The following is a 71,563-nucleotide window of genomic DNA, read 5'->3' as shown; positions in this document are numbered from 1 at the left end:
CATAATTATACAAATATCACCTCCCCTCTTGACCTTTCCTCCTGTCCCCCTATACTACCCCTCTGGATCATCACAGAGCACCAGACTGGGTTCCTTGTGCTACACAGCAACTTCAAAGTGAAAGAGGAGAGTGGAAAAGTTGGCTTGAAGCTCAACATTCAGAAAACTAAGATCATGGCATCTGGTCCAATCACTTCATGGCAAATAGATGGGGAAACAGTGGAAACAGTGGCAGACTATTTTTGGGGGCTTCAAAATCACTGAAGATGGTGACTGCAGCCATGAATTTAAAAGATGTTTGCTCCTTTAGAAGAAAAGCTATGACCAACCTAGACAGCATATTAAAAAGCAGAGATTTTACTTTGCCAACAAAGGTCTGTCTAGTCAAGGCCATGGTTTTTCCAGTGGTCATGTATGGATGTGAGAGTTGGACTATAAAGAAAGCTGAGTGCAGAAGAATTGATGCTTTTGAACAGTGGTGTTGGAAAAGACTCTTGAGAGCCCCTTGGACTGCAAGGAGATCCAACCAGTCCATCCTAAAGGAGATCAGTCCTGTGTGTTCATTGGAAGGACTGATGCTGAAGCTGAAACTCCAATACTTTGGCCATCTCATGCGAAGAGCTGACTCATTCATTGGAAAAGACCCTGATGCTGGGAAAGATTGGGGGCAGGAGGAGAAGGGGATGACAGAGGATGAGATGCATCACCAACTCAATGGACATGGGTCTGGGTAAATTCTAAGAGTTGGTGATGGACAGGGAGGCCTGGCATGCTGTGGTTCATGGGATCACAAAAGTCGGATATGACTGAGTGACTGAACTGAACAGGCTATCTGTATTACATACAATAGTGCATATATGTTGATGCCACTTTCTCCATCCATCCCACCTTCCTCTTCCCACACTGTGTCCACAATTTGCTACATTGTCATCTCTGTTCCTTCTTTAAAAATGAGTTCATCAATACCATTTTTCTAGGTTGCATGTATATGCATTAATATATGATATTCATTTTTCTCTTTCTGGCTAACTTCACTCTGTATCACAGGCTCTGGGTTCATCTACCTAACTAACAGTTAAAGTGAAGTCACTCAGTCATGTCTGACTCTTTGTGACCCCATGGACTATATAGCCCACCAGGCTCCTCTGTCCACGGGATTTTCCAGGTAAGGGTACTGGAGTGGGTTGCCATTTCCTTCTCCAGGAGATCTTCCCAACCTAGAGATCCAACCCAGGTCTCCCTCATTGCAGGCAGACGCTTCACCATCTGAGCCACCCTACCTAACTAGCACTGACTCAAATCCATTCTTTTTTATGGCTGAGTAATATTCCATTGTATATCTGCACCACTTCTTTATCCACTCATCTGTTGACAGTCATCTCGGTTGTTTCCATGTCCTGGCTATTGTAGATAGTGCTGCTAGGAACATATAAGCCCCTTTCAGAAAAATCTGAAGATCCTGTAATATAGGGATCCCCAGTCTCCGGGACTGAATGCCTGATGACCTGAGGTGGAGCTGATGTAATGACAATAGAAATAAACGCAAAATAATGCAATGCCCTTGAATCATCCCCAAACCACCAACCCTCACCCTAGTCTGGGGGAAAACCGTCTTCCACAAAACCAGTCCCTGGTGCCAAAAGGTTGGGGACTGATGCAAGAACTCAGTCCAATAAGCATATGAAAAGGTGCCCGATGTTATTAGCCAACGTGTTAAACCACACCCACAGTAAGACACCCTTATGCACCCATTAGAATGGCAAAAGCCCCAAAACCTGACCATTGTGACAATGATGGGGTAACTGGGGCTCCTGGTTTTAGCACTCATGGCTGAAGTGCAGACAGGCACCATCTTGGAAATGGTTGTACTGCATCCAATACAGATACACACACGTGGCTCCATGACCAGTGATTCCTGGGACTCAAGAGAGATGAAGACTCAGGGCACCAAGAGACACTTGTGAGAATGCTCATGATACCTTTAGGTACCATAGCCCCAAACAGGAACCAGCCAAATGGTCATCAGCTGTGGGCCCGAGGTGAATCAATGTAGTTTATTCACGTAATGGGATGGATGGTGCACGGCAATAAAAAACTATCACAGAGGCAAGGACGCATCACAGACGCAATGCAGATTCAAGAAGGCAGGTGCCAGAGTGTGCACTGCGTGAACCCACCCGCAGGGAGTTTAGCAACATATGGGTTGGGGGCTCCATACAGCAGTCATCTCCAGGTTGGGGATTATTGAAGGGGGTTGGTTGTTGACCACGAGGGCCCGCTGGGACCTAGAATGTTCTGCATGTTGCTGGGGAAGGTATCACATGCTGGAGATGTATGTTGAAGGTCTCTGAATGGGACCCCAAAGATTCAAGCACCTGCAGTGGAAGTGTTATATTTCAATAAAAAAAGAAAAATAGAAAGAAGAAAGACTGGGAAGCCTTTGGACTTGAACCTTAACGCCAGCAGCAGTCCGCTGCCCAGTGAGGTGAAACAATAACACCTTCTAAACTTGGCCCTGAAGAGGATTAACATTCCAGAATGTACTGAAGTCCTTCCCAGAAATTCATTTTTCTCCCCATCCCTTCTCACCAAAGCCCAGGACACTAAGTGTGGGCTCACCTGGCCCCAGCCTGATCCCTGATGTAGGTGTGTTTTAAGGTGACACCCGTTGGGAATGTGTGTGTGTGTGTGTGTGTATGTGGGTGTGTGAGTCCTCCTGCGGAGACCGGGGACGCGGGCTGATGCCAGTTCTGCACTGGTGGTGATGGAGACCCATCCTGTTCACCGGAAGGCAGAGATGCCTCCCCAGGGTGAGCTGGTCCTATCGGGGTCCCAGCGGTCTTTCTAGGTGAACCCAAGCCCCGCCTTAAGGCACAAACACGGGATCCCCGTCATACTTCGGCCAAGTAAAGTGCCCTTGCCCGCATGGTGCACAGCAGGCGGGCAGACGCAGGACGTGTGAAGGAGGGAAAGCTAAGGCAGCTCCTTTGGGTCTCCAAGCAGGTGAACGTCTCCCGTTAGCGGCTGGGACTTGTGCTGCTCTCCGACAGTCCCCAGGAAAGGCTCGGAAATTTCCCCAGGTTTCATGGGTTGTGGAGGGCAGAGGGGTGGACTCACCCGGGGCCCGCCCGGGGACCTCCCCCATCACCGCACAGGTGGAGCACCTCGCAGCCGCTTAGGTAATGGGGTGCGAGGCTCGGCGGGCCCCTGAATGCCTATTCCTGGGGGTTTGACTTCGCGCCGCCTCCGCGCTCACCCCCGAGGGAGGCGAAGGGCCACGCAGCAAACTCAGTGGGACAGACTGTGAGCCCCAGTCGACAAGGCATCCTTTGTGAAAACATGACCACATGATGGGGATTGCAGGTGCGGCGGGCCTGTCTCTCGGCACCTTTCATTCCTGCCATTCTTGCCACAGAGACGCCCCCCACCCCCACCCTCAGGAGCCAGCACAGAAAACAGAATGGAGTTTGTTTTCATGGAGCCTTTGCAGGATTACACGCAGGTGCGAACTGTGAACTCAAGGTCCCTGGCAGAATTCACGATGAATCGGTGTCAATCCCAGCACATTGCCTGGAAGGTTATTTTTGAAATATTTAAGGATGTATGTGCATGTTATTTTTCTGTTAAAAGTATGAGGTATGGATATCAGACATACATACATTTTTAATATTACCACAGGTTCCGGCTAGCTGAATCCCAGCTTCGAGTTTTTGCAAGCTGTATATTTTGAAGTATCCGGCCGCACTGTATCGGTTTACAGTGGTTGCTGCAACGAACTGAAAGGCTGAAAAGGACAGAAATGTATTCTCCCCCAAGTTCAGGAGACCGGAAGTCTAAATCAAGGTGTCGGGCCAGGCTGGTTCCTTCTGAAGTCCTGAGCAAAGGTCCTTCCAGGCCTCTCTCCCAGCCCCTGGTGGCCGCACCCTCCCAAACTCTGCTTCTGTCTTCACGTGGCTTCTTCCCCACGAGTCTGTCTGTTTGCCCTTCTTTAAGAACCTCGGTTACCCAGGATGAGGCACCAGCCCTAACTCAGTGCCGCCTCATCTTGACTAATGACATCTGCAAAGATCCCATTTCCAATAAGGTCTCCTGAGGTTCCAGGTGGACATGAATTTGGGGAGATGCTCGTCAATTTAGCAGGAGCACCGAGTGTCTCTATCAATTTTGTCACTCTGTGGACAGGCAGGAAAACCAGCCTGTGACCACGTCCTGAGGGAAGGGCATCTCAGGACATGGGTTCTGGAAGAAGTGTCTGGTGAGCATAGGAGGGGAGGACACGGGCTGGTGAGAAGGTTGCCATGGTAACTGTCTCACACCTACCATGGTCCCCCTAGTTCCCGGGGGTCCCCTTCCTCATAGATCATCCACAGTCCACCCACCCTGCACACACCCACCTCTGTGGGTGGCCAGCAACCTCTGCTCCTCCCTTGACAGTCTGGGATCCTGGGACGGAGCCACAGAGAACCCAGAGATTTGAGCTTTCAGGGTTCATTAATGAACTTGAATGAAGTTGAAGTTGGATGAACTTTAATTCAATTAATGAAGGAAATGCTGCATTTTAGTTGGAAGCCAGTGAACATTTAAAAAAAAACCCACAAAATGTTTAATGTTCACTGGCTTCCAACTGGGCTTCCCTTGTGGCTCAGCTGGTAAAGAATCTGCCTGCAATGAAGGAGACCTGGGTTTGAACCCTGGGTTGGAAAGATCCCCTGAAGGGAAAGGCTACCCACTCCAGTATTCTGGCCTGGAGAATTCCATAAAATGCAGCATTTCTTTCATTAATTGAATGGAGGCCACACATTACAGCAGGATTAGCCGCACCTCTGATGGGGTTATCAATCTAAACAACACATATTCATCCCATACGGACGCGGCTGTGAAATCTTGAAATACTGCTTCGAAATTGTAATAGTTATGAGACCCGACACTGATTTTATTCTACAAAATGCCAAGAAAGAAGTGTAGATCACTTTTCCACAGCTGTAATCCAGGGTATAGCTGTTGGTTTCATTTGTCATCCTCTGAATTTCATCTGTCTAAACACAGGATTCTGAGAAGGGGCCCCTGATCTCCACCAGCCCCTGGGAGTCACAGCGTGTCTGAAGTGCCAGCCCTGCACGGTGAGTTCCACAAGAGTTAAGAGACTCCCCACAGCTACTCTGTGAGGTAGGTATGAAGAAGCTCCCCCATTTACAGATGAAAAGATTGAGGTTCACCAAGTGGATAAGTTTCCCCAGGACCCAAAGCCAGTAAGTGGCAGAGTTGGAACTCAAATTCAGAAAGTCTGGTGGGGAGCCTGCCTTGGCGCGTTGGCTCAGAGGTGACGATCACGCTCTGGCCCAGTGAGGTGGCAGGTGTCAGACCCAAGGCTGATGCATCCTTGAGCTAGGTTCACAAGAAAGTGTGATTTTAATTTTTCCTTGTATAACTAAATTTTTTCCTTTTCGCGTACACTTTCCCCTAGGTACTAGAATAACAAAATTGTCTTAAATCTGCATTGCAGTCTCGGTGTGTGTGTGTATATCTGTGTATGTGTGTGTACATGTGTGTATAGAAACTTTTCACTTCATAAAGTAGAAAAATGTCTAAACAGAAGAAGTTCATGTGTGAGTGCTCAGCCGCTTCAGCGGTGTCTCTTTTGCGACCCCATGGACTGTGTAGCCTGTCAGTCTTCTCTGACTGTGGGATTCTTCAGTACTGGAGTGGGTTGCCTTTTCCTTCTCCAGGGGATCTTCCCAACCCAGGGATCAAACCCATATCTCCTGTGTCTCCTACATTGTAGGTAGATGCTTTACTGCTGAACCACTGGGGGAAGCCTGGAAATACAATAAAACCTACCGAAAATGAGTGCAAAATGTCAACTCCTCTAAATTATTTAATGAATTTAGACTATTTGATAAAAATTATGAAGTTTCAGGGATACTGTATTCGTGGGTTTTTTTTTTTTTTTGCGTTGTGTTTTAAAACCAATTCAGTTTCTTGGGGGCCAATTTCAGATTAACTGTATCCATTTCTAATAACCGTTCATAGCATACAGACATGGTCTTTATTATTTCAAACATCTCTATGTTAAACTTCAATGATGGCTTAAGGAATCATGACTTTTGATTTAAATTAAAATACATTATTTATACTACCTTATTCTAGAATTTATACTAACTTATTCTAGAGGGTGCAAGACATACAAATAAGTTATTTCTCAGAAATATATTAAATAAAACCTTATTCAGAAAAAAATCTTACAAATTATAATGTACCATATATATGAATAAAAATCAATTATGTAACAGAAGCTAAACTAAAAAGATAAAACATCAAAATTACTTTAAACAGGGAAAACACAGGCTGATGTTGTGTCCTGGTCGTGAGTGTGGGTACCCGGCTGCGCTGAGCTGAGTCGCACCTGCAGGTGACCGCGGGCCCCTGCGTCCTCAGGGCTGGACCCTCCCCCTTGCCGGGGGGACCTCGTGACCCAGGGGCTCCCCTGACCCCTGCGGGCCCCTGTGGGCTGTGGGTGGAGCAGCAGGAACATGAAGGCCCCTCGGGGAGAGCTGGGAGTTGACCTCGACCTGGGCCAGCAGCTGCCCGAGGCGGGCGTTCTCTCGGGTCAGCTCGCTGAATGCTCTCTCCATCCGCTCGGCGGCCACCCAGCTTTCCTAGCTCTTTCCTCGCAGAGGCGCACCTCCTGGTGATGGTAAGCAGTGGTTGTCTCCAATTCTAAGCTCAGGTCTCCAGCTCTCTTCTTGGAGAGGTTGCGGATCTGACACACGGAGTTCAGCTCTCGGCAGACGCTGAGCAGTTTCTTCTTGGACTCCAAGCAGCGCGCTTCCTTCTTGAACAGTCTTCTGTGAAGCTGCATCACGTGGCTTTCATGGAGATCAGGCAGGCTCTGGAGTTTCCGCCTCAGCAGCTGGATCTCACTGTCGAGCTGTGAATTTTCACACTGCAGGGACGCTTCCTCAGCATACAGACTTGTCATTCGTCCTGGGAGCTCTTTCTTGGGATCCTGGATGTCTGGGTTCCCTTCGTCCCCCCAGTCTCTGAGGAGCTCAGGCAAGGGGAAGACGGTCAACAGGTTTTCTCTGGATCTTTGTCGGTTGACCCTGTCTTCCAGGACCGGCTCCTTGCAGGCCATGGACGGCTCCGGGCCTCCTCCCAGGTCCTCCTTTTCCTGGACTCGCTGCTTTGCTCTCTCGATTTCTTGGTCAGATGGTTCTGGACTTTCTGGAAAATCAACATTGCTGTTCAAATCACTCATTTCTTTCTTCTGAGGTCGTTCTCCACCATCGTCTGATGCTTTGAAGGTGTGTTTTGCATCAGTAACTTGGGAAAGGGAAGAAGACTGGCCGTTCCATGCATTCTCCAGGAAGTCTACCGTGTCCTGAAACAAAGACCCGCTCAGGTTTGCGTTCATGGCCGACAAGCACAAGGTTAGCAACATGGGAGGACTGGCCCCCACCCGAGGCGGCTTGAGGGCTTCGTCAGCCTGAGCCCGTGGTCCGACGTTCTCACTACATTTTCCGCAGATTTCCTCATGGGCAGAAGACTTTTTCCTTACCGACTTCACAGTTCTTAAATGGTGCCATCTCTTTCCTGTGAGAACCAGCAGCATAGCACATACCAGGATCTCCCAGGGAAACTCAGGGAGACCTAAGTCGTGTGTCCGGCTCTCACAAACCACCAGCAGAGTGCCCCACAAATGCCCCAGCATCAGCTGGAAGGCGGATCCCAGGGCAGGCAGCAGGCCCCCCATGTCTGCCAGGGCCCCACTGCTCTGTCTCGGAGAGCCAGTGTCCCGGGGGCCTCAACTGGCCACTCAGAGCCCTGCCAAGTGTTCCGTCTCCAAGGGAAACAGGTGCTTGACAATCAGGGCTGATCGGCTAGGCTGGGGGAGGGGAGGCCAGCCAGGTTCTAGGAAACAGTTCTCCCTAAGTGCTCTGAAATAGTGAGTGAGCTAATCCCCTCCACAGGCCCTGGCGGAGGTGGAAACAGCTAATCTCAGCTTGGAGCTGGGCCCTCTAGGCTCACCTGCCCTACAGCAGACCTAGGGGGTCAGAGCACAAGAGCAACTCAGTGCAAAGTGCTGGGACCCAGTCCTATTTGCATTGTGATGATGAATGACCTCTTCCAGACCTTATTTGGTGGAGTTTACCAGCAAATGATAAAATTGTTTCTGAAGGGCTTTACATGGAGATGAATCATGGCTGATACACAATATTTTTGTCCATTTTCTATTCACCCTTTTCCCTCCACTACTGTCTCTGTCCTTCCAGCCTGCCAAGGCCATGGGTCCACCTTGAATCAGCCTAACTGGCTCGCTGCCAGGCAAACACACAGGTGCGTGCTAAGCCCTGGTTATATGTACACAGCATAGAAAGCCATAGGCACAGAAACAACCAGTAGGGATCCAATGTGGCAATCTCAGGCTGTTTTGCCATCTGAACACAAATTTGGCAAGCCCGAGGGGTCAGTTACTCATAGCACGTGGACAAAGGCTATGCCATTTCCAGTTGCAAAGGTGTCAACACATCAGCTATGACCAAAAATGGTCTCTCCCCTAAAGTTAGATTTCAAGCATCATCACATGTTCTAACCTTGCCCAGGAATTGCAAAAGGGTTTACACAATAAGGGGTTTCCTCCTTCCCTGCTGGAGTCTCACCCTTCTGTCACGTTCTTACAGAAAAGACAGATTAACATCTGGCCCAGGCTATGGGACTCTCTCATCCGCTCAGAGGACTGAGCTGCTGCCAGCTGCTGTGTGTCCGAGGACTCTGTATGCTCTGGTTGGAGGCTCCTAGGTCATTTAAAATTCAAAGCCAAGGGCAGTCACAGAAGCCTGGGGGAGTCCTGGGTAGCAGTTTCAACGACATCAACAAAACTCAGTCTGGTTATCTTGGCAAGGGAGCAGCGTCAGGAAACAGAAGACTTGGGTTTGAGTCCCGGTTCTGCTCAATGTCAGCTTTATCACTGAACTCTGAACCTACGCTGCTTCTGGAAACAGAGCGTGGCTGTAAGAAGCCATCTGTTCTTTGCAGAACTCCTGCTGGAAGGCTTTGGCCATGACTTCAGTGGAACATCCAGGCCACTGACTTCCCTCAGCCCTAAACCAATGGCGGATCATCCACTTGCTCCCCACTTTACGGAGAGGAAACTGAGACATGGAGTAAGTCAGGCAGCCAGGATCACATACCAGTGCCCCAAAAGCTGGACGAGAGTGGTAACTAGAGGTGTAGCTCCTAAGCACAGAAAGCCTATGGCCAGCTTGCTCGATATTTCCAAAGAGGTGATAAAACAGCCCACCCTGCCCCACACTTGGGCCCTGCCCACCTCCTCTGGCACCACATCCTGTGCCTCCCACAGCCACCAAGCTCCCATCCCCACCCCCTGAGCACTCACCACGTGGGACTCTCTGGCCCCTCATACGAGGAGTAGCCAGGACTCAGGGAGTGGGGGCCCTAAGGGCAGCTCCTAGTTCTGCTTCTTCTCCACCTTGTGGAAAAGCTGGAATATGGACTACACACACCTCATCTCTTTATGATCTCAGATCTGACCATGTTAGGGAAAAGTTTATTATTTTTTTTTTAAATCATGATAAAATAAACATTTTAAAAAAGGTTTGGGATTTGAGTGGAACAAGGAAAAGAAGAGTGCTGCTGATAGGAAGACTTTGAAAAGATCCAGTTCAGCCTGCATGAATGAACTTTTTCCTTCTCATGGAGATATAAGACTATTCTTTTTGCTTTAAATGGAATATGCTTCATCTAAACTGGCTATGGAAGGGTAAGATTGTAAGCATGGACACAGAGACAAAAGAAAAATATTTCCACCCTGTACATCCTCACTGCCCCAGTTCCAGCTCTTTTGTTCTGGGTGAGCTTCTCCACTTTCTGGAATAGTTCTCAAAGTGAGGTCTGCAGACAACACCCTCTCGGGGGATCCTCAGGATCAAAATGATATTTATAATAACATTAAGACATTCATTTTTCTTTCTTTCTTTTTTTTTTTTTTTTTTACTGTGTTGACACTTGCACCATGAGTTAAACCCTTAAAGCCTTAAAACCCTTGAAGCCTTGGCACTAAACCATACCAGAGGTTTTCATCATGCACTTACAGGGAAAAAGCACCAGTTTCCTTTAAAAATGTTCTTGAATAAGCAGTAAAAATTAATTTTCTTAATAAGTAAAGATACATCTTTTTAGTTCCTGGCTAACAACATGGGGAATATACCGAAGATCTGGGGCTACTGAGGTAGTTTCATTGTCCTGGGAAATGCAGTTGAAGAGTGCACTTGAGTTGCAAGCTAAACTAAGCACTTGATACACAAGCACCATCAGTTGTTTGAAAGAACAACTGGCAAACAATGTTTATTCAGATTTGCGTGTTTGACAAGCATTTCCTCAAAGGAAAATTAAGTGAGCCTGTCAGCCAGTGCCAAAAGAACAACAGATTACTTGTTGCTGATGATAAAATTTGAGCTCGCAGGTGAAAAAACTGAAAATTTGAAAATTTGTGTCTGCCAGTGGGCGCTTGATAGCTTCTTAGGACTTTTCTGGTGAAATTGGTGGGGAGAGTAACTAATGTGATCATTTTACAGTGTATGTTGAAATGAGTCAACATTTTGAGGCAGAATTTTCCAATGACTAATGCATGTTACAAAATCACACTTGGGTAAAAAGATTCATTCAAAGTGCAAGATGGACCCATGGAATTTCACTATTGACAAGTTTATTGATATAGCTTCATCTTCCAACTGCAGTTAATGTTTAAGAAACTACCATGTGTCAGCTTAGGTGTAGAATATAACAATATCCAGTTCTCTGAAAGGAAGAGAGAGAAGTCGCTCAGTCGTGTCTGACTCTGCAACCCCATGGACTGTAGCTGAATTTGGTAATAAGGAGTTCATGATCTGAGCCACAGTCAGCTCCTGGTCTTGTTTTTGTTGACTGTATAGAGCTTCTCTATCTTTGGCTGCAAAGAATATAATCAATCTGATTTCGGTGTTGACCATCTGGTGATGTCCATGTGTAGCGTCTTCTCTTGTGTTGTTGGAAGAGGGTGTTTGCTATGACCAGTGCATTTTCTTGGCAAAACTCTATTAGTCTTTGCCCTGCTTCATTCCGCATTCCAAGGCCAAATTTGCCTGTTACTCCAGGTGTTTCTTGACTTCCTACTTTTGCATTCCTTTCCCTTATAATGAAAAGGACATCTTTTTTGGGTGTTAGTTCTAAAAGGTCTTGTAGGTCTTCATAGAACTGTTCAACTTCAGCTTCTTCAGTGTTACTGGTTGGGGCATAGACTTGGATTACTATGATATTGAATGGTTTGCCTTGGAAACGAGATTATACAGTGGAAGTTAGAAGTAGATTTAAGGGCCTAGATCTGATAGATAGAGTGCCTGATGAACTATGGAATGAGGTTCGTGACATTGTACAGGAGACAGGGATCAAGACCATCCCCATGGAAAAGAAATGCAAAAAAAGCAAAATGGCTGTCTGGGGAGGCCTTACAAATAGCTGTGAAAAGAAGAGAGGCAAAAAGCAAAGGAGAAAAGGAAAGATATAAGCATCTGAATGCAGAGTTCCAAAGAATAGCAAGAAGAGATAAGAAAGCCTTCTTCAGTGATCAATGCAAAGAAATAGAGGAAAACAACAGAATGGGAAAGACTAGAGATCTCTTCAAGAAAATTAGAGATACCAAGGGAATATTTCATGCAAAGATGGGCTCGATAAAGGACAGAAATGGTATGGACCTAACAGAAGCAGAAGATATTAAGAAGAGGTGGCAAGAATACATGGAAGAACTCTACAAAAAAGATCTTCACGACCCAGATAATCATGATGGTGTGATCACTAATCTAGAGCGAGACATCTTGGAATCTGAAGTCAAGTGGGCCTTAGAAAGCATCACTACGAACAAAGCTAGTGGAGGTGATGGAATTCCAGCTGAGCTGTTTCAAATCCTGAAAGATGATGCTGTGAAAGTGCTGCACTCAATATGCCAGCAAATTTGGAAAACTCAGCAGTGGCCACAGGACTGGAAAAGCTCAGTTTTCATTCCAATTCCAAAGAAAGGCAATACCAAAGAATGCTCAAACTACCACACAGTTGTACTCACCTCACATGCTAGTAAAGTAATGCTCAAAATTCTCCAAGCCAGGCTTCAGCAATACATGAACCGTGAACTCCCTGATGTTCAAGCTGGTTTTAGAAAAGGCAGAGGAACCAGAGATCAAATTGCCAACATCCGCTGGATCATGGAAAAAGGAAGAGAGTTCCAGAAAAACATCTATTTCTGCTTTATTGACTATGCCAAAGCCTTTGACTGTGTGGATCACAATAAACTGTGGAAAATTCTGAAAGAGATGGGAATACCAGACCACCTAACCTGCCTCTTGAGAAATCTGTATGCAGGTCAGGAAGCAACAGTTAGAACTGGACATGGAACAACAGACTGGTTCCAAATAGGAAAAGGAGTACGTCAAGGCTGTATATTGTCACCTCGCTTATTTAACTTCTATGCAGAGTACATCATGAGAAACGCTGGACTGGAAGAAACACAAGCTGGAATCAAGATTGCCGAGAGAAATCTCAATAACCTCAGATATGCAGATGACACCACCCTTATGGCAGAAAGTGAAGAGGAGCTAAAAAGCCTCTTGATGAAAGTGAAAGAGGAGAGCGAAAAAGTTGGCTTAAAGCTCAACATTCAGAAAACGAAGATCATGGCATCCAATCACATCACTTCATGGGAAACAGTGGAAACAGTGTCAGACTTTATCTTTTTGGGCTCCAAAATCACTGCAGATGGTGACTGCAGCCATGAAATTAAGACTCTTACTCCTTGGAAGAAAAGTTATGACCAACCTAGATAGTATATTCAAAAGCAGAGGCATTACTTTGCCGACTAAGGTCTGTCTAGTCAAGGCTATGGTTTCTCCTGAGGTCATGTATGGATGTGAGAGTTGGACTGTGAAGAAGGCTGAGTGCTGAAGAATTGATGCTTTTGAACTGTGGTGTTGGAGAAGACTCTTGAGAGTCCCTTGGACTGCAAGGAGATCCAACCAGTCCATTCTGAAGGAGATCAACCCTGGGATTTCTTTGGAAGGAATGATGCTAAGGCTGAAGCTCCAGTACTTTGGCCACCTTATGTGAAGAGTTGACTCATTGGATAAGACTCTGATGCTGGGAGGGATTGGGGGCAGGAGAAGGGGATGACCAAGGATGAGATGGCTGGATGGTAACACTGACTCGATGGGCATGAATCTGAGTGAACTCCGGGAGATGGTGATGGACAGGGAGGCCTGGCGTGCTGCGGTTCATGGGGTCGCAAAGAGTCGGACACGACTGAGCGACTGAACTGAACTGAAGGTTCTGGAATCCTCACTAATTCTGGAGAGTGGAAAAGAGGTCCAAGAATGAGTTTGCGCTCAGGCATCCTAGGACCACCACCCTTGTCTCGGTTATGTCAGCACTCCAGGGGAGTCGAGGCCTCAATTACAAGTCTTTGAGCTTCCAACCCTAGGTTCTTCTTTCTTTAATTGGATCTTTAAAAACCTATTTAGGTTTTTGGTCATTCCACACAGTATGTGGGATGTTAGTTTCCTGACTAGGGATCAAACCTGCACCCACTGCATGGAAGCAGAGACTTAATCACTGGACCACCACGGATGTTGCTACCCTCGTATTCTTAACAAAAATATCCTGAAGTCTCTTCTGTGATCTCTGCCAAAGCCCAGGTGAAGACAAGATACCCAATTCTTTCTAATCTCTCCTTGAAAAACCTTCTCTTTAAGGAACACTTTTTAGGAATTGCTTCAGGAAGGTTCACAGTAGGTTCCAGCTTGGTCCTGATTTGCTGGGGGAGAGGTGTGTAAAGTCAGTTCAAAGGGGCTGTGACCTGGAGTGACAGCCACCGAGGGGCTGGCCCAGCATTCTGGATCCACTGCCTCCACGCTGGGGGAGGTAGGCATAGGGTTGAAGCATGAAGACTCTTACAAGGAGGAATTGATGTAAACAAAATACTTTATTATTTGAGAAAGAAAAGGCCAGATTACAAAACTGTGACATATAAGTCCTATTTATTATCATGCCAAAGGTTTACCATGGATTTGATTTTCCATGACTCTTGGGTCGAGCCATGTAAAATTGCCAACTCTGTAGATAAAAACAGACAAATACTGGCAAATTCATGCGGTCAAAGCCCAAATAAAACGAGCGAGCGGATGGCCGATTTCTTTCAGCAGCAAGATGTTCCCAGCCGCATGTCTGTTGATGTTATAAACAGCTGTCCAGCAGATAAACAGGTCTTGCTTGAGAAGAACATCCTGTGCTTAGCCATAGTGCAGTCTTGTCTGGGTACTAGACTCAGTGGTCCCCCTTCCGGCTCTCCTCTGCTCACCCTACCACCCAATTCCCCCATCTCATCACATGGAGGATTTGTCTTCAGAGACGTCACCACTGGTCCCCCTACGACGCTAGTGAAGTCTGACTTGGAAACCAACTCGATCCGTTTACAAAAGCCAGGAACACAGGCTGAACCAGGGGTTCCTTCAAAAGGACTATGAAAGTCTCCATCACGATGAAGACGTTTTCTTCACATGAACGACCCCAACGCCTTCTCTTTCCCATCTTGCTGACCCTCTATTTGCCTCTGGGCATCATTCTGTGTGCAAGAAAATAAAAACTGTGGACACTCAACAGAAAGGAGCAGCTTGGTGTCCGGAAAGCCTGAGACTCCACAGGTAAGCAAGACGGGACAAAATCAGGCTCCACTCATGCTCGAGAGGTTTATTAATTAAACCTCCCCTGCCCCTGCACCTTCAGCTCTGTACCGTTGGTTCACTTTCCACAGTGCTGCAGTAAAAGTAAAACTTTCTTACAAATTACATTTTTTTTCCAGTGAATTACTTTTGCAGTAAAAATAGCTGCTACATAAATCCCTCCTGATCTCTGAAAAGGAGTCGCATAGTTCCAAAAATAGTATTCCTATTTTAATCATACAGCATAATTTGGGGTGTGGGGATGGGGCTGGGGAAGGAAATGCCTGGTCAGGGGAGGTGAGTCGCTGGGGAAAACACAGTTGAACTAAAAAATAAAGTAAATTTTGTATATAAACTTATTTCAAGGCATGCATAGAAATGGAAAACATATGCCATCTGTCAAGAAAAATACTGCTTTATAGCTTTTACATTACAATTAAAGGAGAAGCAGAGAGGCCAGGAGAGGCCCCCAGATAATAACATTAAGTTTCTTATAAAAATTCCCAAATGTACAAAGTCCTTGCCATAGATAATAACCCAGGCAAAACAAAACAAAACAGGAATGAACCTTCTTAGACCTTATTCCTGTAGGCATATTAAATGTAAATAATATACACTTTACAACTTCTCTTAATCTGCACCGGCAGATTAAATGTTTGCAAAAGGACGCCAGTGCTCTTGAAAACCAGCGAACATTGCAAAATGCCATCTGCATTCCTATTTTCACATAGTTTTATAATTATTTTAAATTACAATATACAATTTCTGTTAAATAGGTCTGTTAGGGGACTCTAATAACAATTATAAGGTTACAGTCATATATACAAACTAACTTCAGAAACAGCATGTGTCTTTGCCCCCTCCTCCCCCTCAGAACCAAAGAGAGCTCTTGTGCGATTCCTGGCTGCAAAAAGGCAAAAGAAAAATCCAAGAAGTGTGCGTCCGTGACACGCTTGCTCCTTTGAGAAGACCCAACTGCCTGAACGATCCTGTCACCACACAGCCCGCCCAGGGCTAGGCGGGGGGCTCCAAGCTTCTTCCTGGGCCGATCGAATGGAATAGCATCGTTAAGCAGCGGTTCCGGCAGCAGGCTTTCAGAAGCGAGAAACCGAGCTGCTTCCGGCGGTGTCCGATGGAGTAAGGCCACTGCTTCCGAGAGGCATGCTGGATGTGCCGGTCCGGCCTTTCAGGGTCCTGGGACGGGTCGCTTTGACAGCCCCGCTCCCGGCCCGGGCGGACTCAGTCCTCCGTGTCCGGCTGGACGCCCAGGATGGCGTGCAGTTCCTCGGGCGTGAAGCCCAGCAAGTTCTGCAGGTCGCACACGAAGCGGTACACGTAGCGCTTCCCTGACGTCTTGTGGATGATATTCTTGTCGTAGTAATAGCGCAAACCGCGGCTGAGCTTCTCGTAGTTCATCTTGGGCTTGTTTTTCCTCTTTCCCCACCGGCGCGCCACCTGTGGCGGGGACGGGAAAGAGTGTCATTTAATCCCGCGATTGAAAAATCACCCATGTCTCCCTCGTCCTGGCAAAAACCCTCACAATACCGTAAAGAAAACTATCCTCCCATCGAAATAAATTAATTTTTTAAAAAGAAAGAGCACCGCTTTTGCCCTGATGACAATTTGGATGCATGCTTATTGGACCACCACAAAGGGGCCGAGAGATGCCGTCTGCTTTCCTGCTCTGAATCCCTGGCTATTTATCTGGGGATGGAGGGACAGGCAGATGAGGGAGACGGGTCCCCCGACCCACAGCTTCGTCTGCTGAGGCTTCTCCCTCAGTAACACCTTCAGGAGCCAAGGGTTCAGAATCACGGGGTCGGTCCTGAGACCAAAGGAAACGCTATGTGCCCCCACCTCCTGGGTTTGCACTCCAAGACCCCCACGTCCGCAGCTGCTGCAGTGGGCCCGAGGTCATGTGGACGTCTGCATTCCTCAGTGCCTCTGCTGCCCTGGGTTATTGGGGAGGTGACGTGCCACACCCCACAGGTGCCAGAGACCAGAGGCGCCCCTTGCACTGTCCTTGAAGGGCTGGTATGGGACCCGTCCTCAGCTTTCTCATCCAGACAGGCTGGCACAGCTCCGTCCACCTCAACTGAGGAGTGGGGCTCAGTATCCACTTCCCCTCCCTCCCCCAACAAGGGAAAAAGGCAAATTTCCTACAACACGTTCTGATGGTCAGGCAAGAGCCTCAGTTTACAGCCTGCGCCTTTCGGCTCGATGACAGAGCAAGATGGGGAAGCCCGACAGTGCCGCCTGCACAATCCATGCCGGCGTTCTTGCCTCAAGAACCCCATGGACAGAGGAGCCTGGTGGGCTACAGCGCATGGGGTTGCAGAGAGTCAGACACGACTGGGCCGCTGAGTACAGTGTATTAAACTGCGTATCATCACAATAAGACTCTTTTAAAGGGCCAGAAATGTCTCCTGCAGAAGTGCTCTCATTTGTATATACTTGGGACCCGTTTCTTGCACGTGGGGAATTGGTTATGCAAAGCCCATGTGATGGAATCGGGTTTGAGAACCTGGAGGCTTGAGTCCCCAGGTCTGGATGTACCTCGTCGGGGTCAGCGAGCTTAAACTCCCACCCGTCCCCTGTCCAGCTGATGAATGACTGGCAGGACTTGTCGGAGAGCAATTCTAGAAGAAACTGCCACAGCTGGATAGGCCCGCTTCCTGCAGGGGAGAAGGGGGTGGGTTAGACGTTTTTAAACACAGCAAGGCTTTAGAGTCACCCTCCTGAGACAAGAACTGTGAGATCAAGTGGTATCAAGTGGGTATCAAGGTGAAGGCGTGGCACTGGGTGCTGGTGCCAGCCTTGGATGTGTTAATGGCAGGAGGCCAGACCCCAAGGTGAGGGCTTCTTCCCCCACAGCTCCTGCTCTTGGGAAAGAGATCACTGGGCCCTTGATCTCTGGGCTTGGTCTTTTGGAGAAAAGGAAAAAACCAAAAACAAATTCTGGGCCACCATCTCCTGGCATCAAAATCCTTCCCTCTGTTTAACTGTTCCTTATGTAATAACTTTCAAGGTTTATTTCTAGAAACACCTCGTGGGACAGGGGTGGGGGCGTTAGAAGGGGCCTTTCAGCAGAGTGAGGCATGTCATTCTCAGAACCCCACCCGTAGCTTTCTAACCAGATGACAGTGGCTAAATTGCTTGATCCAAGACTTGGTTTACTGAGTGGTCACTGGGGCACCTAGGGGAGTAGCCAGGGCTTCAACATGTGTTCGGTGAGGTATAAGCTTTGCAAAGTGCTCTCCGTATATCTTTTCTCGATTAATATTTGGAACCACCACCACCTTGAAAGTATCGATATTTCAAAGATGAAGGATAAGATGGGCCCAGCGGCCAGATGGCTTGCCCTGGATCACAAGCTCATCCAAGAGCTGTTCCCCAAAGCACAGTGAGCACATTGTGGATACAGCTGTGACCTGAGTGACCACAGCTAGCACCCTCCAAGCCCACTTCCCCGTCTGTGAAATGGGTTAATACCAGCCATGCTAGGCTGCCCTAGGGTCCCAGTACTGTCCTAGTCAACCACAGAGCTGGCAAGGCAACGGATGGTCACTAACGTTAAAATGAAAAACCACCCACACTGTGGCTGTTTCCCTTCTGATCAGGCCCTAACGCCCATGTATGAAAACGACAGCTATTTTCACTCTCCAAGTAATTTTCACGGCTGTTTGTCTTACAGGACAGAAAAGAAATGGGATGCCTGCGTATTTTTATTTTAACCTATTGGATTTTTTAAAGCAGGTATTTTTTAAATCCCCAGTGGCTCCATATGGTCAAACTATGGAGGTGGGGGGCATAAAAGAAAAAAAAAAGCACATTTAAGGACACAGAAAGCAATCCAAAAAACAAAAACTGGAAATATCTGGTTCTAAAAACAGCTTTAATATTTGTCCCTGCCTAGAACAGCTGTTACCCAAACCTTCAAAATAAGATGGGTTTGAGAAGCAGAAGAAGGTAAACAGTCCCCTTGTTATTGGAGGGCGCTCTGTGCCCCTTCCCCCACCAGGCTACAGTCTCTGAAATTCCGGGCGTGGCTGAGTCAGAGCTTCAGCCTCCTCCAGGGTCCGTGTCCCTCACTGTTCTCTCCTTTTGGGGACCAGCCAGGACTGACCAGGTGAGGGAGCAGCCTGGGGATTCTCACCCACTGTGCTGAGCTCAGCGACCACGAACATCCCTGTCCATGTGGCCTCTTTGGATGCAGGGAGACAGCTCGCTCGGCTTAAGGATGACACCGCACGCATAAAACCTGGAGCGCCAATGCGAGGCATCCAGCGAGAAACGCCCTTGATAAACAAGGTGGCTGCACGCACCTGTGAAGCCGGCCAGCACGGCCGCGGGTATAACTGGTTTGCCCTGTTCCACCGGGTCGCTCCGGTCCTGGATGTAGTCCTTGAAGGACATGGTCGGCTTGCTGAGGCCCAGGGACTGGCTGCAGTCGTCCTCAAAGCTCTCAAAGGAGGGCACCCGCTGCACGTCCAGCAGAGACGACTGGCTGTTCCAGGACTGCAGCAGCGACTCCGAGCTCTCGAAGCTGTCGCCGCCCGTCTCCGGCGAGTCGTGGTCCCTGGGCTTCCCTGGGAGAGACAAGCACAGGCTCTGACCCCTCCAGGACGCAAGGTCAGGGACAACCACCAGCCCCTCCAGGCGTTCGCCCCGCCGGAGCACAGCAACTCAGGTTTCTCACTGAGGCGTCTGTTTCTTATGAATAAACACGCTACTCAAGCGCCTCTTCCATCAAAGGCAGGACAGAGACTGTGTAGCTCCGAGCGGAGGGCTACACCGCATCGGAATGAGCAGCCATGCGGATGGACCTCAGACACAACGTGAGCAAAAGCCCAACACGAGAACACTTTGTATCCAGTTCAAGAACGGGAAAGACGGTGATGAGCAAAGTCAGGACAACAGCATCTTTTGGGGGCAGGGGAAGTGCTACTGAGTGGGAGGGGGTATGAGGGAGCCGTGTGGGATGCTGGCACCCTCTCCATCTCAATCTGCGCGGTGGTCACCCGGGGCATATGAAAAAAAAATCCAACCTGAGTTTTGTCTACTGCACACTTGCGAGTGTGTTCAGTCTCTCAGTCGTGTCTCTTTGCAACCCCGTGGACCATAGCTCGCCAGGCTCCTCTGTCCATGGGAGTCTCCAGGCAAGAATACTGGAGTGGGTTGCCATGCCCTCCTCCAGGGGATCTTCCCACCCCAGGGATCGAACCTATGTCTCTGCACTGCAGGCGGGTTCTTTATGACACCTGGAAATATGCATTTTCATCTCCACAAAGACATCCCATCACCTGCCTACACTGCCTCCTCCAACAGCCCACTGGGTGGGTGGAGGACTTCGGCTACGGGAGCAGGAACTCTGCTGGTTCTTCGAAACCCTCCAGGGCCCCGGACCAGAGCTGGAGGCACGTGACGAACAAGCTCGCTGAGCATCGCTGCTGTGGCCGTGTCCCGGCAGCCCAGTCCTTGAGCTCCTCCAGGAGCAGAGCACGGGCCGACTGATTAAGAAACTCAGGTCACGGTCTGACCGTGGCCCCGGGAAATTACATCCGCAGTCCCACCGAGAGGCGCACTCGGGAGCCTGGGCCTCACCAGAAGTGCTAGAGAGCAGGTTCAAGCTGCCAGCTGGGAAGTCCTGGCTGACCGAGCAGTAGTTGACGCTGACGGTGCTGAGTCGGGCCTTGGGGAACATCTGGAAGTCCTGCTCTGGCCCAAGAGTGCTGGGCGCTGAGGACGCTGGACACAGGCCGTCCAGGAGGCCGCCTTTAGAGTAATTCTGTGTCTGCACGCCGTACGGTGCCTGCTCCACGCCAAAACCTACAACACAGGACCGCAGACCACACAGCTGTCAGGCGACATCAGCGTGAGGACCAGAGGCCCTACACGCCTCCAAACAGAGGGAATGAGAGCAGACCCACCCACTCCAGCCCTCCCTCTGCAAGACCTCAGTGGACATGCTGAGGCTTGACGGGCAGCTTTTCCACCGAGTCCTCCTCTGACCTAACTGTCCATCTTCTTAGTCCAGGGCCCTTTCCCAAAAGGCTCGCAGCCTCCGGACCCTGGGGGCAATGCTGCAGGTGGATATTCCTAATGCTTCCACGGGAGCCTCAGGATGACAGGGTCACTGGCTCTTTCGCCTCCTGAGGAAACTGAGGTCCAGACCAACTAAGCGATCTGCCAACCACCCTGTGACCCGTAAGTGAGCCTGTCCAGTCACCCTGCCCACGCCTAAGGGGACCACCGTAAGCTGCGCTCACCAGCGTCAACCACCAGAAACACCGACCCAAATTCCGTAACATCCCAAGTTCAGAGCAAATGGGGTACTGCTGTTCACACACCTCCTGCGCCTGCTACCTTTATCTATTACCCTGATCTGACCCCAGCGATCGGATCACTCCATTCTGCCCCTTGCGTTATAAATTGCCTCAACCAACGCTGGCCAATGCAAAGGGTAACACAAGCCACCAGAATGCAATGTTAGATTTTCTAACAGCCCCACTGGAAAACTAAGAAGATGCTGGCAAAACGAGTTTGAACATTTTACTTGGCCCAGGAGATGGTTAAGAACCCACCTGCCAATGCAGGAGATGCAAGAGACGTGGGTTCTACCCCTGGGTTGGAAAGATCCCCTGGAGGAGGAAATGGCAACCCACTCCAGTATTCTTGCCTGGAGAATCCCATGGACAGAGGAGTCTGGTGCTGCTGCTGCTGCTAAGTCACTTCAGTTGTGTCCGACTCTGTGCGACCCCATGGACTGCAGCCTACCAGGCTCCTCCGTCCATGGGATTCTCCAGGCAAGAACACTGGAGTGGGTTGCCATTGCCTTCTCCAATGCATGAAAGTGAAAAGTGAAAGTGAAGTTGCTCAGTTGTGTCTGACTCTGTGTGACCTCATGGACTGCAGCCCACCAGGCTCCTCTGCCCATGGGATTTTCCAGGCAAGAGTACTAGAGTGGGGTGCCATTGCCTTCTCCGAGTCTAGTGAGCTACAGTCTATAGGGTCACAGAGAGATACAGCTGATTAGAATGTATGCAAGAAATCCATTACCATTTCAACATGTAATCATAATTATAAAAATTATTAAGGAGACATTTATATTAAGACTTTCAGATTGGTGGGCATGAGTTTTATCTCACTGCACATCTCAGTGTGGACCAGCAACACTTCAAGTGCCCAGTGGCCTGGATTTGTGAGTGTGCCCATTGTGTGGGGCAGTGCAGGTCTAGACCCTGGCTTCGAACCCTTCGCGAATCTAACAGGAAGTCTTAGAACCAAGCTCTTAAGGGCAGAATTCATTGCACTGACCTAACGAATTGCTATTAATCCAATGAGGAACTGAGTTGAGGTGCGAATTTTCTTCATACTGATCTTCGTTCTTTTCTTGGTTTTCTGAAAAATTGACAGAGGAAATAGAAAATTACAAATTGAGAGGTTTTAAATGACACAAGGAAAAAAAGTTCCTTTCTGAATTACTGTTCTACGGTTATTCCAGCATAAAGAAATGCATTTCAGCTGCATACTTAATCCGATGGTGTCCTGCGCCATTATGTCTTTTAAAAGTACTAGAGACAGCAACGTATTTTCCTAATAACTAGAAAAAGACTTCTAAAATTAGCGCTGCCATTGGCAAAGTTAAATTTTCTATTGTATAATTTGAGCGATCTAGGTGATGTATTGAATTCATCCATGCAGCCCACAAAGGGTTAGATGCTTATGAAGTAGCCCCGCCACCAGGGGCTGGGAGCACAGCAAATTAGGGACCTGGGCAGGTTCTCTGCCCTGGTGATACTTCAGATCCATCACCTCAAACCCTAAGGGGTATCCACGGGTGGGAGGAGCCACAGAGAGGTCAAAAGAGTGCCATGGGTGTCCAAATGGGGCACATGTGTCCAGGAACTTTAAAAAGGAAAAGGTTGGCATTCTCTGTGTGAACTTATTTCTACAAACACACAACCACACACACACATATCCAGACACACACACTGAGAAATCGCAAAATGGGTCCAACATGCCAACAAACAGATTCAAACAGAAACTTGTCAGATCAGACTTGTCCAGGTTCAGGGAAAATTTAAGGGTCTTTAGGTTTCCCTGGCTCTCAGAAGTCATAACTACAAAGAGCTGGTGGGGGGCCCTGACATCTTTTTAAGATGCTGAGTCTGTAATAGATGTTGAAACTCAGAGTTTAAAATCAACTGAATGAGAAATATTTCTCTGACCTCTACCAACAAGCTTATTTTCTTATATTTTTAACTTGAAGGATTCCTATGTTTTGCTTTTTTAACTCAGTGTTGTTGTTTTTTTTCTTTTATCCAAAATGTGTATTGGGAAGGTTTCCCATTCATCTCGATACAGGGTACGTCGAGTGCTGCTTCGGTCTGAAGGAGCAGCCTTCTGTAAGCCTTGCTCTTCCTCCTGAAGGCTGGCCAAGGACAGCACAGCCATGAACACACATAACTACTGCCTGTGCACGGGTAAAGACAGGGTGATTCTGTAGCATCCTGGGCATTTCACACCCATGAAACAGGAACTGGGGCTCTGCATGAGGTGCTTGTTCCTGCTTCCTCTTCTCTTCTGGAGAGTGATGAAGGAGATACTTTGCAGGAGGCACGCGCTCATGGGGAGGGCGTCACTGCTGGTAAGGCTCAATGTATTTTCAACACTAGTCTCAATGCTCTTTTTAGGTCAAAATCGACATTTTCTACATGAGAGTTCTTTTGCTTGAAGGGCAGTTTCTGTACAATATTTCAGTGTATAAAATATACTTCAATTACTTCTACATTTGTTTATAAACATAAAACAAAAAGTCTTTGTGGGATCCCATCTGGTCTTAGGGAAAATAACTGTAAAATTCCCAGTTTATCAAAGGCATGCTTTTGTTGGGACCAACTGATTTCTTAAGGCTCTATGAAGTGAGCCCCCAAACACAGGCATCCCAGTTGCCTTGACGTCAGAGCCACATGTATGCCTCCGACTCATGAGGTCTGGCGACACTGAACACCTTGGTGACTAAGGCTCCCACCTTGTGGCTAATGCTCCCCACACACGTACTTAAGTGGAAGTGAAATCTATAATCACCACCACAGAGCTGACTCGTGGCAATGCCATTTTCAGTCCATCTGCCTTCCGTCACTGAATCGCCGACCCTACAGTTAGCATGCACAGCTCCCCTCTTCACTCTTTCCCACCACAATCGCCCCGTTGCTCACAGGTACCTTTGATCATCTGCTCCAGATGCTCCCAGAGAATATCGCCCACAAAGTCAGGCGCCAGCTCCAAAAAGCGCTCTTTGCCGAGGTTACACAGCACCTGCCCTGTCATGCCAAACCTCTGCAGGTTCACATCCACGAGACTGAACTCGTTGGTGGCCCAGAGAAGCCACTGGCACACCTGCTGCTCAGTCCACAGCCATGGACCTAGCAGGGAGGGGAGAAAAGGCGGTGAGGCCAGATGCACTCCTGATTTACCTGCAGAGCCCCGATGGGCACCAGGGCTCAGGGTGATGAGCCGACAGATACCCAGGAAGATGCTGAGGTGCTAACAGCAGTGCTGGAAGAAGTGTTCAGAGGGGTGGGTTTTGAAATAAAAACTGGCTCAGCTTCATGAGATTTCTGTCTCTCTTTGCAAGACACCCTAGGTGCATGCTTGAAATGACACCATCTCAAGCTACGGCGGCCCGACTCCCTCCCTGGTCTAGCACGGCGCAGGGCAGAATGCAGCGCCAAGAAGCAGCACTTACTCTTCGGGATCCCCAGCCGGCGTTGCTCCTTTTTGAAGCCACTGAAGGTGGCTTTTAAGGCTTGACTCATCACAGCCTTGCTGCATGGGGTCAGCAGAGGCAACTCGCAGTTGGCTGAGTCTGGAAAACAAACCCCACGGGGATGTTAAAGAGTTCCAGCTGGCCACAACACAGGGCGAACGGATGGGGGAGGAGGCAGGGAGTCTTAGCTCCTATGGAAGAACAATGAGAATCCTCAGTCTTCAGCATCATTCCCCAGAGGAGCGTAAATATTAATATGAACCAAAATGGTTTCTGAACGAAACTGAGAAAATATATTATAATTTAATAAAACACGTATTATTTTAATCATTATGTAACTATACTTCTTACAATTTAATAACTACCCTTATTTGGAAAAAAAATGTAAAGCAACACTCGAGTTGAATTTTTGCCAAACTTCAGAAAGCAGCGATCGACGCCTAGGTAAGGTTTCTCTTGCAGGCCAGCCAGTCTTACATTTTTGACAATGGAGGAAGTTGCGTGGTTTCTCACCAAAAGCCTTAAGGGGTTGTAAATAGCTAATCTGAAAGCGACTTCCATCCATTAAACTAAGCTGCAGGCAAAGGGACAGCAGATGTCACAGGAACACATAGTACTTAGCACCTGTGACGTCAGTTTTTTGGAAAACAACGTTCTCTGCATTCCCTCAGCAATTTCAAGAATGATGAACGGCTGTCACGTGACAGCGCACTTACGCAAGCATATGCGTTTTAATTAATTTTCTGGGCTGTATTTTTTAGCACTGACTTCATGTGACAAAGTCACCTCTGGAATGTCTCCCCCTAATAACTCTATCATAGTAATCACAGAGGCATCACCTGATGGGCTATTCCTTTCAAAAGAATGAACACTGATATGAAGAGCTATAGGCACAAAGGCAGATAGTTAAAGATGAGCAGAAATACTTTGCTGCCCCAAAACCGGCGGTAGTGGGGGGAAAATCTAAGCTAAGGATGTGAACCTAGGGTGAAAAGGTGGGGTGCACTGTGAGGTCCACTGGTCTGTGTCACAGAGGGGACTGGGAGATGGGGCCTGGGCTGGCTGCAGAGTTGGAGCAGCCTAAGGAGCCGCTCAGGGCCCCCTGCGGTTTGCCCCCGCAGGGCACCTCCTCTCCCTGGGGTGTGTCTGGCGGGTAAGGACTTCACAGTCACCAGCTGCATAAAAAGAACTGTTTTCTCCCAGATCCCAGCCTCTGTCTGACTTTTCACACAGATTCAAGACATCAACGTGCATCCCTTACGAACGGTCATCTAAGAACTGAGATCCTTAGGGACATCACGCTCAATTCATCAGGTCTGAGTAACCAATTACCATGAGAAATCGAATCCAAGCCAGTTGGCACTTCCTGGAGTGTTTGCTCTTCATTTAGGGAGGGGAAAACCGCAAGCAGGGACCCATCAAAGGTGTCAAAGGCGGCCTGGCGCTGCAAAGGCAAGAGGGAAAGAAAACGCAAACGTTGGCATTTACACTTAGTTAATGACCTGTTTTAAAAGTGGTCCATGGGCAGCCTCACCAAGACACCCTAAAATTCAATTTGCCAGTTAGAAAGCCACGCATGGAATCGACCAGTTGGTACTCTGAGCAGACTTCTGAGAAGATCCAAGTGACCCAAAGGATCTCTTTACTCTGGGTCACTTATAGGCACACCTTGGAGACGCTGCAGGCTTGGTTCCAGACCACCAAAGTACAGTAACTATCACAGTAAAGCGAGTCACAGAAACTTCTTGGCTTCCCAATACATATAAAAGTTACTCTTACACTATTAAGTCTGCAACAGCATGCTGCCTAAAAACTGTGCACATACCTTAATTAAAAAATACTTTATTGCTAAAAAATGCTAACCATCATCTGAGCCTTACTTTGTAATCTTTTTGGTAGCAGAGGGTTTAAAATATGTCGAGGATTACCAAAATGTGACACAGAGACACGAAGTGATCAAATGCTGTTGGAAAAATGGTGCCAATCAATGCTAGACTGCAGCGTTAGCACAAGCCTTCAATTTGTAAAAAAAAAAAAAAAAAAAAACACCTCAGTATAGCAAAGTGCAGTCTATCAAGGTCTGCCTGTCATCAACCACAGAATCAGAATGACTGGGAATTTACTTTTAATGGCCTAATCAAGTTAAATGTATAGGTTAAGCAAACAAACCTAAAACCAAGAGAGTCTTAGAACAGTGCCTGGAGGGACTCAGAAAACACCTCAATCGAAACACCTGGCCCTTCTCAGCTAAATGGGTGAGACAGGCAGGCCGTGTGCATAAGGAAAGCAACAATGTAACATTATCCCCTAATTAAAAAGAAAAAATCCTATGAGAAATCATAATGGAAAATAATATTTTTAAAATGTACATCTATGTACATACGTGTAAATATATATATGTATAACCAAATCACTTTGCTGTATGACAGGAATTAACAACAACGTAAATCAACTATGTGTGTGTACAGGTAATTGTGTCTGACTTTTTGCAACCCTATGGACTGTAGCCCTCCAGGCACCTCTGTCCATGGAATTTTCCAAGCAAGAATACTGGAGTGGGTTGCCATTTCCCCCTCCAAAGGATCTTCCAGAACCAGGGATCAAACCTGTGTTTCCTGCCTCTCATGCCTTAGCAGGCAGATTCTTTACCACCGCACCCCCTAGGAAGCCCTACTATATTTATACTTCAATATATAAGGAAAATAAATAAGGGGGGGAGGGAAGAAACAAAAAAAAAGATCCTTGGCAAAACAGCTTCAGCTCACTGCAATTAAGATGAAAGGCAGGGAAAGAAAAAAATCAAATGACAAAAATCAAACAAAATACTTATGAGAACATTCCTTAAGATTTAATTTTGTAAAAATGTAGTGTATTGAAAAGGTCACTCCGTCACTGCCTCCCATCATCTATGAAGGGGAAAGATTTCCAAAGAAAACAGATTTAAAGTTAAACTACCTACAATTTAGGGGAAGAGACACACACACACAGAAAGATAAGCTTGGAGCTGTGAGAATTTCAAATACAAATGGAAGAGCCTGTACTGTAAGACTCATTTGTAAGTAACAGACAAAGGCCTGATTCATCATTGCCTAACTTGTGGAAGAAAAACGTGAAGAACGGCTATATTTTTCCAACATAAGCTGGAAATCCCATGTCATGTGTAATACAGTGACCCATTCATTGAGTCATCAATTTAAAAGTGTGTAACACATTCACAGATCCAGTGGTTGGTGTGCTTTCTGTTTAGAAACGCAGAACAGTGAATGATGCATGGCGTAAGAGGGCAGACAGAAGTTGGAGCTGTGCCCAATGATGTTGGCGCCCAGCCCCCCAAAAAACCCAAAGCAGGGATACCAACTGCCCAAGACGCGCAGGGTCGGGGGTAGGGGGGGACAGGGAGAGGCCAATCATGCATGTGTGAAATGCTCATCTCAACTTATAAAATGGCTTATAGCAATGATAATTTTGGTGACATACCAGATAGATTTTTAAAATTCCTGGCGTGGAAGCCTGGCATGCTGCAGTCCAAGGGGTTGCCAAGAGTCGTACAGGACTAAGCAACCGAACAACAAAGCGCGGCCCAGGTGACTAAGAAATGCCTTTCCTTTCCTGACTGTGCTTCTATTCTGTTTTTAAAACCAAGAAGCCAAAAGACAAGATAAATTCCCACTGTGTATTTCAACACATCAGTTTCAGCAAAAACGATTTCTTCTCCAAGCCCAGAAATCACACAGGCCTAAGCTCTTTGAGTTTGTAGGAGAAATTTTCTCTCTAGAGGTGTCGTTTCAAACTTAATATTACTGTAATTTCTTGCATGGTTTCTGCCAGGCCACAGTGAAAACGTCTGACCAGACTGAACAACAAACAAAAACCTCACTGGCTTGAAATCTGATCAGTTTCATGATCCTCTGGAAGGACCTGTGTCAGTTTTTGCCTCCTGGGGTTTGATCAGACAAACCGCCTCGTAACGATAGAGAAAACCAGAACATGCTAGAGACACAATAGTATACAAAACACCACCGATCTAAAACCACTGCCTCTGAGACATGTTTACCACAGAACAGTAAAAAAAAAAATCAAATCTCGCTGTCACACTTGGAGAAGGCAAATGGGAAATTATCAACTTGTGTTGCTAAAGAATGTTCCCAAAAGGGAGTGAGATAGAAGCTACATGAAATGTTTATTACAAGGGAGGAGGCTGTTTAATCTGTTTTTCTTTGTTTTTAAACAGCCGCAGTTGTCCCAGGACCCATGGGCACTGACCCCTCTGATCAGAGTAGGACCAGCAGCCAATAATTGGGCCTGCCTGCTGCCTCTAAGCTTTTTCAGCTCTTTGCCATCACTTGAGGAAACTTCCTGGGTGGATAGAACAGATAGCTCCTGCAGTTCTGTTCTCTTGAGAATTTATAGAACGTTCCACATGGTAGGAGCCTCAGAAATCAACTACCAAGGCCTCACCATCTACAAATTGAATGGTTTCCTTCATATCTTGGAGGATAAGTCACACAAACACCAGGAAAACCATTTAACAGATGAAAACGCTGAGACCCAGAGATTAAGCCAACAGTCCAGAGTCACACAACCAGTCTCACGGCTAGAACCAGTCTCCTGGGAGCCAGTTGTTTTTTCACTTCAAGAAACTGAGCTTTCCAATCTTTGTAAGTTTTTATTAAGACTCGTTCACTCACCTTGAGTGTCCCTCTGTAACTGCTGGCCACAGGGGCCACCTGGTCCATGTTCTTGATTCCAAAATCATTCATCTTTAACAAAGAAGAAAGAAAAATTAAGAGCTGAAAGAGGCAACAAACAAGGTGATTGTTAAACCCGCATCCACACCTCAGTTAAAGTGCTCCAGCCCTAACAGGTCATTCAGAACTGAATGCCAGGAATTCTTCTCACAAAGGTGATGCTACTCAAGGAATTAAATAATAATGCCACCTGCAGAATTCCCTCAGGATCTGAGCTGCTCAGATAAAGCTGCCTTCCGGCTGGCTGGGATAGCACAGGACTGGAGTGGAGAAGACCTGTTTCTCATCGTCAATTTCAAGGTCAGCTCAGGGTGTAGGAGCTGTTGGGGGCTGTGGGCGGGTGGGCTGCCCGGCCGTGGACCACCTCCTGCATGCAAGGGGCAGTCAGCTCAATCTGGGAGCTCCAGAGCCAGCCGCCACCGCCACTCCTGGGCAGATCCAAATCCTGGAAAGCCCACTGGAAGACCTGCCTAGGAGGCGCCCTTTCCTCTCCAAGCTCAGGAAGCGTAGAATAAGGAAGAACCGCGGCTTGAGATCAAACCCTCCTGCATTATCTCAGATTCTCCAGCATTGAGCACACAAGCTCAAAATCCTGCGTTTGCGGGCTGCTCAGCTGTGCGTTTCTTTAAGAGGAAGTAACTCCGACTGCAGACCTGCGTGACTTGCTCGGATGCCCTGGGCTTTTACCTTGGATCTGCGCTGACCCGTGTGGTAACCACGTGTGACTCCTGAGCACTTGGCCCTGGACGAGGGCGGACTCAGACGTGCTTGCCCTCGATTTCAAAGATTTCGCAGCGAAAAGTCAACTATCTCAGTTTTGACTCTTTGTTTACTGCGTGTTTATGTAATATTCTGAATGTGTTAGGTTAACTGAAATTAATTTCATCTACTTCACTGTATTTAACAGCGGCCCTTAGAAAACTTAAGAGCTACATGTATGACCTGCAATTGAACAGTTTCCTAAGTGACCTGTGATTTGCTGTAATCAACTGAAAACTTATCTGGGGCCCTAAAACGTTGCTGTTTGCCAGGGTAAGTTAAATATTAGTACATGAGAAAAGTACTTAGATAATCCTGCCAGAGCATTAGATGAAAAAAAAAAAAAAAACCAGAGCAACTGAAGCTGATTTTCAAATACCCTGGGAAAGCCCCCACGACAGCAACCCACCCTCCTGGCTTCAGGACCAGGAACTGGAGGTCTAGAATAGGAAACTTCATGGGTATCTCTCACTGCCCATTCTGAGCTCTCCACTGGGTGCTGCTACCTGTTTCAACCAAAACTTTGAGTAATTAAAATATTGTGCAATGGCTAAGGCTGACTAGCAGAGGCCAACAGCATATTTTCCTGTAACTACTTAATTCGAGTTTGTCCTTTCTTGTTTTCCCTTTTTGGTCAACATTATGGCTAAACCAGACCTCCTAAGGACTCAGCATACAGACACAGACACACCTCCTTGGCTAGAAAGGCAGTGTGGGAGGAGAGTCCCTGCCACAGGGGAGGCCAGAGGCCAGAGGGGTGGGGGTGGTGTGCACGCTCAGTCGTGTCAGACTCCATGACCCCATGCAGTGGAGCCCGCCAGGCTCCTCTGTCCATGGAATTTTCCAGGCAAGAATCCTGGAGTGGGTTGCCATTTCCTCCTCCAGGGGATCTTCCTGACCCAGAGATGGAACCTGTGTCTCCTGCACTGGCAGGCAGATGCTTTACCACCGAGCCACCTGGGGGGTGGGGGGAGTTGTTAAAAACCTCTGAGGGCAGGTCATCATCAGGGTGGCCAATCAAATATCAATATACACTATGGATGATCACTGCCCTGGTAGGTTCCTCCTTTCAAAGACCTAAGCCTGAGCTGAGGGACCACACCTTGCCACCTTACTCAACAGTCTGACATCCCTGAGAGGTAGATGTTATGCCATCTGACTGAGAGGCTACAGAGACCCCCCCCCCCCTCCGTCCCAGGACTTTGCCCAGGATCACAGGGCTACTGCGGGGGTGCGGGGGGACCCTCAGGAGCACAGAGCAGACCAAATCCCATTGGGGGTATAGTGCAACCTGAGCTCCACCTTGAGCCAGGATCCCCTGAATGGTGAGGCCTGGACCCTCCTCCCAGCAGTGAAGAGCAGAGATCACACACAGATACCACAAGACTAGACTCCTGCTCGAAGACTTTGCACAGATGCAAAATGCTCCTTAATGGAGAGCTTTATTCCACCGATCTGCACGAAAGAAGCCCTGTCACCTGTTGATGACATCAGCAAGCCTCAAAACAGAAGACCAAAATGAAAGGACATCTGGGGTGTAGTCAGTTACCCATCTCCTTCTCCGGACATGCAGACTTTATTCCACATTCTTGAGCTCCACAGAGATGGACCGAGAATAGATGTGGAAGGCTATGGAGCAGCCTCGCCTGGTTTTTGTGTACAAATTCTGCGAGGAAAGGCAGTCTACCACTCCCATGTAAAGAGCTCTAATTACCAGCTGCGGAATAGAATTCTTTTGTTGTCCGGCTTTTAATTTGTTTTGTAAAAACCATGTAGAATCAGAGTGCTCTGCCAATCGTTGCTGGCAAACACGTAGCTAATCAAATTTAAGTTCCCATTTTACTCAACAGGTTCACAGGTGGCTCAGTGGTAAAGAATCTGTTTGCCAATGCAGGAGACACAGATTCAGCCCCTGGGTTGGGAAGATGCCCTGGAGAAGCGAACGGCAACCTACTCCAGTATTCTTGCCTGGAGAATCCCATGGACAGAGGAGCCTGGTGGGGTTCATGGGGTTGCAGAGAGTGAGATGTGCGTGACAGCGTCTAAACAACAGTTCTACTCAACATGGCTTGTGAAGATAGCAGACAGGCCAACTCAGTCCACATAAATCAATTTCACATTCAGGTCTTTTTGCCATTGCCCTATTGATTGCTGCTCTTGAGCAACAACAGAAAAAAAATTGGGTAAATGGCAGACATGTTCAATTTTAAAACAAGTAGAACTTGCTCAACAACAGGACCCTTATGGGAACAAGTGATTGCTTCTGCGAGATTACAGCACAGGTTTGCATTTAGGCAAATTGAAAAAGGAAAAAAAAAAAAAAAATCAAACCCTAAGCACACTTTTGAAGATTGGTTTTCTTTTTCCTTTGAAAGCTATCAATTTAGGGAGAGGAAAGACTAATCCCAGAAATGAGTGTTAGACTATTTCCCTGCAGGACACACAGTGCTCTAGTTTACTGTACTGTGATATTATTCAGAATTTTAATAAACCTTAACTTAGAGATTTATCTCCCTGATTGGTGGCGGTGTGAGATGGCAGACAGCGCACAGGCGCTTCCACTGCACGGAACAAGATGAATCTCTTACCGGTAAATTAAAATTAATTACCCCTATCTCCAAAGGGGGCTGCTCATTTCTTTATTCCCTAAATAAACTGCAGGTCAAATACTATTTTAGGATACCCTACAATTGAATACAGGCCAATACAAAAGTCTCGAGTGCTTAAAAAAAGAAAAAAAAGGCCATATACGCACAAACGCTGTTACCCCTTCGTCCAAAATGCTGTAAGATCCCGAAATTGGAGGCAGCCTTGCGCACCCACAACCCCATTTCCGACACTGTCCCCACGTTCACCTCCCGGCATCAACGGGCCCGAATGCAGAGGTCTTGGGGAGCCCGCGGGGGTCTCGGTAGAGCCGCCGGACCCTCCCCGGGCCCCCGTCGCCTGCCGCCCTGGCCGGGCCCCGGACGCGACAGCGCAGGTGACCGGGAGCGGGGGTGGGAGCCGCAGTTCCTCAGGTGTTTCAGGCGCCCCGGATCTTGCCGGGCCCGGCGCCCTCCGGTAAGTCACCGGCAAACTGGGGCGCGCCAGGGCCCCTCAGACACCTTCTCGCGCGTCCCCCAAGCCCCCAGGCGAAACCAGGTTCGCCGGGCGCCCACCGGCAGGAGCCACCCCCGCCTTCACGCCTGCGTTTCCTTTTAAAACAAAAGCAAGTGAAACGAGCCGGCGCGCCCTGCCCGCCCCAGCCGCCTCGGCGACCCCAGGCCCCGCGGCCCAAGTTCCGAGCCGGGTCCGCGCGTCACGGCCGGGCCCACCTTAAACCCTGCTCGCCGCCCACCCACCTACCCCCAAAGCCACTCGGCCACCCAGGGAACAAGAGCCCCAAGCGGACCGATCCTGGACGCGCGACCCCAGAATCCCACGAATAATCGCCACCCTGCCTGGACACCAGCTGCGCCCCGGGGATCTGGGGCGCCACCCGCGTCCCCAACTCGGTTCCTGGGTTCCCCGGGAGAGAAGCGGGCGCCGCAGGGCGCTCCCCGCCCGCCGACCCCCGCCGGACCCTGGCCACCCCACCCGGCCCGACCCCGCTCTTACCGCGCCGCTTCGGGCAGGGCCGCCCGGGGCTCGAAGCCCGGGCTTCCTCGGTGCGCGCCGGCGAGAGCGCGGGCGCGCGAGCACGGTGCTCGGGGAGGCCGGGGGCGGCGGACGGGCTCGGGGCGCTCGGGGAGGCCGGGGCGGACCGGGGACGGCGGGCGGGCCCCGGGAGATCCGGGAGGCCTCGGCGGGCCAGGGCCGGCGGGCCGGCTCGGGGCGATCGGGGCGATCCGGGCTGTGGCTGCACCGCGCTCCGCGCCGCCGCCGGAGGAAGTAACCGGCCGGTCCCGTCCGCCGCGCGCTCTTCTGGAGCCGGGCTATCGGGGGGAGGCGGGAGGAGGGAGGAGGGAGGGGACTTAGGGACAAGGAGGCGGGGCGGAGGGGGAGGGGAGAGAGGAGGAGCGGCGGCGGAGGGGCCAGGCGGGGAGCCTGCGTGCGGAGAGGAGGGGCCGAGGGGAGGGGAGGAGCGCGGAGCCGGAGGCGGAGCCGGACTTGCCCAGGCGGACCTCGCCCGGCGCCTGCTGTCGCTCGGCGGCCGCTCACCCAGGGCCGCTGCGGGCCTGGGCCTCCGAAAGTCCGGCGCCCCGGGCCGTGTATGTCCCGGGAGCTCAGGACGAATCTTTCTTTCTTTCTTTCCCGGGTCCGCCGCTTTAACCCCCAAAGGTGCCCTGGCAGGACCGGAGTAGCTAGCTAGCGCTGGTGCCACCGAGTGGCCGCGGGGTTTGGTCCACCGGGGGACTCACTGTGGCCCCATTCTTGGACATGCTTATGGACTTATGATTTCCGATAGTTTTTATTCCGAGCGTTCTGTCGGGAAACACGCTGAGATGACAAAGGTACGAAGTGGACCCTCGGTCGGTCACGAAGTCCCCCTGCTCCGGGAAGCACCCACCTCGCCCCAATCCTGCAGCCTCCGTGTGAGAGGCGCCCCTAGAGTTGAGCGGTGCCTTGGTGGTAACCAGCCTTGGCTGGGCTTCCCTGGGTTGTGCCAAGTGGCTTCAGTCGTGCAGACTCTTTGCGACCCCCTGGACTGTAGCCCGCCAGGCTCCTCTGTCCATGGAATACTCTAGACAAGAACGCTGGAGAGCATAGCCGTTTCCTCCTCCAGGGGATCTTTGAACCCAGGGATTGAACCAGCATCTCTTTCATCTCTTGCATTGGCAAGTTGGTTCTTTACCTCTAGCGCCTGGGCTAGTCCTCCGTGATAATTCTCCAAGGCCTCATTGTCCTCGCCTTATATATGAGAGAACTGACCCTTAGGGCAAATAACTTGCCCAGTCAGAAGACACACAAATGGGAGATTCAGGGTTGAAACTCCAGTTTATCTGACTTCCAACTATGGTCAAAACTGTGACCAGTACCTCCCGTTTCCATTTTTAGCAGGAAATACTTGAGTCTCTGGCTAGAAATGTGCACATTTCCTATTCAGATTCAGATCAGATTCTCAGTATTTTGGTGGAAGATTTAGTTTCCCAAAGGTGGGTGTAGAATGAAATAGCTCAGCTTAGGCAAGGCCAGGGACTGGAAGTTGGTGCATCTCAGAGACCGCAGTGCTGTGAAGGGAGAGGGAGACAGCCTTCACTTCTCTGTTGCCAACGTTCCCGGTTTCCATGGCAACCCTGAACCCAGGAGTTGTTCAGATAACTGAGATAGTATTGCACCTTAATGTTTTCAGGTACCTGAGGGTCTCCAGGACTCACCATTGCATAGGTCAGAGGCCGGGTCTATACAGCTCAAATCACCAGGAGCAGAAACGGTTGATAGTTCCAGCAGATTGAATGGATTTTAATGGCTTCTCTGTGTACATTCAGGCCTGGATCAGAAATCATAGATAGATAGATCAGGAAGGAATTTCATAAGTGGGATACAGATCCATAGTAAGTTACCATGGAGACATGAAGAGTATGCTACCTTTTTATTTTTTTTTAACTGTACCGGAAAATACTGACTCATTCGGGCTGCAGTTTCAGCTAACAGAGGGACTTTCCCCCTAGGCTACTGAAAGGATCTGAGAAACTTGGAAAAGACAGCCATTAGGTCAAGTTCAGTTGCCCTGAGTGGGGCTGCCTTGTTCATAGCAGCTGCTCCCGTATCCATGGGTATCAGGGCTAGGGGGCCCCTGAGACCCAGTGATCTTTGGGAAGACATCTTTCTTCCTTGAAGAGCTCAGAGAGGAGGGGCGTTTCCAGCACATCTGAGCAGAAAGACATCATCAAAAGAAGGGTCACAAGATTTTGAGGACAGTCCGCTTGTGACAATGAGCTTTCCCTGTGCTCTGACTTGCTAAACCTTGGGGCGGTTCTCAGCTGTATAAGAGCAAGGGGTGATTATGCCACCTATGTCATTAGGCTGTGATGGGAGCTCAGCACAGAGCCAAATTTGCAAATTTGTCCATCACCTGGTAGAGAGAGGTTCAAAATGATGTAGCTATTACATGTATTTTTCCAAGCTCCCCTCTGGGAGCATTTTATGAAAAATCCTTTAAAATATATACATCAATATATGAAAAAAATCATTCCTACCCTCTCAGATATAAATGCTTGAAAACTTATAGAAAATAATCTAGCCAGGAGCATAAGTGCAGAGCTGGAAAAAGTACAGCAGCTGAGAGAGAGGAAGCTCAGGTTACCCACAGCTTGGACTCTTGACTCCCACCCAGACTTCTGGCACTCCCTGTTCCTCTTCCCAGGAGCCCTGGGCTCAGCCAAGCAGCCCCCTTACCCTGGGTCCTACTCAGTAACTAACCCCCTCTATGTTTGGCTGGGTCACTGGCCCATAATCAAATGGCTTATCCTAGTTTTGGGGCTGTACCGGGGTTCCTAACATTTTTTACCTTCCTGTTATTAGTCGGTTTCCTAGTTAATCAGCAGAACTAAAACCCGGCATGGCTGCAGCCTGTGATTATTCATTGACTATTATGGCTTGATTCACAAGGAACATCGGGTTTTCCAGTGAATTAAACCCAATAAAAGTGTGACCCTTGTGCTTCAAGATCAAAAGTCGAAGGTGTTAGAAGGAAATTAAAAGTTGGGACGTGCATGGGCTGAAATGACCAGATACACCATGTCAAGCTGAGTGTAGGAGTAGCCGTAACTCTTCCTTTAAGAAAGAAGGAAGCTCATCGAAGAGAGGAAGAAAGAGGAATTATAGCAGAATGAATGCATTATAAGTACTAAATTTCTAGAGAGTAAAATCCACGTAGAGTTCTGTAGAATCCAGACGTAATTATTAAAAACGATTAGCTTACCTAGTCATCCTGTAAAAACCACCACAAAAAAAATGGCTCCTTCGAAACATGTCTGTATTTACCTTGAAATCTTAATCAATAGGCAATATACAGTTTGAAGCGGTTTCCAGCTGCAGCAGACGTCATATGGTCTGAGGAATATCATTTATTCATTCAGCAAACAGTGTCAGCTGCTGAGAAGACAGATGAGTAAAGGCTTAGGCCCTGCTCTTGGAGAAGTAAAAATAAAGTCCACAGTTCTGCAAATGCCATACACAAATGTGAGACTTTGGAAATCCTAGAAGTGGGTAGGCAGTGGAGGAGGAAATGCACTTAGATATAATTTAATTCATTCATTCACCTTGTGGATAAAGGTCTGTCTAGTCAAAGCTGTGTTTTTTCAGTAGTTATGTGAGAGTTGGATCATAAAGAAGGCTGAGCATCAAAGAACTGATGCTTTCAAACTGTGATGTGGAAGAAAACTCTTGAGAGTCCCTTGGACTGCAAGGAGATCCAGGTCCATCCTAAAGGAAATCAACCCTGAATATTCATTGGAAGGACTGATACTGAAGCTGAAGCTCCAATACTTTGGCCACCTAATATGAAGAGCCAACTCATTTGAAAAGACCCTGATGCTGGGAAAGATTGAGGGCAGGAGGAGAAGGGGATGACAGAGGATTAGATGGTTGGATGGCATCACTGACTCAATGAGCATGAGTTTGAGCAAACTCTGGGGGATTGTGAAGGACAGGGAGGCCTGGTGTGCTATAGTCCATGGGGTCGCAAAGAGTCAGACACGACTGAGTGACTGAAAAAAATTCATTCATATTCTTCCACCTGTGTTTCCTTTACTGACCATTCACCTTGCAGTCGCTGGGTCATGTCTGGCAGGAGTTATTCTACTGATACATGTTAGGGTCAAGGAACAGGTGAGGACTTCCTGGTGTTCCAGTGGTTAAGAGTCCACCTGCCAATGGAGTGGGCATGGGTTCCATCACTGGTCTCGGAAGATTCCATATCCTGTGGAGCAACTAAGCCCATGTGCCTCAACTACTGAACATGCGCTCTGCAACAGAAGCCACTGCAATGAGAAGTCCCTGAACTGAAGCTAGGGCAGCCCCTGCTCTCTGCAACGAGAAAAAGCCTGCAAAGAGCACCGAAGACTCAGCACAGCCAAAAATAAATGGAAGATAATTTTAAAAAGGAACAAATGAAATTAAATTTTAAAGCACCCCCATCTCCCTTCACCTCACACAGCAGTTAGGCACAGGATGTGTATACCATGCAGTTCCCCTCTACTCATGCCCATCTGCTGGCAGAGGTTCCCAGAATCCAGGCCAACCTGGGGTGATTCAGCACCCTAGCAGCACCACTGGACCCCCCTGGGCTGGTCCCACACTGCTCGAGAGCAGGTAGTTTGCTTCTCTACTTCTCTTTAAGATTCCTCAAAACAGCCAACATGCGACTATGGAAGGCCAAAAACTGCCCCTAATGTCCTGTGTTACTTTCATCTGCTTCTGGCAGCCTCATTCAGTTCAGCTCAGTCGCTCAGTTGTGTTCGACTCTTTGTGACCTCATGGACTGCAGCAGACCAGGCCTCCCTGTCCGTTGCCAACTCCCAGAGTTTACCCAAACTCATGTCCATCGAGTCAGTGATGCTGTCCAGCCATCTCATCCTCTGTTGTCCCCTTCTCCTCCTGCCCTCAATCTTTCCCAGCATCAGGGTCTTTTCAAATGAGTCAGCTGTTTGCATCAGGTGGCCAAAGTATTGGAGTTTTAGCTTCAACATCAGTCCTTCCAATGAACACCCAGGACTGATCTCCTTTAGGATGGGCTGGTTGGATCTCCTTGCAGTCCGAGGGACTCTCAAGAGTCTTCTCCAACACCACAGTTCAAAAGCATCAATTCTTCGGTGCTCAGCTTTCTTTATAGTCCAACTCTCACATCCATACATGACTCCTGGAAAAACCATAGCCTTGACCTTTGTTGCCAAAGTAATGTCTCTGCTTTCTCATATGCTGTCTAGGTTGGTCACAACTTTCCTTCCAAGGAGTAAGCGTCATAGCTGCAGTCACCATCTGCAGTGATTTGGGGGCCCCAAAATTGGTCCCTTGTGATTGATCCTTGTGGGCAGGAAGGCAGGACAACTAGATAGAGCAAGCCCGTGATCTTATCCTTTGATGGGCCAGTCTCCCTGGGGTCCAATCCCAGCTCAGCCTTTCATTAGCTGTCCAGCTGCGGCCCTGGTAAGCTACATAAACTGTCTGGGCCTCAGTTTCCTTCTCCATCATTTGCATAATAGCTGTGCTTTTCTTCTAGGGCCGCTGGATGATTAAGTGAGTTAAAGTTTCTTAAACTCTTAGAACAATGCCTGGCATGTACAAGGTTGTGACAAATAAGCCAGAGCTCCCTTGACCCTGCAAGGGTTGATCCCACCATCCCCTTCAGCCACCTCTAATGACCACCTAGTTCTACACTCTAAGCAGGATCTTGACTCATAGCAAGGAATAAGATCAAGACCAATGCCGTCCATAGGCGCGCATGGTTTCACTGTAATTCTCTGGCCTTTGGTGGCAGGATATCAAGGAATAAACACTGAATTTTAAAATTGGAAAAAAAAAAAGAGAGAGGTAATAAGTGAGACTAACTTCTGTTTTTATAAGGAATCCAAAGCCTACGGAGGATCAATTCTTGCTGTTGGTCATAAGACTATTTACTGGTGGACCTGGGGCCCCATTCCAGGCCAGCTGCCCCCGATGACTCCCTGACGCAGTCATATTTCCTTATAAGGCAGTGCTCTCAGAGTATATGAGCCGCCTTCAAAATCCACTGTGATATTAAGCTGCATGATGACAGGCTTTAGGCAAGTCTGAACAACAAAAATAGTAAGAGGGACCCGTTGTATTCTGAAGAATTGATAATCCCTAAATAAATGTGTCTGCAGTGTGAGTCAGATCTGAGGAGATATAGGATTTCAGAGGTGTGTGTGTGTGTTCTGAATCACAAAATGATTCCCACAGTACACACTGTACTGAATGATGCTTTGAGCACCAGCCTGACTGTTTGTCTTGCAAACTGGACACTGAGCTGCTAGTCTTCACACAAACGAAGAGTTAGTCACTGCTACACCCGCCAGTCCAGCCAGTGATTAAGGAAGGCTAATTTACGTTGCCACTTTTGGTGACAACATAAAACCTGGATTAACATTGTAAAGCCCAGGAATGTGACAAAAGCAACACGTGAATAATCATTAAAACCGGGTATTTATGTTATGTCCATTTGAAACTGCTCCCCTCAGGCTGGGACTCGAACCCAGTCAAAACCCAGATTAGGATTTGAACCCCTTCAGTTGAGATCACACACCTGGTCCCAGGACTTAATGAGGCTCAGGTTCTTTTTATGTTCTTTATGTTCTTCAGGTTCTTTATGCACAGAAGGAATTCCGTGAAAGCCAAAGTGATAGATAAGAAGTCAATTTATTGAGAGAGATACACATTCCATAGACAGAATTCAGTCCATCTAAAAGGCAAAAATAGCCCCCGGAGAAACACATTCCATAGGCAGAGTGTGGGCCATCTCAGAAAGGCCAGAGGCTCTGAGATATGGGGTGGTTAGTTTTATGGGTTGGGAAATTTCATAGGCTAATGAGGGGGAGGATTGTTCCAACTACTTTAGAGAAGGAATGGAGATTTCCAGGAATTGGGCCACCGCCCACTTTTTGGCCTTTTATGATCAGCCTTGGAACTGTCAGGGCACCTGTGGGTGTGTCATTTAGCTTATGGTAATGTATTATCGTCCCTGGTGGCTCAGATGGTAAAGAATCTCCTATAATGCAGGAGAGTTGGGTTCAATCCCTGGGTTGGGAAGATCCCCTGGAGAAGGAAATGGCAACCCACTCCAGTATTCTTGCCTGGCAAATCCCATGGACAGAGGGGCCAGGTGTTCTACAGTCCATGGGGTCGCAACGTGTCAGACACGACTTGGTGACTAAACAGCAGCTGTGTATTGCAATGAGCGTATACTAAGGCTCAGGGTCCACTGGAAGTTGAGTCTTCTGCCATCTTGGACCTAGATGATTCTAACCAGTTTATGTCATACCCTCAACTGCTATCTCATTCTTTCAAAGGTTGTGTCCTGCCTCCCTCTTGTTTCACGTTCTTTTGAGGAATGGCTTTCCAATTGCTGCAAGACGTTTTCCCTTGTTTCTTTACTCTTATGAATTCCAGCGTCTATGTCTATTTCAGACTCAAGGAGTTGTTGGTGTCTCTGGTTTATAGTCATTATGTAAATCACCTCTTCTCATTACAGCTAATGCTGGCTTTACCTCTAAATGCCAGACTTGTCACCTCAAACTTGCCTCTTTATTCTGGTTGAGGGTGAAGAGGAGAGACCACCCACCACTCTCAGCTGTCAAGGGGAAGAACCCCAGGACTCATCTTCTGGAAGGTTCTCACAGAACTCTACAGGAGGTGCCCCAGCTCTCTGAGAAAAGAAACAGTCCTGTATTTGCCCCCTTATTAAAACAAAGCAGAGATGACTCACAGGGACACACCCCTTCCCCACCTCCAAACCTGGAAAAAGGGACAATGAGGGGACCAGGTCCCAGTTGCCATCATGAAATTCTTAATACTTTAAAAGTTTTACATTTTTTAAAAAATTACATTTTCATTTATTTATTTATTATTTTTTTGGTCATGACCCGAGAATTGTGGGATCTTAGTTCTCCCACCAGGGATTGAACCGTGGTCTCATATGTGAAAGTGCAAAGTCCTAACCACTGGACTTCCAGGCAATTCCCTTAATAACAATTATATATATATATATGTATATATATATTAGAGTCTCTTTCCCATTTTGCAGCTGCTGCTGCTAACTTGCTTCAGTCATGTCCAACTCTGTGCGACCCCATAGATGGCAGCCCACCAGGCTCCCCCATCCCTGGGATTCTCCAGACAAGAACACTGGAGTGAGTTGCCATTTCCTTCTCCAATGCATGAAAGTGAAAAGTGAAAATGAAGTCGCTCAATCACGTCTGACTCTTAGCAACCCCATGGACTGCAGCCTACCAAGCTCCTCCGTCCACGGGATTTCCCAGGCAAGAGTACTGGAGTGGGGTGCCATTGCCTTCTCCCTCCATTTTGCAGAAAGCTCTGCAAATTATGTAGTCAGTCCCTGGTGAGACATTTCTCCCATGACTTTCCCCACGTGCAGGGAGCCAGAGGGCACTTCTATCATACAGAACACACAGCAGGCAGGTGGCCATCAGCCCCCTGCTCCCAAGGCAACAGGTCAGAGCCTCTGTATCAGTCTGACTTGGTCTTTTCAAGCTATATACTACAGAAACTCACCTAAACACCTGTATTGTGATATAATCCACATACTGCAAAATTGACCCATGTAAAGTATATGGTTCAGTGGTTTTAGGAATATTCACAAATCTGTGCAGCCATCACCCCAGTCACGTTTAGGACATTTTTATCACCTCAGAAAGGAGCTCTGTTCCCATTAGCCGCCACCCCGTCAGCCCTTCTCTCCCCTGCTAGCCCTGTGTAATCGCAGATCTGCCTTCTGCCTGCCTGCTCTGTGCTTTCCCATGAACAACAGTGCACCATTTTTGTTTTGTTGATCAGTCGTTCCGTCACTCTTTCTGACCCCCATGGACTGCAGCACACAAAGCTTCTCTGTCCTTAGCTATCTCCCAGAGCTTGTTCAAAACTCATGTCCACTGAGTCAGTGATGCCATCCAACCATCTCATCCTCTGTTGTCCCCTTCTCCTCCTGCCCTCTATCTTTCCCAGCATCAGGGTCTTTACTAATGAGTCGGCTCTTCCCATCAGGTGGCCAAAGTATTGGAGCTTCAGCTTCAGCATCAGTCCTTCCAATGAATATTCAGGGTTGATCTCCTTTAGGATGGGCTGGTTGGATCTCCTTGCAGTCCAAGGGACTCTCAAGAGGCTTCCCCAACACCACAGTTTGAAAGCATCAATTCTTCACCACTCCACTTTCTTTATGGTCCAACTCTCACATCCGTCCATGACAACTGGAAAAACCATAACTTTGACTACACGGACCTTTGTCAGCAAAGCGGTGACCTCTGCTTTTCAATACACTGTCTGGGTTTGTCATAATAGCTTTCCTTCCAAGGAGCGAGCGTCTTTTGTGACTGGCTTCTTTCACCCAGCCCACTCTTCTCAAGGATCATCCAGGTTGTAACCTCTGTCAGCATTTCGTTTTTCTTTATGGCCAATATATATTTTATTATATCCAATTGTTTGGTTTCTGTTGGCAGCTATCTGTGAAACGTCTGGCCCGTGACTGAGGCTTATAGCATCTTTAACGCCTGGAGAGGGCTGACCGGTGATGCTCTTTTCCTGGACCAGCCTGGGCAGCAGAGGAAGACGCAAAGCCAGTTGTGTAGGAGTTGCCCCGGGCTGTGCCAGACGGTCCGTCACAGGGCTGCATTCAGGCCTCCTTTGTTCTCCCACGGTGGCTGTCCTGGAGGTGGGCCACCCAAGGAACAGCTGGGTCTCCCTCATTGGGAAGAGGGGAGGAGATCAAGGAAGCCCTTCCCTCTCTGAGCTTGAACGCACTCGATAACGAGGGAGAAGAATACTTGAGGAAACTAGCTGGTTGTCTCTTGTTCCTTTATTTTCACCCTTAACTTTGGTGTTTATATAGAAAAACGAGTGAACTATTTCCCTGAAAGAACCACCTGATCTGGTTTAATTAGAAAAAAAATTGACATTTTACTCATTCATTCACTCCTCATTCCTTCCTTCATTGGTTTCAGTTTTATTGAGGTACAGTTGGCATAATTTGACGTTTTATTTTGACAGGGAAGTAGGATTTAGTGGTAAGCGAGAGTGAGCAGGGAAAAGTACCAAGGCTGTCATGAGTGCAGGCCCACCACTGGTCCAGGGGGCCATAATTAGGGATGTATTTGACCCCTCGTATCTTCCCCGGGGGCTCAGATGTAAAGCATCTGCCTATGATGGGCATAGACCTGGGTTCAATCCCTGGTTTGGGAAGATCCCCTGCAGAAGGAAATGGCAACCCACTCCTGTACTCTTGCCTAGAAAACCCCATGGACGGAGGAGCCTGGCATGCTGCAGTCCATGGGGTCGCAAAGAGTCGGACACGGCTGAGTGATGTCACCTTTCACTTTGGCCCCTCAGCCATCCGGGATGAGCCGCTTTTCAGTCACCATGTTTCAGATTCATCCACGTTAAACTTAGCAAATCCCCGTTTCTTGGAGATGTGGACCTTCTGTCAGCCAGGGAACTTGAACTTGGCCTTGCAGAGGGCCTCAGTCGGATGCTCCTTGTTCTGCAGCTTGGTGTGGATGGACTTTATGACTTGGCCAGTGTGGGCCCTGGCCACTGTGCCCTGGGCCTTTCCAAAGGCACTGCACATACCAGTCTGCAGCCTAGACTGAGGGCAGCGGGCCAGTCATGAATGTCCCCTGGAAAGGGCTGTTTCCAAGGTCCCTTAGGGCAACCCACACAGGCAACAGGCTGCATATACTACCTGACATTTGCAGTCACTGCACACCAAGCCCCCATGGGGAATGGAGCCTAGTTGGCTTAATTGGCTGCAAATATAATTTGACATTTTAAAAATGATTTGTCAGTGTGACTTGCACATTTGAATACTTATTTCTAAAGGCTTCTAAACCCTGTGTTTGTTCTCAAAACAGCATCCAGAGGGATCCTGTTAAAACATCTGTCAGACCCTCTGTCCTCAGCTGAAGCCCTCCAGTGGCCCAGGGTGACTCAGAGGAAGAGCTTGAGGCCCCTCAGTTTCCCCTCCCCGCTCTGAGGCCTCCATCTCTCAGATCTCTCCTCTTGCCCCAGTCCGGCTGGTCTTCAGGGCACCAGCTGGCCTCCCCCAAACACCAGACAGGATCCTCCCTCTCCTGGGAAACCTCTTCCCACGTCTAAAATTTAATCCATTTTTCATCTAACACAGCCTGAATTTTTTTTTTTCCCTAAAGCCCTTGTCATTGTGTAATTTTCCTTTGACATTTTCCTTTTTTACCCTGTTCAGTCTCCCTGAATATTCATTGGAAGGACTGATGCTGAAGCTGAAGCTCCAATACTTTGGCCACCTGATGCAAAGAGCCAACTCATTGGAAAAAACCCTGATGCTGGGAAAGATTGAGGGCAGGAGGAGAAGGGGACAACAGAGGATGAGATGGTTGGATGGCATCACCGACTCGAAGGACATGAGTCTGAGTGAACTCCAAGAGTTGGTGATGGACAGGGAGGCCTGGCGCGCTACAGTCCATGGGGTCGCAAAGAGTCGGGCACGACTGAGTGATAGAACAACTCTTCTTCTGCCCTGCATGAATTCTATTCCAGCAGGGTGGGGTTGTATCCATTTCAGGCACTACTTTTCTGCAGAGCAATTCCTAACATGGCAGTCAATAAATATTTGTTGGGTAAACAACACTCACGAATTCCAGGGAATTTTTGTCACCTTTCTGAGGAACAAGTATAATGTTAGTTTGTACGTATGGATGCGTTTGTTACAAGTTTTACCAATAAAAAGAGATAAATACATTATGTGAAGTCTTTCATTTTTTAAAATTTTATTTTATATTGGAGTTTAGTTGATTTACAGTGTTGAGCTGGTTTCAGGTGTAACAGCAAAGTGATTCATTTATATTGATATTAATACATATACATGTGTCTGTTCTTTTTCAATTTTTTTTAGCATTTACATCATTACAGATTATTGAGTAGAGTTCCCTGTGCTATACAGTGGGCCGTTGTTGGCTATCTGTTGTAAATGCAGTAGTGTGTAGGCGTTAATCCCAAACTTCTAATTTATCCTTCCCATGCCCCATCTTTCCTATGTTGGTAACCCTAAGTTTCTTTTCGAAGTCTGCAAGTCTGTTTCTGTTATGTAAATAAGTTCACTTATATCATTTGTAAGATCTCACATAGAAAGTGAATAGATTTCTTTCTCTGACTTCATTTCGTATGGTAATCTCTAGGTTCATCCATGTTGCCGCAAATGGCATTATTTTATTCTTCTTTATGACTGAGTAGTATTCCATTGTATGTATATACCACTCTTCTTTAACCATTCCTGAACTGATAGACATTTAGGCTGCTTCCTTGTCTTGGCTATTGCAAATAGTGCTGCAAAGAACATTAGGGTGCATGTATTTTTTGAATTAGAATTTTGTCCAGTATATGCCTGGGAGCAGGATTGTTGGGTCATTCAGTTCAGTTCAGTCGCTCAGTCGTGTCCAACTCCTTGCGACCGCATGAATTGCAGCACGCCAGGCCTCCCTATCCATCACCAACTCCCGGAGTTCACTCAGACTCACGTCCATCGAGTCAGTGATGCCATCCAGCCATCTCATCCTCGGTCGTCCCCGTCTCTTCCTGCCCCCAATCCCTCCCAGCATCAGGGTCTTTTCCAATGAGTCAACTCTTCACATGAGGTGGCCAAAGTAGTATTGGAGTTTCAGCTTTAGCATCATTCCTTCCAAAGAAATCCCAGGGCTGATCTCCTTCAGAATGGACTGGTTGGATCTCCTTTCAGTCCAAGAGACTCTCAAGAGTCTTCTCCAACACCACAGTTCAAAAGCATCAATTCTTCAGCACTCAGCCTTCTTCAGAGTCCAACTCTCACATCCATACATGACTACTGGAAAAACCATAGCCTTGACTAGATGGGCCTTAGTCGGCAAAGTAATGTCTCTGCTTTCGAATATGCTATCTAGGTTGGTCATAACTTTTCTTCCAAGGAGTAAGCATCTTTTAATTTCATGGCTGCAGTCACCATCTGCAGTGACTTTGGAGCCCTAAAATATAAAGTCTGACACTGTTTCCACTGTTTCCCCATCTATTTCCCACGAAGTGATGGGACCAGATGCCATGATCTTTGTTTTCTGAATGTTGGGTCATATGTTGGCTCAATTTTTAGCTGTTCAGTGGTCATTTATAGCACATTGCTGAAACAATGAAAACCAGAATTGTGGCAGACCTTGTGTTTCCATGGTACTTTATGATTTTCCTGGGCTTACCTTCTATGAAATTACTTATTTTGGATAGCAGTACTATTTCCAGTTTAAATGACTTGCTCCAAGTCACAGAAGTTGCTGACACCTTGATCTTGGACTTCTGACCACCAGACCTGTCAGAGAATTAATGTCTACTTTTTCAAGCCACTGAGTTTGTGTTACAGAAGCCACAGGAAACTCACGCAACCTTTTTTCCTGAGACAAGATACTGAAAGGAGAGAAAGAAGCCACCAGGGATGAAGTTAAGGGATGGGAAGCTTTCTAAGAAAGTGAAGGGCCTTAGTAGGAGTAAGAAAGTTTTGAGTACGTTGAAAACATAGGATAAAGGGTAAAAAAGTTGAATTAGGCAGTGACTTGGATCTCTGACCTTCTCTACAAGAAAACGAGAAAAGGAGGTTTATGAAACTGCTTTCTTGAACACTCCAGCCAGTGGGGCCAATGTGTATTTATGGTGATAACTACATGTTGAAATCTGAAGAACAGTCTTAGAGGTGAGGCACCATCTCCTATTTATGTGAAAAAAAAATCATTCAAATAAAAAGAATAAGAGCTTAGAATTCAGATCAGTTACAAGCTGATAATGGCGTGAAGGGACCAACGGCCTGAAGATTAGAAGAAAACGAGAAGGTTGTCTAGTTCTCTCGTTCCTGGTTTCTCCTTGTTGGGGCCTCTGAGCCCCTCAGCCTCGGGATCTGATCCAGTCCCTGTTCCTGAGTCAGGAAGAGAACCGATCTGGCCCCTCAGACTCCTGGACAGGAGCTAAAGATACACCAAGAGGGAGCCCCATGGTCTGGGGGAGATTGGCCAGGGTCACTGCTGGGTCCTGAGAAATCCTTGGCCCCTGTCCTCCTGTGCACCAGACTCTCCTCCTCCCTTCGCCTCTGGTCTCCAGGACAGAGCTTCTCCTGTAAACTAAACATAAACTGAGGGAGAGCAGAACCCTTGTCCATTTGGTCCGTTGCTGTGTCCCAGCACCTTTGACAACCTCTGATGTGTTCTACGTGTCGATGAATATGCCTTCAGTGAATGAATGAATAAATCAGTGTGTGAATCAGTGACTGAATCTGGCTGAATTCAGGGCACCATTCCTGTCTCTCAGACCTTTATGACTCCCAAGCCTTCCTATCCAAAGTATCTTCCATTACTAACAACTTTGAGTCACCTATTACCTTGATAAGGAAGTCCTTGAGCAAATAGTGACTAAGACTCAGTCGGTATGTCACTAGGACTCTCCCTCTGGGTGACAATAACTTAGGGATGATTAACTCTTTTTGTATAACTGCCCTGGAAAATCTAAGACATTGGGTGAAATATCCTACTGAAGAACAAATAACATCTGTCACACTTGCCTTTTCTGCTTTTCCAGCAAGCTGGAATCAAGATTGCTGGGAAAAATACCAATAACCTCAGATATTCAGATGACCCCCACCCTTATGACAGAAAGTGAAGAAGAACTAACGAGCTTCTTGTTGAAAGTGAAAGAGGAGAGTGAAAAAGTTGGCTTAAAGCTCAACATTCAGAAAACTAAGATCATGGCATCCGGCCCTATCACTTCATGGGAAATAGATGGGGAAACAGTGGAAAAGTGGCAGACGTTTTTTTTGGGGGGGCTCCAAATCACTGCAGATGGTGATTGCAGCCATGAAATTAAAAGATGCTTACTCCTTGGCAGGAAAGTTATGACCAACCTAGATAGCATATTCAAAAGCAGAGACATTACTTTGCCAACAAAGGTCCATCTAGTCGAGGCTATGGTTTTTCCGGTAGTCATGTATGGATGTGAGAGTTGGACTATAAAGAAAGCTTTCTAGCACTGAAGAATTGATGCTTTTGAACTGTGGTGTTGGAGAAGACTCTTGAGAGTCCCTTGGACTGCAAAGAGATCCAACCAGTCCATCCTAAAGGAAATAAGTCCTGAATATTCATTGGAAGGACTGATGTTGAAGCTGAAACTCCAGTACTTTGGCTACCTGATATAAAGAACTGACGCATTTGAAAAGACCCTCATGCTGGGAAAGATTGAAGGCAGGAGGAGAAGGGGACGACAGAGGATGAGATGGTTGGATGGCATCATCGACTCAATGGACGTGGGTTTGGGTGGACTCCGGGAGTTGGTGATGGACAGGGAGGCCTGGAGTGCTGCAGTCCACAGGGTTTCAGAGTAGGACGCTACCGAGCGACTGAACTGAACTGAGTAAGCCCATCAGTTCCCACCAAGGTAACCTGCTTTTAAGAAATTCTAGCGGATCAGTGGTAAAGAATCCACCAGAGTTTGCTCATCATTGAGTCAATGATGCCATCCAATCATCTCATCCTGTGTCATCCCCTTCTCCTCCTGTCTTCAATCTTTCCCAGCATCAGGGTCTTTTCAAATGTGTTGGCTCTTCACATCAGGTTGCAGAAGTATTGGAGCTTCGGCTTCAGCATCAGTCCTTCCAATGAATATTCAGAACTGACTTTCTTTAGGATTGACTGGTTTGATCTCCTTGCTGTCGAAGGGACTCTCAAGAGTCTTCTCCAACACCACAGTTTGAAAACATCAATTCTTCAGAGCTCAGCCCTTTTTTATGGTCCAACTCTCACATCCATACATGACTACTGCAAAAGCCATAGATTTGACCATATGAACCTTTGTCAGAAAAGTAATGTCTCTGCTGTTTATTATGCTTTCTAGGTTTGCCATAGCTTTCCTTCCAGGGAGCAAGTGTCTTTTAATTTTATGGCTGCAATCACCATCTGCAGTGATTTTGGAGCCCCCCCGCCCCCCCCAAAAAAGTCTCTCAGTGTTTCCATTGTTTCCCCATCTATTTGCTGTGAAGTGATGGGACCAGATGCCATGATCTTAAGTTTTTTGAATGTTGAGTTTTAAGCCAGCTTTTTCACTCTCCTCTTTCACATAAGAGGACACTTAAATATGTCAGAAACATGATACAACAAATACAGGAGTTAAAATGAGATAGCAATGTGCTCTCCCCTGGCAAAACACTCAGGGAAGATGGTCCAAGGTGGTTTTGATGGCTCAGTGATGTTGGGACTTAGGCTTAACTGTCAATAAATCCATTCCTGAGATATGTCCCTCCCCCAGGCTATTTTCCAGCTGCTCAGGGATATTCCTCAACATCTTCTGTCTCTTGCTCTCTCCAGATCCATCTGGAACTGAAACTGTGGATTCTAGCTCTGAAATTTCCCTGACGCTCAGTCTCTTTTTCTGATTCTTCCTGATCTAACAGGGATGAGCACCATAGCATCAGCCAGATCATTTCCAGTCAGGTGCCCTCCTTCTGACCCCTCCCTCTCAGTCAACACTACACCAGGCAGCCCAACGTGCTGTGCTTCCTAACCTGTTGGTCTGGTTATGTTATTCCCCTGCTCTGTTCTCTCTCTCTCTTTTTTAGTATAGTTGCTTTCCGATGTTGTTTTAGCTCCTTCTGTGCAGCAAAGTGAGTCAGTTGTACATACACATATGTCCTTTCTTTTTGTGCGTTTCCTTCCCATTCAGGTCGCCACAGAGCATTGAGTGGAGTCCCCTGAGCTCTACAGTCGGTTCTCATTAGTTATCTGTTTTATACATAGGGTATACATGCCCATCTGGATCTCCCGATCCCTCCCTCCACCTGTCCCCACCTCGGTGGTGGTGGGTTAGCTGTTAAGTCTTGTCCAACTCTTGCAACCCCATGGACTGTAGCCTCCAAGGCTTCTCTGCCCATGGGATTTCCTAGGCAAGAATACTGGAATGGGTTACCCTTTCCTTCTCCAGGGGATCTTCCAGACCCAGGGATCAAACCCTCATCTCGAGCCCTCATCTCAAGCCCTCACCTCCTGCATGGCAAGCAGATTCTTTACCCCTGAGTCACCAGGGTAGGTCCTACCCCCTTGAGAACCAGTGTTTGCTTTCCATGTCTGTGTCTCTATTTCTGCTTTGCAAATAAGTTAATCTATACCATTTTCCTAGACTCCGTATAGGTGTGCTAATATATGATATGCTCTGCTCTTGTCGCTGTTCAGTCGCTAAGTCGGGTCTGACTCTTTTCGACCCCGTGGACTGCAGCACGCTAGCCTTGCCTGTCTTTCACCATCTCCTGGAGTTTGCTCAGACTCATGTCTGTCGAGTTGGTGATGCCATCCAACTAGCTCATCCTCTGCTGGCCTCTTCTCCTTCTGCCCTCAATCTTTCCCAGTCTTTTCCAATGAGTCAACTCTTCACATTAGGTGGCCAAAGTATTGGAGCACTGCTCTTGAAATGAAATCTAAACAGCTTGGCATGACTGTTGTTTGCACTGCCAGCCTCCTCTCCCACTAACCCTCCCACCTACCCCATGAGCCTCAAGGTCCAGCCAAGAGTAGGGAAAAACAGAGAGGAGTAAACTGAAACGCACTGAGGGCTTTCTGAATCATCATTGCTGTGGGCTGAGTGTTTGTGTGGCCCCCAGATTCATTTGCTGAAAGCCAGTCCCCCATGAGATAGTATTTGGAGGTGGGCAACTTAGGAGGTAACTGAGTCATGAGAACTCTGCTATTTTGCACACAGTCTTTATAGCAACTTCACTGGATCTCTGAGCCAACTCCTGGATCTTAATTCCTGGGCTGTAATGATCAGTTTTGCCTGTTTCTCCCCAGAGACACTAAACTTCCTTATGGTCCTGGAGAGTCCCCTTCCACCGAGCCTCCTTGGGTGAAGGGAGCACCAGGATCTTTTACAGGGGTCGCAGGCAGGCACTTGCAGGCTGGAGAGGTTGAGGTTGAAATGGGCTCCACCAGTTCAGGGGGTATCAGGATCCTGGCTGGCTGGTTGCAAGATGATCCCTTCCTTCCCAGAGGTTTCCAGAAGAGGCAGCCAGGCCTGGTCTGTGGCTGTGCTTACTGAGTCATGGACTTATTAGGAACCGAAGCTGCGGGTGGTCCTCAGAGGGCACATTCAGCATAACTAGAAACACGCCAGGGCTGGTGAATGGGGCCTGGCCAGTATCGCTGCGCTGAACTCAGAAGGTTCTCGGTAGATTTCAGGGCCCGGATCCGTTCACACCGTGTGGATCCGTTCACATCGTGTGGATCCGAACCTTCCTGCTGAGCTCTTCCAAAGGGCTCTGAGTTCTCTCCTGGGGACCTGAGTATCTTTCAGGGTCAATGGGACCCAGGCTGTCTGTGAATACCAACTCCAGGGGGCTCAGATACCCCTCGGCTCTACTGGGGAAGGAGCTGCTTTCCAGGGTCAGATTATAGAGCCCTGGGACAGAAGAAGTGACAAAAAGAAGTTTGGGCTTTGCCAATCACCATGGCATCTTAAATAGGGCCCTTCACTTCCGATGCCTGAGTTTCTCCCATAAAACAGAGACAATGCCACCTGCCTCGTCAACTACACAGATCCTGGAAGGGTTATTCCCCCTGTCTCCTTTCCATCCCCTCTTCCTCCCATTCAGAGCTGTCTGTCAGATGCCTGCCATGTGCTAGCCCCAGTTTTAGACAACTTGGGATACATTAATGAACAAAATTGACAAATATCTCAGCCCTCATGGAGTTTATGTAAGAGCAAGGGAATACACATATAAGAAGCACAACAAATACACAAATAAGAAGCATAGCAAGGAAGTGAAGTGTTGAGTAATTAAAATGACCTTAAGTGCAGGACTTCCCTGATGAACCACTAGTTAAGACTCTGGGCTTCCAATGCAGGGGGCGCAGGTTTGATCCCTGGTCAGAGAACTGAGATCCCACATGTAGGGTAGCCAAAAATATGTAAATAAATAAAATGACCATAAGTGCATGATTGATAAAGAGAAAAGAAAGGACTACAAGGCAAGGAAACCCGAATTATGAGTGACAAAGGACCAATAAGATCTAGTGCACTGGGTATCAGATCTTATCTCAGGATACCTTTGCATTCTAAAATTCATCATTTATGTGGATCCTATACATTTTTACCATATTAAAAATCGAAGCAGAGAAGTGTTGGAAATATTTATTTATTTAAAAATGACAATAAATCTATTATATGATCATTTGAATATAAAAGGTGACTCTATGTTCTGAAACAACAAAAACTTCGTATGAAACATGCAACTGTTTTACATTTTTGAGAATCTTCTCAATGTCTGGCTTAACGGAAGACAGTTGGACTTTATCATCTGCTTCTGAATTCAACCCTTACAATATCCCATGTCATGAAGCCTCTGAAAAGCTCTACTAGACATTTGCGAAAGGTTGAGAGTGAAATAAACAATTATTTATGTAAATTTTTACTTCACAGATGCCAGGAAAAAGGCTCAGGGACCCATAGCCACCCTGAAACACGCTTTGAGAACCACCACTCAGGTGTATTCCAGTCTCATTTCAAATGAGAAAACAGGGTCCCAGTGTGAGTTTCTGAGGTCTCACAGCTGATCAGTAGCTCTTACTGAGGACCGGATGCACAACTTCTTACCTTAGCCCAAGATTCTCTCCCCAGCAGAAGGTTTATTTGCTCCTTGATCATTTTGATGAAATGCAAATGCCTAGGTACTTAATCACACGCAAAATGAAGGCACAAGTTTTGAAATAAATAAGGTACCAACGCAGTGGCCACCCACAGCGCAAGGTAAGCCGTACAGGCCCTCGGAGCACAGCTGTCAACGGCATGCTTACTAGTCCATCCATCTCACTGGGCTCCGGTTTGCACAATGTCCCTTTGTGCTTTCTGAAAAGCCTGTGTATCTTAGGTGTAGCCTTGTGTACAGTAAGAGGAGTCATTACATTATCAGTAATTATTCCCTTTGATGAATGGAGCAGAGGTGGTTTAAGCCGAGTCTAGATGGAAGGAGGAGAGGTAATGAGCTGCTCTGTGTCAGCTGGTCACACTTAGAAGAGCATCCTGGACAGGTGTATTTGACACGCCTCAACTTCAGTCCCAGGAGGCCCCAATTCAGCTTAATCACAGCCAGCTAGTGTGAATGGATCAGCTCCTCTCATTCAGGGACTGTGGGGACATAGTTGCTAATTGTCACATTTGATTTTGATTCCTGGAAGGACAGGCCCTTGGAGAGAGTGTGTTCTGAACAAGTAGTGCCTTCTCTGAGCTCCCCAGGTGTTATAGGCATTAGTCATCTAGGTGTTATCAAGATGTAGAAAGTCCTGACTGCGTTGGGAGTGAGTCACTGGACTCCATCAAAGACCGATGACACAAACAGAGACGAAACAGAAAAGTCCATATGGTGTCCTTCACTCGATGAGCCCGCCAGGGATTGTGCAAGCAAAGACTTCACCACCTGGAGGGGAAGGTGGTGTTCCTGCAGCCGCCTGACCCCTGCACCAGCTGACTGGGGTCCAGGGAACTGCTGGGGATCTCTAAGCTGGTGCACCAGACCTGTTATGTTCATCCACGACCTCTGATCTCTCGGGGTGGTCTGTCCCCAGTTTAGACTGTAAAAATGTAAAATCAGCCACACGGGGACAAGGTACACGGGCTTCTGGGGATGAGGGAAGGTCACTCTGCAAGAGAAATAAATGAGTTGTTATTAGAATTAGGAAGAACAGCTCCAGAGACTTGAAGTTTATTTTTTCAACAAACAGCTCTGACTAAAGGACCTATATTTTAAGATTTGAGTTCCTTGTTTTTCTTTGGACATTTTTTTGATATCATAAAATGATTTGGCTGATAAGGCTTTTATGGCCATCATAAATTTGAATTGTTAAATATTTACCGTGCTTACTGAGACTTTGGAGTAAGTTTAAGGTGACATTAAATGCACCGTACTCTACAAAATAACTCATTTTCACGTTTCCCTTTTTAGATTTTCAACACTTTGCTTGTAAAAGATTAAATTGAAAAAACTAAGTTCAGTTGCTCAGTCATGTCTTTGTGACCCATTGGACTGTGGCCCGCCAGGCTCCTCTGTCCATGGGATTCTCCAGGCAAGAATACTGGAGTGGGTTGTCATTTCCTCCTCCAGGGGATCTTCCCAACCCAGAGATCGAACCTGAATCTCTTGTGTCTCCTGTGGTTGCAGACGGATTCCTTACCCCACTGAGCCATTGGGGAAGCTTGCTTTTAAAGCTGTACTATAATTAAGCATAAATGGAAAAAAAACCCTGAGCCTGTAATTACTGTCTCGTGAGAGGGCTCAATATGAATGACAACTTAAAAAAAAAAGTCATTGCTATAAAATCTAGAGAAATGACCTAGCCAAAAGTTAGAATATATACCTAATTTTACACTATGTTTAATTCTAATGTTAAATATTGGTGGTTTAAAGAACTATTGACTTATTTCTATTGAAATGGCCTTTACATATACTTATGTCTCCGCACTTGTTTTTGGCTGCCTTGGGTCTTCACTGTGGCGCTGGGCTTTCTCTAGTTGTGGCTCAAAGTCTTCTCTTGCTGTGGTTCATGGGCTCCAGAGCCTATGGGTTCAGCAGTCGTGACGTATAGGCTTGGTTGCCCCACTGCACGTGGGATCTTAGCTCTTTGACCAGGAATTGAACAAGCACCCACTGCATTGGATGGCAGATTCTTAACCACTGGACAATCAGGGAAGTCCCCAAGAACTGGATATTCTCATAGGTGACATTCACTCATCTGTCTCACTTACGATCGGGGACAGTCACTCATCTAATACTCTGACGTCAGGCTTTCTGCATCGGGTCAGTATTGTGGGGCTATGTAATATGAGAAGCTTTGCTTTTGTTTCTGTCTGATAGAGTTAATGCCCATCTTCTGTGTATCCTAAGGGCTCAGACCGCATACTGAATTTAGCATTTTCATAAGAACATTCTAGATCTACCAAGTCAGATACACTATGTTTTCCCCAGTGATATAATATGGTGAATGAGAACACGTAGGCTTCTTAATGATGCTTGTTCCTGTTTCTCCCGGTATTAATTCACCCATCAGGTGTATGTATGCTGAATCACTTTAGTTGTTTCTGACTCTTTTCAACCCCATGGACTGTAGCCCATCAGGCTCCTCTGTCTGTGGGATTCTCCAGGAAAGAATATTGGAGTGAGTTATCACTCTCTTCTCCACAGCAGGTAGAAGATGGTCAATAATCATTTACTCTGGGGGGGGCTTCCCAGGTGGCCGTACGCAGTAAAGAATCTGCCTGCCAATGCAAGAAAAGGAAGAGACGTGGGTTCAATATCTGGTTCAGGAAGATCTGGGTCAGCAATAAGTGGCAACCCACTCCAGTATTCTTGTCTGGAAAACTCCATGGACAGAGAAGCCTGGCGGGCTGCAGTCCACTAGGCCACAAAGAGGCGGAAAAGATTGGGCAACTGAGCTCATACATACAGACACATAAATATTTACTGAATGAATGTCAGGAAGAGGTTGCAGTAGAAAAAATAATGTATTACAAAGTCATTAAATCACAAAGTTTATAACAAAATTCCCATCTTGATAATTTTTTTTTTTTTTTAACAGTTGCTTACTGGTGGACACGCAGGATGAGCAGGAATTTCAGGAAAAACTTTGGGAAAGTTAGGCAGAGACCATAACCCGGCTGTGCTCCCAGGCATCTGGCTTGGCCCTCACGGGAAGATAACGTGAGTCCCCCCTGGAACTTCCAAACCCCTCGCCTGGAGGGCCAAGCTGACCACTGATCTCTGCAGCTTTTGGAATTGTTGAAATGACACTGCTTGACCAGAAACACGGTGTCTCAAGTCAGCCGCTCCCCAGCCCCAAGCCCGCACTGGGTTCTGCACTCAGGCCCTCGGCTTTTATTCGTTATTATCTACAAGCCTCCTGCCTTTTGCCCCATCTTGTCATTTTCCTAATGGAGACTGTCTGCTTCACAAAGGGTTAAGTAAATTTGCTTGTTAAGTAAAATCACCTAAATTATTTTCTTTTCCTTTGTTTTAAAATTTCACAGGAGTCTAGCTGCTTTCCAATGCTGTGTTAGTTTCTGCTGTACAACAAAGTGAATCAGCTGTAGCTATATACCATATCCCCTCTTTTTCTGGATTTCCTTCCCATTTAGGTCACTGCAGAGCCTTGAGTAGAGTTTCCTGAGCTACACAGTAGGTTCTCATTAGTTACATATTTTATACATAATATCGATAAGAGTATGAGCTTCCCTGTTGTCTCAGCTGTAAAGACTTGGTTGTAGCGAGGGGCAAAGTTGACTGTTTCTGATTGGTTGTCCTTAACTTTAGATTTCAGAACCTTGAGGCATCTACAGGCTGAGGTTCTAGTTTACTTATGAAGCTGCCATTTCATGAAGCTGTATCAGGCTGATGGCCTCCTTGTTTAACTCATTAATTGAACAGGCTTAAACTGCCACACGGAGAAGGCAATGGCACCCCACTCCAGTACTCTTGCCTGGAAAATCCCAGGGACGGAGGAGCCTGGTGGGCTGTAGTCCATGGGGGTCGCAAACAGTCGAACGTGACTGAGTGACTAACACACACACACACACACACACACAGAGTTGATTTGCCATGTGTCTGTGTCAGGTGTACAGCTCAGTGATTCAGTGATAAATATATTGATACAAACATCTATTTTTTTCAGATTCTATGCACTTGTAGGTTATTATAAAATATTAAGTATAGTTCCTTGTGCTATGCAGTACGTTCTTGTCGGTTATCTGTTTTACATCTAGAAGTGTGTACACATTAATCCCAAACTCCTAATTTACCCCCATCCACTTCAACCTTCTCCTTTGGTAACTGTGTTTGTATTCTATGTCTATAAGCTTTTTTCATTTTGTAAATAAGTTCATTTGTCTATTTTTAAAAAAAATTCCACATATAAGCAATATCATATGATGTTTGTGTTTCTCTTTGATGCCAAAAACTCAGCCTCTGTGCGTTGGTGCCAAATAGAATCTCGGAGACAGAGTGTTAGGTGAAGTAGAGAAGAATAGCTTTGTTGTTTTCCCAGACAAAGGGGAACACAGCAGGCTTGTGCCCCTCTAAATCGTGCGTCCTACCTGGCAGGATTTGACCAGTTTTGCAGCAATGGCTCAAGGCTGTTGCTAAGATTAGGGTGTGTGCAGGACCTGCACTCCTTAATCCGGCCTGAAATAATCCCTTGACGAGTTTCTCTAGTTCCTTTCCTCTGATTTCAGGTGCTCTTCTCTGGAACAAAGAATGCTACATCTTTCATTTGTTGCGGGGTTTAGATATGTAAAGACCTCAAAGATATCATTATGTGTATCCCTTGGGGTAGAACCAGGACCTGCCCCAAGTCTACACTGTTGACTCCTGGTTGCTTCTCCCTTGTTTCTCTATACCCTTCCTTCCCTGATTAGCAACTGTTGAAATCTGCCCTTCAGAACTCAGAGAAGGTCGTGGAGGCTGGAATCTGTTCCCTACAAACAAGGAATGGAAGACACAGGAAGCCTTCTGTGCCCAGGAGCCCCACAGGGTCCTGCTCAGTTTCATCTGTGTGACTCACTTTACTTTGATAATCTCTAGGTCCGTTCACGTTGTTGCCAAATGGTGTTATTTCATTCTTTTTTATGGTTGAGTAATATTCCATTGTATACATGTACCACGTCTTCTTCTGTTCAAGTGCTGATGGACATTTAGGTTGCTTCCATGTCCTGGGAATTGTAAATAATGCTGCAATGGACACTGGGGTGCACGTATCTTTCCAAATTATGGTTTTCTCCAGACATACGTCCAGTGATGGTAGGATCATTCCGTAACCCTACTTTTAGTGTCTTAAGGAACTTCGAAACAGTTCTCTGTAGTGGCTGCACCGGTTTACCATTTCTACCAATAGTAGGAGGGCCCCTTTATCGCCACACAGCATCCAGCGTTTATCATTTGTAGGCTTTTTGACGTTGGTCTTTCTTATTGAGGGAGGTGATACCTCATTGTGATCTTATGCTTTTGTAGGGCTGTTTACTTCTCTAATTTGAGAACCTATTAGATTGGCAGAAATTTGAAAATCTAGCAGGACGTAATAAAAACGGAGAACTGAGAAGAAACCATAAGGTATTCTTTTCTGGTCTTTGTTCTGTCCTACACAGAAATGATTTTTTAAGTGTTCGGTTTAATTGTATTAGACAATGGTGTGAATCAACCTACTGCTTTAAATGAGAGATTACAGCCCCCAGGCTATGGGTAGCCACTTGGGCACTCAGCCTGTTTCTCACTTATAAAAAGAAACTTCGAGCTTCCCTTTACTGTCCTGGGGAAGATTAATGAGACAATGTTTGCTCAGAGCCGGCTGGAGCAAATACTTTGAACAAAGCCTGTTTCATCCTTCTCGGAAGGCGTTCTTGCAGTTGTGTAAATAGAAACTATTTTGATTTAACCTGCCGCTTGGTTAGCAATGAGTGATGTTTCTGGCATGCCCAATGTAAACCACGGGGTAAAAACGAATTAATGTCCTGAAAGCCTTCCTCTCTGATCAGGACTTGATTGGGCCGACAACTTCCACAGAGAAATTCCTCTCTCTTTTTTCTGGAGAACCAAATTTGACTAATGCACACTCAAGTTAATATGCCAAGTTAATCCTCTACATTTAAAAGTTTTCTATCTGCGATTTCAGACGTGGAGTGGTAGACCAGAACCCCGCAGCCATTCAGTCAGTAAAGCTGGAGATCCGGGACAAGAGTCTTCCTTTCTAACTGGGGCCCTTCCGGCAGGTCTCACTCTTAGTACCACCTCAGAGGAAGGAGCTTCCTGAGCTCAGCGAGTGTGTGAGCCAAGTCACCTCAGTCGTGCTTGACTCTTCTGCTACCGTATGGACTGTAGCCCGCCAGGCTCCTCTGTCCATGGGAGTCTCCAGGCAGGAATACTGGAGTGGGTTGCCATGCCCTCCTCCAGGGGATCTTCCCGACCCAGGGATCAGACCTTCATCTCTTATGTCTCCTGCATTGGCAGACAGGTTCTTTACTCCTGGTGCCATCTGGGAAGCCACCTGACCTCAGACAAGGTTATATTCTGAGCAAAGTGACCCAGGAAGGCTTCTGGCAGTGGGTGGTGAAAGAGTTGCTCAGGGTAGCTACAACAGCAGAAAGAAACTGTCACAAATTTCAAGATCACCTTGCTCCATCCCCATTCCTCCTCTAACCAGTGAAAGTGCCACCAGCATGTTCTGAATATTAGCTCCTCTTCCTATAGGCAGATTCTTCATCCTGGCTTTTTCCCCAGATGCATGGGTAATGCCCATTGACAGGCCACCCTCCCAGGGAGGTCTGACTTCGGTTACACTGTGACATCTTTCTTCGAGTTCCCATCATGTCAGATTTGGGGAACCAAGGAGGCAGATCTGAACCCCAGCACTTGGTCCAGCGCTCCATTCCTGGCTTCAAATGATAGCATCAACTGTTACGCAGAAACAGCCATGATCCTGTTAACTTTACCCTTTATGAAGCTCTCACTTTTCTCTTGGGAGTTAATGCAGGTTTACACACAAGGCAATGAAATTCATGTAGACTAAGCTATTGTCTCCTAAGTAAGAGGTTCAGAGGTGGGGACTGGGCTGGAGGTGGTGGGTCAAGGCAGTGAGGTGAGCCAATTCTCATTCTAGGAACATCTTTGTGGCCACTGTGTAGAGGACAGGTGAAGAGGGGATGCCTGTTGCCATGAGGCCAGGTCAGAAGAGGGCTGTGAGGTAAGGGGACTGGAGATGCAAAGAGGCTTTGTTAAGTCCATGTTGAGAGTGAATTCTTAATTGTGAAAATCGGTGAGGAAAAAAGCCATCAATTGAAAAGTAGCAGACTACATTACATGTTAAAAAAAAACAACGAAAGTCGTGGTCAAAATAACCAAAACAGTTAAACATGTGTGGAAATAAACAGACTGTCAAAATGAGAAAAGCAAAGACTATTTCTAGCTGGCAAGGGAGTTGGCCCCTCTTGAGTCTCTTTGTCTGACCCATCAGGTATAGAAGGACCACAAATCTGAAACCATCCCCCTCAGACTGGGACTTGAACCCACAGTGCTTGGACTGAAACCCAGCTGAAACCCACAGTCTTCCAACTGAGATCACACACTTGGTCTCAGGACTTAATGAAGCTTGGTTTCTTGAGATCTCATCACAGAAAGAACTCAGTGAGAGGCAAAGTGATAGGTAAGAAGTGGATTTGTTTAGACAGAGACACTCCACTAACAGAGTGTGGGCCATCTCAGAAGGCAAGTGCAGCCTTGAAATATGGCGTGATTAGCTTTCACCAGCTGAGTAACTTCACAGGCTAATGAATGGCTATGGTCTAGTCAACACTATGGATTTTCCAGTAGTCGTGTATGGATGTGAGAGTTGGACTATAAAGAAAGCTGAGCTCCGAAGAATTGATGCTTTTGAACTGTGGTGTTGGAGAAGACTCTTGAGAGTCCCTTGGACTGCAAGGAGATCCAACCAGTCCATCCTAAAGGAAATCAGTCGTGAATATTCATTGGAAGGACTGATGCTGAAGCTGAAACAGCTCCAACACTTTGGCCACCTGATGGGAAGAACTGACTCATTTGCAAAGACCCTGATGCTGGGAAAGTTTAAGGTCAGGAGGAAATGGGGATGACAGAGGATGAAGTTGTTGGATGGTATTGCCAACTCAATGGACATGAGTGTGAGTAAATTCTGGAAGTTGATGAGGGACAGGGAGGCCTGGTGTGCTGCAGTCCGTGGGGTCTCAAAGAGTTGGAGATGACTGAGCAACTGGATTGAACTGAACTGAAATGAATGAATGGGAGGATTCCTCCAATTATATTGGGGAGAAGTCAGAGACTTCCAAGAGTTGGGCTGCTGCCCACTTTTTGGTCTTTGATGGTCAGCCTTGGAAGTGTCATGGCACTTGTGGGAATGTCATTTAGCTTGCTGATGTTATGATGAGCATATATTGAGGTTCAAGGTCTAGTGAAAGTCACACTTGTCCGTCATCTTGGACCCATTTGGTTCTAATCAGTTTATGTTGAGTCCTCTGGCTATGCCATTCTTTTAAATGTTGTGCCCTGCTCCCTTCCCTCCTGTTTCAAAACCATGACTATATAGATTTACCTTTTTGTCAAGCACACAGGGAATATTGGCCTCAATGAACACATACTAGGCTTAAAACCTTAACCAATTTCAAATGATTGTTAAATTGCAGACCACATTTTCTGACCACAGTAGAAATCAACAACAAAAAGGGAGCTAAAAGCAAACCCATGTGATTGGAGTTGAAGAAACACAGTTATACATAATTTTATAGATGCCCAGAGGTGATTCAGATGGAAAAAAATCTCCCTGTGATGCGGGAGGCCTGGGTTCCATCCCTAGGTCAGAAGATCTCCTGAAGAAGGAAATGGGAAATCAGTCCAGCATTTCTGGCAAATTCCATGGATGGAGGAGCCTGGTCTACCGTCCTTCGGGTCATAAATGGGGTCATGACTGACTGACTAACAATCCTAAGATTAAAGATGGTGTTCCTATCTGCTATGGTTTTCACCACAAACTCAGTGGCTTAAACATCAAAAATTTATCCTTTCCTACACCCTTCCATTGGATAGTTAGTTTTATCAATATACATTCTCTTTTATTTATACACATAATCTTGTGTGTCAACTTGACTGGGCAAAGGAATGCCTAGATAGCTGATAAAACATTATTTCTGAGTGGGTCTGTGAGGGTGTTTCTGGAAGAGATTAACATTGATTCAGCAGAGTGATCGAGGTTCTCCCTCACCAGGATGGGCAGGCATCATCCAATCCACTAAAGGCCCTGATGGAGCCAACAGAGGGAGGGTAAATTCTGTCTCTCTTCTTGAGCTGGCACATCCATCTCCCCTACCCTTGGACATCAGAACTTCTGGACTTCAGACCAAATTATACCATAGGCTTTTCTTGTTTGTCAACTTGCAGATGATATATTATGGGACTTCTCAGCCCATAGGAATTGGGACTATAAGAACTGTGTGTGTCAATTCCCATAAGAGATCTCCTCTTATAACTTATAACTATATATCCTAATGGTTTTGCTTCTCCAGAAAACCCTGACTACTTCATGTATTATTTTGCTTGAGGTACCCAGAGTTGATTTTGCTACTGGCAATCCTAGATCTTCAAATAACTTAGACTTCAGCTCTGCTCGACCACTTCATAGGCAGATGACCCCGTTGTGCCTGACTCTGAAACCCCATGAACTGCAGCACGCGAGACTTCCCTGTCCTTCACCATCTCCCAGCGTTTGCTCAGACTCGTGTCCACTGAGTCGGTGATGCCATCCAACCATCTCATCCTCTGTTGTCCCCTTTTCGTCTTGCCCTCAATCTTTCCCAACATCAGGGTCTTTCCCAGAGTCGATTCTTCTCGTTAAGTGGCCAAAGTATTGGAGCTTCAGCTTCAATATCAGTCCTTCCAATGAGTATTTAGGGTTGATAAGGAACTTAACCTTTCTGAGCTTTACGTTTCTCATAAAAAATGCAAAAATAAAAACAAAATGTAAACATGTTGAGAAAATTAAATTAGATAACACATATAAGTATATAGAAGACCCTTCCTTATGTCTTTAAAGGGAGCTGTAGTTCAATACAGCAGAGGAATAATTGTTATTATGTAGAATGCGTGCCATGATTCTAAGCTAGATTTCATGTTGAATATCAACAAAAATAGCTGACTATACTTTCCTTCAGAACTGCCAGAAAGGAGAGATGACAATTTCTCCTGGCATTAATTTGAGGAATTCACAACTTTTCTTCCTAGAAGCTAGATGGTATAACCCTCTTGTTATGACCTAATTCTCAAGAAGAACAAAGCAGTTAGGCACTGCTCCTACTCAGTCAAAATCCTGAATATATTTGAGCACAGGGGGAAAAAGTCCTTATCTTCCTACGCTTGTTACCATTTCTTTTTAAACTTCCCCTGTGGGCTTCAGCCTAAAGCTGCCATCTTTGTTAGCTGTTCTCTTTGTATCAGTTGTCATAACTATATTTGTAAGAACTTGATGGGAGGGGAATTCTGCTTCAGAATGTCACAGTTTATTAACAGTCTGATTCTTGTTGCTAGAACAGCTTTCTATACAATTGGTGTTACTTTTCCTGTTAATGTTGTTCCGGTGTTATTTCTAGCAGTTCCTTAGCTTTCTTAAACTAAAAAAAGAAACCCAAACAACAGCAATAATTTATTTTGTAACAACTGGAAGACCAGAAGTCCAGCATCAAGGTGTTGGCAAGTCTGGTGTTTCCTGACAACTTTTCCCAGGATAATTGTTAAGTCAGCCATACCCTAAGATTTGATTGACCTACTTAGAATTTCGGTTCTTCTTAACATTCATTAAACTTGCAAACTCAGTTAGGAAAGAAAAAGGACACCAGCCAGATTGAATTAAGGACCACCCTATTGACCCTATTTTAAAATTTATTTTCAATCAGAGGATAATGGCTTTACAGTGTTGTGTAATAGTTTCTGCTGTGCAACAATGTGAATCAGCCATGACGATACTTACACCGCCTCCCCCTTGAACCTCCTTCCCACCTCCCCCCATCCCACCCCCTAGGTCATCTTAGGGCATGAGCTAAGTTCCCTGGGTCACACAGCGGCTTCCCAGGAGCTCTCTGTTTTATTCGTGGCAGCGTGTGATTTTCAGCGCCACTCTCTTTTCAGTTCGTCCCATCCTCTCCTTTCCCCCACGTTCTCAAGTCTATCTTCTATGTCTGAGATAACGACCCTCAGCTCAGCTCAGTTCAGTTCACTCCAGTTGCTCAATCGTGTCTGACTCTTGCGACCCCATGAACCACAGCACGCCAGGCCTCCCTGTCCATCACAAACTCCTGGAGTTCACCCAAACCCATGTCCATTGAGTTGGTGATGCCATCCAGCCATCTCATCCTCTGTCGTCCCTTTCTCCTCCTGCCCTCAATCTTTCCCAGCATCAGGGTCTTTTCAAAAACTAATGACACTATTTTAACCCAATTACCTCTTTAGAGAATCTACCTCCAAAATGAGGTGCTAGAGGTTAGGGTTTCAACATATGAATTTGGAGGGACACAATTCAGCCCAGATAGTTAACCAGAAATTCCTTGCCATTTCTCCCAACCAGAGGCAGGGTTTGTGTCCCTTCCAGTGAATCTGGGGTGTCTCTGGGGCTGCTTTGAGCCACAGAATATGGCTGAGGTGGTGCTGTGCCAGATTCCAGGTCTGAACCTTAGACTGGCAGCTTCCCCACTCCTGGATCATTCTTTCTAGGAACTCTGAGCCCACTTGAATTAGTCCAGACATCCCAAGAGTACCGTGTGACAGACGCCACATGTGCACACACCAGCCAACAGTCTCACCCAAGCCTACCCATCCTTCTCAAGATGCAAAACATGTGAGGGAGGCTGTCTTGGACCTTCCAGATAAGTCCATTTACCTCCCGAATATCACCAGTTACCTCAGTCAACACTTAGGGGAGCAAAAGAATCATCTAGCTGAAAGTTGCCCAAATTCATGACCCACAAACTCATGAGAGAAAATAAAGTGATTGCTGTTTTAAGCTGCTCAACTTTTTCTTTTTTTCAGTGCAGCCCTAGATAACCAAATCAAAAGGTCAAAGAAGAAATCATAATGAAAGTTAGAAAATATTTACAACTGAATGATGAGGAATATACTAAGTATTGAAACATTGGGGATGCAGCTAAAGCAGAACTTAGATGCACAGTCATAGCTTTAGATGCTCATATTTGCGGGGGGTGGGGGAAGGCCGAAAATGAATGAATTAAATATCTATCTTAATATACAAGAGAAAAAACAGCAAAATAAACTTGGGATCCCAGTTTGCAGATTAGATCTTCAAAGAAATCAGTGGGACCCCTGACATTGCAAATTTTTGTGTGCATGTGGGAGAGAGTCCACATATCTCAACATATTTGCAAATTTTCTCTGGCTGGTCACACAGATTTTTCGACTTTACTTCAGTTCAGTTCAGTTCAGTCGCTCAGTCGTGGCCGACTGTTTGCGACCCCATGAATCGCAGCATGCCAGGCCTCCCTGTCCAACTCCCGGAGTTCACTCAGATTCACACCCATCGAGTCCGTGATGCCATCCAGCCATCTCATCCTCTGTCGTCCCCTTCTCCTCCTGCCCCCAATCCCTCCCAGCATCAGAGTCTTTTCCAGTGAGTCAACTCTTCGCATGAGGTGGCCAAAGTACTGGAGTTTCAGCTTTAGCATCATTCCTTCCGAAGAAATCCCAGGGCTGATCTCCTTCAGAATGGACTGGTTGGATCTCCTTGCAGTCCAAGGGACTCTCAAGAGTCTTCTCCAACACCACAGTTCAAAAGCATCAATTCTTCGGTGCTCAGCGTTCTTCACAGTCCAACTCTCACATCCATACATGACCACAGGAAAAACCATAGCCTGGACTAGATGGATCTTAGTTGGCAAAGTAATGTATGTCTCTGCTTTTGAATATGCTCTCTAAGTTGGTCATAACTTTTCTTCCAAGGAGTAAGCATCTTTTAATTTCATGGCTGCAGTCACCATCTGCAGTGATTTTGGAGCCCCCAAAAATAAACTCTGCCACTGTTTCCACTGTTTCCCTATCTATTTCCCATGAAGTGATGGGACCGGATGCCATGATCTTCGTTTTCTGAATGTTGAGCTTTAAGCCAACTTTATCACTCTCCTCTTTCACTTTCAAGAGGCTTTTTAGTTCCTCTTCACTTTCTGCCATAAGGGTGGTGTCATCTGCATATCTGAGGTTATTGATACTTCTCCCGGCAATCTGGATTCCAGCTTGTGTTTCTCCCAGCCCAGTGTTTCTCATGATGTCCTCTGCATATAACTTAGTTTATATGCAGACTTTACTTAATGGCCTTAATTGCTGCAGCCACTACGGCTGTGACTATGGGGGTTACTGTTGCTTTTTTTCATATTTGTCTGTGTGTTTGCACCATCAACCATGTCTCTTTTGCAGTAAGACTGTTAATCTAATCATTAAAGTAATATAGGAAGCCCATTTTTCTCAGTTCTGTTCCCCAGTATGGGTTCTTGAATCTGGCCCTTCTTGGCCACCACTATTACTCAAGTCCCTAAAGAACCCTAATGACATGTCCTGGCTATGTTGTCCTTAAAACTCATCTAACCCTGGCTACCTGGCTTTGACTACCATCCTGACATTGAGCATGCTCCAGGATCTGTTCCCCCATCCATATTTGCCCTGCTCCATTCAGGACACACCTGGGCACCTCAGAGACTTGCCAGCCTTTCCTTCCAGTCCTGCCCTGCACATGATTCATGAGTTCCTCCCACGGTACTCTATCTCTTGTGTACTGATAAGAAAGAGTCTCAGGCGAGTGGAAGGGTGGGGGCCCTAGACTCAGACTGATCCAAGTTTAAATTATGGCCTTACGTCTTACTGCTGTGTGACCTTGAGCATGTGATCATACTTATTTCCAATTCTTTATATTGCTATTGTGAAGGTGAAAGGAATCATTCTTCAAACAGTTAAATAAAGAGTTACTGTATTAACTGGCAATTCCACTTCTAGGCGTTGGACCCAGAGAAATGAAAAGAGACATCTACACAGAGACATGAACGTGACCATTTATAGCGAACTTTACTCATCATAGTCAAAAGATGAACACAGCCCAAATGTTCATTAACAGATGATAAACTGTGATGTATGCACACAGTGGAATACCATGGAGTCATGAACAGGAATGAAGTGCTGCAACGTAGGTGAACCTTGGAAATATTATGTTAAGTGAAAGAACCGGTTACAAAAGATCCCATATGGCATGATTTTATTTATATGAAATGTCCAGAATAGGCAATTGTATAGAGGCAGAATATAGATTAGTGGTTGCTTAAGACTGGGGGGAGTGGAGGGATAATGAGGTGATAAAGAATAGAAACCAAGTTTTGCTGAGGTGATGAAAATACCGTTGACCATTGAACAGCATGGAGGTTAAGGGGGGCTGACCCGCTGTGGACTTGAAAATTCAAGTGTAATTTATAGTTGGCCTTCGGTATATGATGTTATTCATATCTGTGGTTCCCTGTTACCCACATCCTCTACATCCATGGATTCAACTGACCAAGGACCTGTGGCACTCTAGTATTTATGGTTGAAAAAAACCCTCTGGTATAATTGGACCCGCACAGTTCAAATCCATGTTGTTTTTATTGTAAAAAAAGAAGGCAGACACAAAAGGTCACATATTGTATGATTTCATTCCTATGCAATGTCTAGAAGTGGTGAATGCAGAGAGGGAAAGAGCAATCAGTGGCTACTGGGTGGTGTGGGGAGGGGTAAAGGGGGCGTTATCATTTGATGGTATTTTTCTGGGGTGATGAAAAACACTTGAAACTAGAGACAGGTGGTGGTAGGTCGACGTTTAGTGAATGTATTCAATGCCACTGTGTTGCGGACTTTAGAATGGCTAATTTATGTTATGTGAATATCAAGTCACTTTTTTTAAAAGATGAAAGGAATCAATGGTACATGATAAGTGGTGATGATTATTATTAATAATCACAGTTATTACTACCAGTGTCCTTATTCTGTCAGCCATACTGTTATTCCTTTCTGCCCCATAACTAGCAGAGTGGTTTTTTGTTTTGTTTTACATTTACCTTTATTTGTTATTGAAGTGTAGTTGATTTTCAGGTGCACAGCAAAGTGATCAGTTACATACACACACACATATATGTATGTATTTATATATATATTCTTTTTCAGATTCTTTTCCATTATAGGTTATTATAAGGTATTGAATATAGTTCCTTGTGCTACACAGTAGGTCCTTGTTTATCTACCAGCAGACCTGTCTAAATGGTCTCTCTCCTTTTTGAAGAAATTGCAATTGTATCACATGTATTAAAATGCACCTATTTCACATCTTAAACATTTCTTGAATGTAAAATAACTGGAGAAGAATTTTTTTAAATAACATTGCTTTCAAAATGAGTTGGCTACAAGTAGCTAATTTAATCTATTGCACATACTTAAGAATTCTGAATTCTGGTAAACTGAGAAAATCAACCTGACAAATTGTTTTAAACATAGTGGAATTTGTACCTATTTAAATATTCAACAATTGATGAATTGAGATAGATTACAGTTTGCAGTCATGCAACAAAGACATTTTGATTTTCTAATTTCTCATCCAGGCTTTCAAACATTTTCACAGGCCCCTCTAAAAGTTATGGGCTAAATGTACAAGCTCCAGATGCCTAGTGGACAAATCAGTCCTAAACCCAGGTTCCCGTATGGCTTCTGTCCTATTCTTTGCAAACAATGTGGACAGAGTCCAAGTGGTGTTTTTGATGGGTAAGGCCAAGTCTGGATGTCTACAAAGTTTTGAAGGTTTGGCAGGTGTTTCAACCTGGGAGGAAGCTTGATTATGAAGGAAGGATCAAGAAATAATGGCTTAAGGTGAATATGAATGGCAAAATGCGGATTTTTAAATGGGATACTCAGAAGAGCCTTGGAGAATAAATAATCATTGATACTATCTATTAAGGAGTTGAATAGTTTGATGTTTATTTAAATGGATTTTTCTGGAAAGCTCCTCATAAAGTTAGTAACTTTTACATTCTGGGGTACAATGGGATGGTATTGTCATGTTAGGGAGGGCAGGAAAACAGTGAAGCCATATCCTTGCAGATGGGGAACTGAGTGGGTGTGGATGTTTCAGCTCCTGGGGACAATCTGAGGCCATGCCACAGGGCGCTTTAAATAATATTTGAAATTTAAATTTTTTTTTTATTTTTTAAAACTTTGTATTTTGTATTGGGGTATAGCCAATTAACAATGTCATGACGGTTTCAGGTGACCAACAAAGGGTCTCAGCCATACACACTCATATATTCATTCTCCCTCACATTCCCCTCCCATCCAGGCTGCTGCATATCATTGAACAGAGCTCCATATGTTATACAGTAGTCCCTTGTTGGTTATCCATTTTAAATACAGCAGTGTGCCCATGCCCATCCCAAACTCCCTAACTATCCCCTCCCCTGTCCTTCCCCCTGCCCCCTTCCCTGGCAACCATAAGCTCATTCTCTAAGTCTTCGAGTCTCTGAAAGAATTTAAATTTTATTTGAATGAAAATGGCAGGGCCAGAACTTGTGCTGGAGAGTCAGCATGGTGGCAGGCTGGGATGAAAACAAGCTCAAAGGCCAAGTGACTGCCGAGGTGGATGGTGAAACAGTTCAGGCAGGAGGGCATGAGAACTTCCTAGAGAATCTGTAGCCTTTACTATCTATGTGGTCATCCACCCAGAGAACCCTGGGTTTCATTTGTGCGCAGGCCCTGTCCTCCATGTGGGGGTCCTTCGGGACCAGTACAGGCAAGGACCTGTTTTTGTGGTGCTTACAGAGACCTCCTGAGAGGTACATGTGTAAGATAATGATGTCATACCTTCCAATTCCAAGACTCTGACTGTTTTCCAGGTTAAAGTCTCACCAGCCTCAAATTTAAAGTCCTGTGTATCCATTTCGCACAGCTAGTATAAAAAAATATCGCAAACTAAGTGACTTAAAACAACACACATCTATTCTTTCACAGTTCCAGAGGTCAGAAGGCCTAAAGTCGAGGTGTCTGCAGGGCTGCCTTCCTAGTGGAGGCTGGAGCAGAGAATCTATTTCTTGGCTTTTTGTCAGCTTCTATAGGTCACCCACATTCCCTGGCGAATGATCCCTCCCCTGTCTTCAAAACATAGCATCATAGCAGAGCACCTTGAATTCTCTTTCTCTGACCTGTCTCTTGCTATGATATGTCCTTCTCTGAGTCAGAGATTCCTGCCTACCTCTTACAAAGACTTTTGTGATTGCATTTAGATTCCACCTGGTTAATCTAGCATAATCTCTGCATTTCAAGATCTTTAACTTAATCACTTTTGTAAGAGTCCCTTTTGTAAGGTAACATTCATAATTTTGGGGATTAGGACTTGGACACCCTTGAAGACATTACTTTGCTGACAAAGGTCTGTATAGTCAAAGCTATGGTTTTTCCAGTCATCATGTATGGATGTGAGAGTTGGACCATAAAGAAGGCTGAGCGCCAAAGAATTTATGCTTTTGAACTGTGGTGCTGGAGAAGACTCTTGAGAGTCCCTTGGACTGCAAGGAGATCAAACCAGTCGATCCGAAAGGAAATCAACCCTGAATATTCAGTGGAGGGACTGATGCTGAAGCTGAAGCTTCAATATTTTGGCCCCCTGGTGTGAGGATCCAGCTTATTGGAAAAGAGCCTGATGCTGGGAAAAATTGAGAGCAGGAGGAGAAGGGGATGACAGGATGAGATGGTGGGATGGCATCACCAACTCAATGGACATGAGTTTGAGCAAGCTCTGGGAGATGGTGAAGGACAGGGAAGCCTGGTGGGCTGCAGTCCATGGGGTCACAGAGAGTCAGACACGACTGAGCAACTGAACTACAACAACCCTTGTGGGGGCCATTGTTCTACCAACCACACCTTCCAAGACCACATCTCAGTGTTCTTTCCCTTGAGCCTCTTCCCTGCTAGTCCCCAGTGCAAGTTGCCACTCCAGCTGCACTGGGGTTCTCACAGTCTCACCCCACGCTCATCCTGGCCTCCAAATTTTCTCGCAATATCCTTACCCTTCTTTTGACTTTTCCATGTTCTCACCATCTTTTAGGGCCTCTGGAAACCCACCTCTTGAGGGAGGGAGATAGTAGCCCATCTCTTCTTCCTTGTCAGATCCCTCTCACTCATTGTTAACATAACGATGTTGTTGTTCAGTCACTAAGTTGTGTCTGACTTTTTATGACACCATGGACTGTAGCATGCCAGGCTTCCCTGTTCTCCGCTCTAT

General features: G+C 46.6%; 1 protein-coding gene and 1 pseudogene across 3 annotated transcripts; both read right to left on the bottom strand.

The window, feature by feature from the left end:
- Window positions 1–14,011: 14,011 nt before the first annotated feature.
- Window positions 14,012–33,771, bottom strand: ETS2 (ETS proto-oncogene 2, transcription factor). 3 transcript variants are annotated; one of them, XM_052647854.1, is made up of 10 exons: window positions 33,639–33,771; window positions 29,220–29,291; window positions 25,864–25,975; window positions 24,511–24,630; window positions 23,987–24,187; window positions 22,077–22,160; window positions 20,364–20,588; window positions 19,085–19,348; window positions 17,316–17,434; window positions 14,012–16,214 (listed from the first exon to the last, which is right to left on the bottom strand). In XM_052647854.1, the coding sequence occupies exons 2-10, from the start codon at window positions 29,289–29,291 to the stop codon at window positions 15,999–16,001; spliced, it is 1,413 nt and encodes a 470-aa protein (XP_052503814.1). In that variant the 5' UTR covers window positions 33,639–33,771; the 3' UTR covers window positions 14,012–15,998. The 3 variants fall into 3 exon arrangements, with proteins under 3 accessions (XP_052503814.1, XP_052504497.1, XP_052505264.1); XM_052648537.1 differs by lacking the exon at window positions 17,316–17,434; XM_052649304.1 differs by lacking the exons at window positions 29,220–29,291; window positions 33,639–33,771 and having other exon boundaries at window positions 24,511–24,722.
- Window positions 33,772–44,334: 10,563 nt separating this feature from the next.
- LOC128058345 (uncharacterized) lies at window positions 44,335–44,461 on the bottom strand (annotated as a pseudogene).
- Between the last annotated feature and the right edge of the window lie 27,102 nt (window positions 44,462–71,563).

Source organism: Budorcas taxicolor, chromosome 1 (genome assembly GCF_023091745.1).
Source record: "Budorcas taxicolor isolate Tak-1 chromosome 1, Takin1.1, whole genome shotgun sequence".
Lineage (NCBI taxonomy): Eukaryota > Metazoa > Chordata > Mammalia > Artiodactyla > Bovidae > Budorcas > Budorcas taxicolor.
The sequence above is the reverse complement of the archived record's forward strand: the minus strand, read 5'-3'. Positions and strand labels throughout refer to the sequence as shown.

What these genes read in the sequence shown, in the direction of transcription:
- ETS2 (XM_052647854.1), bottom strand. Translation starts at nt 29,291, where the DNA reads ATGAATGATTTTGGAATCAAGAACATGGACCAGGTGGCCCCTGTGGCC. An exon ending in CCTGCTCTCTAGCACTTCTG is followed by an intron (nt 19,349 to 20,363) that starts GTGAGGCCCAGG and finishes TGTCTCTCCCAG; the next exon opens with GGAAGCCCAGGGACCACGAC. An exon ending in AGCTCGCTGACCCCGACGAG is followed by an intron (nt 16,215 to 17,315) that starts GTACATCCAGAC and finishes TCCCCGCCACAG; the next exon opens with GTGGCGCGCCGGTGGGGAAA.